Source organism: Cryptomeria japonica, chromosome 5, assembly GCF_030272615.1.
Source record: "Cryptomeria japonica chromosome 5, Sugi_1.0, whole genome shotgun sequence".
NCBI classification, from domain to species: Eukaryota; Viridiplantae; Streptophyta; class Pinopsida; order Cupressales; family Cupressaceae; genus Cryptomeria; species Cryptomeria japonica.
Window position 1 is genome coordinate 747,344,271 of NC_081409.1, and position 72,089 is coordinate 747,416,359.

Here is a 72,089-nt window from a genome sequence, read left to right on the forward strand (position 1 = left end):
GGATGCAGAAAGAAGAAATTGTTTATAAGGAGTTCCCATAATTCCCAGAACCATGAGAATCCCCAATTGATTCTAGTTCCCCCATCTACCTTTGACGAAGAAGATTAAGAAAAAAAGAGCAAGGCAAGATAGGTCAAATCCTCTAGTGGCTCTTGGAATCACTAGAACCTGTAATAAGGTTTTGAGTTCCTAGTGGTGTATTTATCACCAAAAAAAATGGAGCTCAAGAATACTAAGAGGAGAATTTTGAAGAAAACAAAAGGTTGAAGCAAAGAAGCAATGAAATAGTATTAGGTGTTTGAAAGTTTCCAAAATTGTCAAAACCATTGATGGGGTTCCTGGTTTTGGTTGAATCTTCAAAACCTAACTTGAGCGAATTGTACAAACCAAATAAAGGAGTAGAGAAAATAAAAATCTATCAAGAAAGATGAAGGAAAGCTTGAGACTAACTCCTTGATCCTCAAAAGTTTGAGTTCTCAAAAACCACTTGCAAACATTGACATTCCTTCTTCCCTTTTTCTTGATTGGCATGAAGCATTTAGTAGGTCCAATTATTAATCCCTTATAGAATGAAATCATCAAGTGGATAAAAGATGTTCTAAGGTTTGCTAGTTGACCAATTTTTGAAAGTGTCAATTTATCGAAAGAGATTTCAGGGTTTGGTAGTTCATCAAAGTGTCAAATAATTATTTCCTCTATAATTTCACCTTCCTAATTCTCACCTACTTCTTCCTCAAATTATGATCCACTCTCAGTTTCATCTCCCACTAGTGCCAAGGTTCTTTCATTATTATTTTCCTAACTGTCAAGGGCTTTAGTTAGCTATTTCTGCTCCAACTTTCTTTCCTTTTCACCATTATATGTTGTCCCATCATTGTTGTTTAGAAATTATTCTTCTTTAACTGTTTCTCCTTGGTTCAGATTTGTTTCCTTTACAACCATAATTGTTGTTACTATAAAGTCATTTCAGGGTGCCCGGTTACCTTTGCTTCCCCACTTGTCCCCACGACTTGGATAATTCCCATATCTTCCAAGTTATTCTCCTCTACTCCTGAGGCTAGGTATATTAATTATCATTGCACCTACAATTTCTATTATCTTTGTCTCTGCATTTCCTCCTTTCTATCCTTTTTCCCTTTGTTCCTAATTTTTTTCTATATTTGGCTCCCCAATTGGCATCCTGTGATTTTATTTCTCCTATAATTACATTTCTACTTGCTCATAAGTTTCATCTTTATTGGTTGTGACAGAGATCCAAAACTCCTATTCATGTCCTTTAGATTTACAATTAGGGCATAAAATCAAGTTGTCCTCTTTCTTCACCTTCTATTTTAATATTCCCCAATATGTATATATTTTTATATTTCATGGGATCGAAAGGTGGGGAATTAAATTAAGACATAATCTTGCATAGGTGCCAAAACATCTATGTTCTATTTTCCTGTCAACTTTGATGAGTGGTCCTATGTAATGGCTAATTTATTTTAGAGTCTCTTCCTCCTAGTATTCTATAGGTAAATTATAGTTCAATCCATATCAGTTCAACCTCAACCTTCTATTTCCAAGGGTCAAAATTGGGCATCCACTCTTTCATGTATATTCCTATTCCATCCATCATATAGGGTCCATGGTTTAGGATGACCCATCAGTCCTTTTCTAATGGGAATTCTACCAAAAGAAGCCATTTGATAGTGATTTTACTCGAACGTTGGTACTCCAATATGTATCACACCCTCCTTTCATTTTTCCAAATGCCAACCATCCTCCTCCCCATTTAATAAATAGCCCTACTTATTTAAGCCTATCTATTGTTCTCTTTACTTGAGACTATTTTTAAAAAAATGAGATTCTTTTATTAGGGAGTTTATGTGGGGTTTGGAACTCACCTTTTTGGTTTATCATATTTGGTTGTAGGCCCATTTTTGGATTTAGTGTTTCTTTTTCTTTCTAAGGCTTGATTGTTCTTCTCCTTCCCAAGCCCCGTTTGTCTTTTACTTGCCAATTTCCTTGCAGAATCCACATTGATAGGTCCTTTGGCCAAAACCTCCCATACATGTAGTTTACCATTCTATTGTTGGAGTTAGGGTTTTATGACTTTGGTATCTCAGATATCCATCTCTTTCCCTAATGTGGATTTCTCTTTTCTCTTGAATTCGTCCTAACTATTTTTGCCTGGGTTACCATGATTTTGCATCAAATTTGGTTGGATCAAGTCTAGGAATTTGCATTCCTTACTACTTTTTCTCATCCCTTCCTTTTGGACATTGTGACTGCCTCCTTGTCACACATTTGTCCACCCAGCGCCCCTTCTCGAAGACCCATTGTGGGATATGTCCGCTTTCACTGTTTTTGTTTCTTCGCTTGGTGTTTTCCTCGATCAGGAGTTTTGAATCTACCGCATCTCCCCATCGTCTGTCTTCCAAGTCTCCTATTTTCTTTCACTCATCGACTACCTTTCTTGCCATCATTTTATAGTAATTAATATTTTCGTTTGATGAAAAACTCTATATTTAAATTGATGTATTGGAAAAAAAAAATTATTTTTATATTATTTACATATCTTATTTTAATTTATGTAGATATTATAATTTTATTAATAAGAAATTTTAAAGTTTAATAATTATTAAATTTAAATACTAAATACTTAAAATACTAATATTAATGATTAATTATAAGCTTAATAAAAAAATTTATTACGTCTATTAATTATGAGACTTAGTTATATAATTTATATTTCTAGAAGAATAGTATTTTTCATTTTTATTTAAAAGGACGAGCTTTCGTTGATTGGAACAATGTTAGGAAATGTAAACTTAATATTTTTCCTTGATTTATTTAATACAACACATAAACATTCAAGGAATTTATTTATTAATTTTGTGGGAATGATAAAATGCATAGGCATGGCATTTTGAAGGAGGGGCGAGACTAATTCTTGAGGTATTTTGTCACAAGATATTACTAAATTGCAACACATTTATATGTAGTGGGGAATGCTATATTTGTAGACACCTAAAATTGTCCTTTGATTAAATAAATATTTATTATTTATTTAATTATTTTATCCCAATGTGTTATATTAATTAAATAAATGGTTCTATTTATTTAATTAATTTATTAACCTTTTCCACTATAAATGAAATACATATTTTTTTAATTTAATTAACTCACTAAGCCTCTTTGTTCTAGTTTAAATAAATATTTAGTATTTATTTAATCCTTCCACCTCTCTCCTAAATTAAATAAATATTTTATTTATTTAGCCTTTTCTCTATTAATTAAGTACATACTTTTATTTATTTAATTAATTCATTTACCTTTTTCTTCTTATCCACATGACAACACATCTCCCTAAATTACCTACTCTTTAATCTTAGCCCTTCATTACAATTCAACCTCTTAATCCTATTTATCTTTATCTTTTACCTTCACACCTCTTAATCTCCTCCATCCATCTTTACCTACCCTCTAATCCTATTCATTATCTTTCAACTATGTGATCCTAGCGATTCATAATCACACATCTTAATCTAAACCATTGATTCTCTTTAAGATTTCTATAAACTTTAGAGGTTTTCTCCTTCCATTTTATCAAAAACACAATAGTTGGAGCACCTATACTTTGTCTAAATCATTCTAGTTTACACTTCATTTTAAATATCAAAATTTAAATTATTATAGATCTTTCTTGCTTGGCAATCGATGAATTTCCCTCCTTCATCTATAATCTTTCTCTTTACATTGATTCAATTAAAAAAACACATGCTTTCATTTGTAATTCTTGTGCAACTTTGCAATATCCAATGTTCAAAGCATTATGGGCTATGAAATGTGAAATACAATACAACATGAATTGTCCTAGATTCCCACATCACCTACAATGATCACAAAAGCCTACCCTGCCTTCTTTTCCAACACCGTGGTTGCATAGAGAAAGAAAGAAAGAAAGAAAGATTCCTTTATAGTCCATGATTTGAACTTGTGCTACAAAGGAATGAACAAATAAATTGAAATAATAGAAAAAAAAGTAGAAGATTAAGAACCGATGAACATAAAACAAACAATAGTTAAATGATCTTTAAATGCTATTTATATAATTGCTATCAGTCATATTCAAACACGTATCAATCTAATATCAGGTTTATTTAGGGGAAGGGTACTAGTAGCTATAGCTAACTTTGCACACTCTAAGGTTCTAAACAATATGTTGGATTTCCAAAAAAACATTAATGTCTTCATATGTAACTTAACTGCTTATAACTATTGTTTTGGATTCTGGATAGTCAAGACAAACATCGTGGGATTCATAATATACACAAGGGTCAAAACGTGGTCATTTAAAAGTGTTGCCCTATACGTACTTAAAGATGCCCAATAACTATACACTACAACCACCTCAAAAATTTGCACAACTAATCCAATTCATATTCCTCTAATAACTGTTTTTACCAATACTAATACACAAATGTCCCAATAGTTGTGCACTATGGGTACTGATAAAGTTTTACAAATCCTCCTATTAAAGTCTACAAATTTTAACTACTAGGGGTACAAGTGGGTGACTATTGGTACATGCAAAAATTATTAATGGACTTCTAATTTTATTTTTTTTGGTTTCTTTAAAATTAATATTTGGAGGGTTTGGTGAGCACAAAGTAAATGGTCATTGAAACATGGATGGTGAACAAAAAAAGTATTATATATATAATTAAATAGTATATATTTCATATATGATAATTATTAGACTATTTATATGAAATAGTATTTTATCAAATAAGTAATAGTAGTAACCCTATATGAAAGTAATGCTAAGAATCATTTCTTTGAAGGAATTTTATTATTTCAAATGCCTATTTATTACTAACATGTATGCATGAACCTATACAATCTAACATAAAACTTGTATCATCACATAATTATTTACCAACAATTGCACCTTAGCGTGCAATAAGTACGTTGAAGAGGTGTGGAACATCAATTAGGGAAAATCTTGGTCTGTTTTTTGCATACACATGTGTAGTACATGAGGTTGCTTGGTAGATCTTTAAAAAATGATGTTGTTTACACAAAAAATGCCTAAATAGAAAAGTGATAGCTTCAAAAAACTATGCATTCACTAATAGGGATCCAAACAGGAACAAAAAAAACCTCTAAATCAAGAAGATAATCAAACTTCATTACCATATGCTCATGTTATTTTTTCAATAGGGGGATAGAGGAAGAGATACAGGGGGAAAAGTGAGACAGGGTGTAATGAGATAAAGATAGAGAGGAAGATAAAGATAGATGTCGAATGAGGATGAATATGGAGAGTTGGTTATGAAGAGAAGGAAAGGGGGAGATGAAAAGAAAATGATACATATATTAAGTGATATATTAAAATAGAGGTAGAGAGAGATGAAGAGATAATGAGTTAAAGATGGAGATGGGGAGAGAGAGGGATAGAGATGTATGGATAGAAAGGGAGACATGTCTAGAGAGAGTGGGAGGAGAGGAAGATGGTGGAAGGGAGGAAGAAGGAGACAAATAGATGGAGAGATAGAGAGTGGTAGAGGGAGAGATAAAGCTAGAAAGGGATAGAAAGATAGGGAGAGATAGATATTTATAGGAATATATAGAGAGATATAGAAGGAGAGGAAGATATAGAGAGATACAAGGTGGATAGAGTGATACAGAGATAGATTAATAAGGATATTTATAGAAAGAGGGGGAGAGGGAGAGGGAGAGGGAGAGAAATTGATAGACAAACATAGACAAATGGAGATAAAAAATAAATAGAGATGAAGAGAAGGAAAGGTAAATAAGGGAGATAGAGAGATATAGAATAAAAAGAGAGAAGTGGATATATATGGAAGTGGAATAGAGAGAGGTAGTGATAGAGAGATAAATAGGGGAATAGGGAGCTAGAGGGAGGAATAGATGAGAGATAGAGAGAGGGAGGTAGACGAAGGAAGAAAGATAGGTAAATGAGGGAGAGATATAGGTAGAGTAGAGAGAGAATAGGGGGATATATAGTGTGATAGGTAGAGGGGGGAGAGAGATGAGAGTGAAGAGAGATGGAGAGATAAGTAGAGAGGGAGAGAGAGAAGAGGAGAAGAGATGAAGTGACAACTCAATATATGAAGAGGGAAAGGAAGAGATATATATATACATGACAATATAGGTACATGTCAAAGAGCTATGAAAGGTTAAATAGGTGAGGTTTTGGTCTATATTTTGCATAGATTTGTGTAGTACACGAGGTCAACTAGACAACTGAGAGGGGGGGTGAATCAGTTGTCAAATACATTTAAACCAAAAACAACTTATCCAAACTTAATGCTTAATACCGGTAAACCAAACTTTATTTCGGTAGACAGTTTATCAGTTAATTGCAATACCGGTAAAGATTAATGCATGAAACAAAAAGAAAATAACATCCACAACACATAACACCAATGTTTGTACGTGGAAACCCTGTAAGGGGAAAAACCATGGTGGGAAACCTTATCCACAATCAAATGATACTACTGCAGATAGTATGTGTATACAAATGGGGTTTGCACATGCAAAAACGCCAAGCGCCTAGAACTCACTGCTCAAACACAAATGGGAGTCACACTGACTACAATTGGATGGTTAAATCCAACAATGATGTACTACTCAAAATAGCATCTTCATATGCTGGATTCAGTACCGGTGTAGTTCTGATTGCCTTCACAAAAACCTTCCTTCAACCTTCAAATGATGTCTGCATGTATAGCTCTGCTTATTCTCGCATATACCTTCTTATAAATCTTTTCTTTAATCGCATATCAATCTTACAAATAAGTTCTTACATATATACCATACCATACCATAAGACCAATTTTAGTAGGTTGGCTCTAAAAGATATTACAATAAAAGCAATTTACAAATAAATCAATGACCGATGCAATATTTGATTCAACATGTCGGCTTAATACAACAATAATAAATCATCTCCAAATGTGTCATGCTGATCTGGAATAGATAAGCATGTCGGTGCTTATTCTGGACCTATTTGTCGGTAATAGAAAATATACAAACTCAAAATACCAATAAACAATTCTCCAAGACAAAGTGTCCAAACGATGTATTCGACATAACCAGGTGTTCTTCATGTCATTCCAAGTGCCTATGAACAATATAACCTACCAGTGGATAAGATACCAGTGACTATGCATAAGTCACTTGCTTGCCGGTGAACATTTGCCAGAGTTGATAAGTGTTGACACCAATGACAAACACAAATTAAATAAAGCTTCTAAATCATTAATATAATCAAACCCCTTTACCTTGATAGGCTCATGTTATGTTTACAATAGAGAGAGAGAGAGAGAGAGAGAGAGAGAGAGAGAGAGAGAGAGAGAGTGATGTAGAGCCAAGCAATGAACTAGGTGATAATCTTCTCTCACCCACAACTACTATGCCCAAATCAAGTTGTTTTGTTTGTTAAAGGTTTCAACCAACATACCTACCAATTTCTCAACTCCCAAGACAATTTGTGTGACCAAATCCATGCCAGATTAGTATCTTCCAATACCGATGGGATGAAAACATTCTACCCTTGTGTGAATGGAAGATAGTCTTCCAGTATCGGTGGGATGGAAACCTATTGGATTTTGTATATTGGTGGTCCAACCAACACAAAACGTCCATAAGACCTGACTGTCAAATGGGTTATGGGATACTTGTCTCACAAATGTCCTATTTGTCTAATAGCCCTACCAGATGACTAGTAGCCCTACCAGATGAGTTCTCCACACACCACTTAATAAAATTCCAATAGACAAGACAAAATAAGGGAAGATTCAGATACCCTTTATCAAGTTACACAATTACCCAAAGGATTAGACTCTAACCCCAAGTTTGAAAGGTCTATATATCCTTACTGTCCTTCTAGACCTAATTAAGCTAATTAAGCCTAATTTCCAAAGCAAGTACCCCTTGTATTAGTCCCCTAACTAAACCAATTATTTTTCAACATGGAGTAGGGTGTCAAACCACCAAATCCAAGGTTTCAGGACTTGATCCCATCCCCTTTGTCTACTGCAAGTGATTTTCACTTCTACAGTTTAGGAAGTCACACAAAGATGCCTGCCTAGGGTCAATTCAATCTCTTCGGGCTTGCAGACTCCTTGAAAACCAACACAAAAATATTATGGTACAATGGACCATCTAAAATTTTCCCATAGGTTGTTTGGTCCTTTGGTGAAAATGTCAGAATAAGGGCATCTTTCCAGTGAAACCCTAGGTGCTAGTAGGGTTTGTGACCAGTCCGGTTAGGTTTTGATGGATCTCTAGAACCCAATTGTTATAAGACCTCAAAATTTATTCAAATGAAAGGTAAGAGAATTCCCTAACTCATCCAATTGGTTTCAAGGATCCACCAATCCATACCGGTCATAAAGAACATCAAACATGGATAATTTATGAAAACTCCAAGTATATTGTATTGCTCCAAACTCTAAAACATCACCAATTTCAACAAATTCCACAACAACAACTACAACAATAGTAAAAACATCAATAAAAACAATGGAATCGATCAAAGTGGGCATAATATAGACTCCCTAATGGTTTCCAACCACTTTCTAAACTTTGGAACTGTTGGAGGATTAGTTACCCCTATTTACAACATTTTGCAATGACAACAAAAGTTGTCAACTTGCACTTTTCAAATTTGGCGGCTCCAAGGTGTATTCAGCCTATTCCAAGGATTGGTCTAATATTGCTAAGACCAATATTTATTGCCTGACTCATGCCTAGACTCCTACTGACCCACATGTTCATTTGTCCATGGTGGCTTATAAAATGCAACCATGACAATGCCTTACATCAATTGGGTCTTATTAACTTATAAACATATCAACCTACTGCATATGATCATTTTCACCTCATGGGTGATATTAGACTCTTTTAGGCTTCATTTGTGTCTTTGGGTTCTCTTGCACCATACTCCCCGAGTGGTCGAATCTCAAGTCCACTTGAGATGAGTTCCTACAATGTAGTCCCATGTTTCTTCATGTAGTCTTCATCCATCCATACTGCATTTGCCTCAAGGAGTCCTTGCCACTTGACAAGGTATTGTTTGTAGACCTTATTCCTAGTTTTCTTCAAAATCTTGGTGTCCAATATCCTTTTAAGTTTGGGTGGCCCTTGACTTGGAAAGTCTTTCAATATGTCTATAGCATCTTCCACTAGGAATGTACCATCTTCTTGCCCTATACCTTTGAATGGTGTCAAATCTGCAACATTAAAGATTGGGGATATACCTATATCTGAAGGTAATTGGATTTCATATGCATTGGTCCCAGACTTCTGATCGAATGCTTCTTAGATTGAATTTGCAATGACCAATAAGAACTCTCTTGTACACCATCAAGCTACATTGTCCAAATACCAATCTATACATCCATTTGCCTAGGAATATATGGTCATGAAAATGATCATAGTATCATGTTCATTAATGCTTCTAGCAATTCTATTCCTTCCAACAAAACGCTTGGTGAATGTCATAATCTGCATTTGTCCATCCACATATTGTGTTGAGTTGGATGCTCATGGGCATAGTTTTCAAGCTTCCATTTCAATGTGGGTAGATGGTACTAAAGGTTATGGAATTTGGCTTTTAACTCCATTGATTGCACTTGCTTGGAAGTTACTAAGAAAATTCTTGATGTCCACATTTTGAAATCATTGTCTTACGTGAGATGACATCTCTTTGAGACCATCTTGCGGTTTGTCTACACTTCCACATTTGCATATCCTTAAATCACAATGCTTGTAATTTTCAATAAAATTAAGTAAACAATGATTCCATTATACTAAAAATGCCATATAATATGAAATAAATTCAACCAAATCTTTATTGACAAACTCAAATAAAATATTTCCAAATCTTTATTGACAAACTCAAATAAAATAAATATTTTAATTAATGATATCTTACCCCATCTAAAAAAATTGAATCGATAATAAGTTACAGATTTTATTACTACACAAAAAATCAATACAGATATGGTAGAGAATTGCTCATTTAATAGAAGGCAATCCAACGATCTGAAAATTTTAAAGCAATAGAATTAATGCACATGCAATCAAAATGCCAAGGAACTATCGAAGAGCATAAAAACTCCATCCAATTAAGTCAGATATTGCCACTTTTTTAAGGCATATATTGTCTTCCACTATGGGATATCAAACCACGACAGGAAAATGGAGGATCCTTACAAAATCAAAAACCAAATCCAAACCAATGGAAATGTATATCATATTAAGGGCCTACACTGCCCCAAAATATCCTCGTCTTTGGGAGCAGGGAAGAAAACAGCATCTTCAGTTCGTTTAGCGCTAAACGGTCTTCTTGTAGTTTGCACAAAACTCCTCTGCTACGCATTTCCACAGAGAAGGAGAAGTGCTACCTGCAAGATTACAAAATACGGGACTGTAAAGGAAGCTTTCGATAGCTGTAAAGCAAATTCCACAAACTTTACCAGCGTCCTCCCTGTATAATATAGCGCGGCTATCTATCAAAGTATAATATAATAGATCCCTATCAAATTACAATATAATAGATTCTTATCAAAGTATAATATAATATATCCCTAATGCAAATCTGCAGTCATAAGATAATGATCTAGATTCGGTAGATGAATGCAACTTGTATTTGTTGGAGTCTAATCTCACCTACCCCCATCCACATGCTCCGTATGCACAAGTGTTTACAGAATTAGCAGGATTTGGATTTGTTTTCAACATCTACTCCAATCTGTCCACCGTACCATCTATAGTCTTCAAACATTATTTTATATACAAAAATTTTGGAAGTTTTCAGCTACCTCCTGTCCATTCTAGAAACATCTAAGACCTCCATTAAAAGAGGCATTTTGTAATCATTTTGATGACTGAATGAGAAAGAATGAAAATATGGTTTGATAAATATAAATTTGTCTTCCTTATATGCTGCTCTGTTTTCTCCATACTCTGTTTTTGTGTTCTGTTCTGTTTCATTTCCAATAGTATTGCTACCCACACTAATAAACACTTCATGGTCTCATATGAGGTGATGTTCTCTTGAAAACATTCACTTACTCCAATCAAAATAAACTGTATGCAACTTATTCGGGAGAGAGAAAATGGGATTCATTTGTTTACTCTATACCACATACCTTGCGTGTATTCTCTCGGAGCTTCTCTCACTTCGGTAGCTTCACAAAATCCTTCACTGGAATCTCCGATATCTTCCCTGAATTCATAGAAAATGAATCCGTCAATACAGACCTACACATGCGCAAGCGGGATTCAACAATAAAAAATATACCGACATACTTGTTAGAGACTAATTCGTAATTAAATTATGCTCATGTTGTTTAGGTGTCATCAGAGTTTGAATAGGTTTAATAAACCTCATTTACCTATCCGTTATGATTATTGTCAAATTTTATAATACTTTTTACAAGAAGCTGTTGTATTATCTAGTACATATAAATATGTATTTTTTATAGATAAATCAATGAGTTATACAACAGTTCTATTCTGTGTTTTTACTGCTATTACATTTTAAATTTGATATCAGAGCTATCCTCTTCTTAGAGTTTGTTTGGTGTTTGGTGTGTGCTTGAAGAGATCCTTTGTGCTGCAGAAATAAGCATGGAATGAGCTATTGATGAATTGAGACTTGCAGAAGAACTATTATATATTGATAGCGATGCTGATTTTATTGAAGGTGAAGAACTTATCTTATTTTGAAGAGGTCAACATTTTTAAGATAGGAATGGTAAAATAGAAGATAATTAACTGTTCAAAGAAACTATATGTCATTAAGGTGCTTTTGGATCAAAGAAACTATATGTCATTAAGGTGATAAGAAACTATATATGTCATAAGGTTAAAGAAAGGATATGTCATTAAGGTTATGAGACATACATGTGAGAGTTAGTGTCATCTGAAATCTGAAGTTCAACATTTTACCTATAGTAACTATACCTTTAACTGGAGACTAGCTTGAACAAGTCTTACTAGTTTGATAACTATTTTCAAAGAACAACTTTTGTTTTATGTTGTTAATTTGTCCTAATAGAAATATGATAAGAGTCCATCAAAATTTTGTTATTCCTTAAGGTATAGTATTAGAATAAGTCATAATAGAACTACAGTTTGTTGTTCATGTGTCAAAACTTAGTTGAAGATTTGTTTTTAGTTTTCAATTCATTGTCATTAGCATTTAGTATCTTGTTACCTATAAATATGTAGTTGTGTTTGATGAATAATATAGATTGTGAGTCATATAGTAATACTATTCTTAGAGGTTCTAAATGTGTGAGGAGTGTGAATCTATCTCTCTATTTTTATGAGCTATTTGGATTTATATGCTCATTTCCAGTGTCTAGTTTTGAATTAGGATATTAGCACTTAGTTTGTAATACTATATGTGGTAACTTGCATTGTATTTGTCAATATATTGAGACTTTCAAATAGTTGTTTATATATTGAGACTTTATCAATACATAGAAATTAGAATGTTGTCCATATTATTGCTAGGTGTATGTTGATGAAACTCCTATAAAGACTTGTTCTCTAAAAAGATCTTCCTTATATTGATCATAATGCAAAATTTTATTGCTTATTCTTTTTTCAATATATTTCTTTACTTTCTAGAATAAGTTTAGATCACATTTGAAATTATTAGTGTAAAAAATATTTCTATACATAGTATGCTTCTTTACAACAACTATTCATAACTAAAATTATCTCTATATATTTTACATTTAAAATATTTATACTATTTATTATATTCATAAAAATTCATTTATTTTGTTTAAACAAATAATTATTAAAATGATCTTTAAGGCGGATAAGGTGTCTGTGAATTAGGTCAACGGCGAAACTCATTGCGACCCTGCTAATGTGGACGCCCCCTGTGCACGTAGGCCAGTAAATGCGGTGGAGGAGAACGCTTTCCTCCACGTGGTTTGAGCTTCCTTTCTTGCCTTAAGCATTTACTTTACTTCAATTTTCTTGGCTTGCTAGTTGTCTTGCTAGTTGTTTGCGCTCGCATTTAAGACTGTACTGCCTTCGCATGAGCATTGCACTCAGCTTTTAATGGACCCTGAGGATATTATTGTCCCAGACCCACCACCTAACCCTAATCTCTTGCCACCAAAACCTAAGCGATCCTTCTCTGACATCGTCGCGGGTCCTAAGGATGGCATTTCCTGCGATAGGAATGCTAAGTTCGTGGTTGGCTTCACTCGACCCGATGGAGAAGGTAAGACATCAGCCATCTCCATAGATCTCTCCTCCATTTCGCCTAATGATGCTATGTCTAAAGAAATCTTGCTTGAGAAGAATAGACTAAAAAGCACAGCAATCTTCTTTGTCGTTGTAGATGTTGAAAAATGCCCCCCCCCCCCCCCCCCCCCCGGAAATTTCTAGATGATTGGTTTTAGAATTTTTGGAATATAAAACTTGGCTTTAGATTTTTGTTCTGTAGACAAATTCAGAAGGGTTTGTTTATTATCTTTTTTTTCTCACAAGAAACACAGGCTGAGGTCTTAAAAAAACAATACTGGGCCATAGGGAACACCTCCTTTCATGCCCTTGCTTGGTCACCTGAAGCCATCAATGAGGAAATTATGGCTCTCTCATGCCCTAGGAAGCTTCTACTCAAAAATGTCCCGCCATTATTATGGCGCTTCTTACCTCAAATCATCAAACTTGTGGGAAAATTTGTCAGGATGGACGATTCAAACAGACTTATCCCCCATCTTGATACAAGAATATTGGTTTCAATCAAACAAGGAATTGATATACCCGACACCCTGAATCTTACGATTGAAAATGAGGTGTATCCATGCCCTCTGGAAACCCTAGGAGGGCTAAATGCTTGCTTTCTATTAAAAAAGGAAGGACACCAGCATAAAAATTACCCTAATATTAAGAAAAGAACTGTTGGAAACAAGGCCGATCCCACCAAGGGTGATCAACAAAATCTTAAAAGCACCAATTCAATACCATCGGTGAATGGACCCGATACCACCCCTCCACCTGCTAACAACCCCCCTAGCACTAGTATGAATAATCTAGTTAATGGGGTGGTTGGCTGTGATAACTCTGCCAATGTCAGACCCCTCCAACCTGTGCCCACCCCCCTGCTTCCTCTGCCATGGACACCATCGAAGCCCCCTCCGATGATGGCTTCCAATTAGCCATCAGTAAGAAACGCCGGAGGAAAAATGTGCAAGAATTGGCGGTGGATAAAATCTGATCTGGAATTAAATAGAGCAACTCTAGGAAGAATGCCTCCTCCCATTCTTCGGGTACTTGCCTATCCTTGAACCATTTAAATGTCAAGTCAATGATTAAAAACTTTGAGGGCAACATCCTTGGCAGTACTACTACGAACTCTAGAACTAGCTCTGTTGAAATGGCTCATAGACTTGGAACTACCCTAAGTTCCTCCTCTATGATTCCCATTTTACAAAGCCCTTTGGATCTCGATAACACTACTAACAAGTGTGGTGTCCCCAAGGTGTTTAATAAAATTGATGACTCTTGCGTTATTCAAGTCATTCCTGCTAACACTACAACTGCCCCTGAGATGCTCCCTAATGTGCTCCTTTCCTTCAATTCAACATTTGAGTCTTGCACGGACTACAGTAAATCGAGTCTTCTAGGCCAGAACGGGGAAGGGAACTTTGATCCCCTAACTGGTTCCGCCCCTCGTGAGGAGGAGGAAGACCAGTTGGATCAGTGCTCCATGACCAAGAAAAAAGGGAGGCCCTTTGGCTCCAAGAATAAGAAGAAGGGGATTAATCCTCCCACAATCCCTGACATTCCCTCCAGCTCCAAGGCTATCAGCTGCTCCTTAACCCTCCCTCATTAATGATGAATTTTATTTCTTGGAATGTGAGAGGGTTGGAGTCACCCGACAGAAAGTTCATCATGAAAAGATTCCTTGACATGCATAAGAACATGGATTTTCTTCTATTACAAGAACTAAAAGCTATTGATTTTACTCTTGAAACTACACTTGACTATATCAAGAAGGATGCCATTAAAGTCTGTTCTAATCACCCCAGAGGCAAGGGTGGGGTTGGACTCCTTATCAATACCAAGTGGTCCAATCTCATTACCAATAAGGGTATCTCCCCTTGCAATAGGGTTGTCTGGAGCTCCATCAATCTGAAAGGCACTCACTTTGGAATATGTTCTGTGTATGCTATTAATGATTATAGAGAGGATTTTTTATGGGATTGGCTTAGATCTCTCCTAGACATCCCCTGGATAATTGTGGGGGATTTCAACATGGTTGAAAATAACTTTGACAAAACTGGTGGCCTACCCTTCACTTGGAACAATTTGGAAAGAGAGCACTGGAACAGGCTGAAACTACACAAATCCCTATTTGATCCAATGGAGGATCTTGGACATTCCCCCCTCGACCTATGGCTTACCTAGTGCAACTACCAAAAGGGAGAAAGTAGAATTTACTCTAGATTGGACCGATTCTACGCTAACAAAGAGAGCTTTTCCTTCCTTCCTGATGCCCAAGGTAGGCCTGTTTCTGTTCGGCCTCCGTCCCTGTCCGACCACCACCCTGTTATGGCTCTTATTCATATTAAAAATATTATGAGTACCAAGGTCAATAACTCCAGTAAATTTTTGCTTAACACCTCCCTCATCAAGGATCAGGATGTCTTGACCGTCCTGCACCTCATCAGACTCCTTAACTGTCAGAACAAATGCCTCCCTTCTCATATTGATAGATGGAACTTTAATGTGAAATCCTGGCAAAAAACCCTTTAGACTATAGGGCAAAAAAAGACAAAAGATTTCAGATTTGCTGAGAAATCGCTCACCAACCAGCTCCATTCCCTTGAACTTGATATCCAAAACAACCCTAGTTGCGCTCACAGGGCTGCTCAGGTTGCACATGCTAGAGAAGCACTTAGAAAACACCAACAAGTTAAGATCTGTGGGGCTATGGTGAGGGCTCACACCCATTGGCTGCAATATGGAGAGAAGGGTTCCAAATTCTTCTTTAATCTACTTAAACACAAACAGTCCAAGGAAAAGATTGATAGGTTGATCATCGACGGTAAGGAAATTACTGACCTTCCTAGTATCAAAGAGGCCTTTGAATTATTCTACAAAAATCTGTTCACTTCTGAAGATAGTGCCATTGCTAAGGACACTAGAGACAAGTACAAAACCTTGATCCCCACTAGGATCTCCCCTGATGACTCCACCCTCCTCAACCAATGGGTATCTGTTGAGGAAATCACTACTTCTATCAACTCCTTGAAATCTGACAAAGCACTGGGCCCGGATGGCCTCCCTATTGAATTCTATTAAGCCAATCTTGAATGGATTGCCAGTGACCTACATGGGGTTTATTCTAAAGCCTTTGACAATGGAACCCTTGGTGCTAACATTAACAAGGGGACTATCAAGATGATACCCAAAGATGGGGATAGGGCCTTCATCAAGAACTGGAGGCCTATCACTCTCCTCAATGTCTCTTACAAAATTTTGGCTAAAGTTATTGCCCTGCGACTTGAAAAGCTCCTCCCTAGATTCATCTGCCCTACCCAAACAGGCTTTATCAAGGGAAAATATATCCTTGAGAACCTCATTACGAGTTGGGAAGCCATGGATTGGGCTAGAGCTTCTAACCAAGACACTGCTATGTTTTTGTTGGACTTTGAAAAAGCCTATGACCGTGTGGAATGGGACTTTGTCATCATGATGCTACAAGTCTTTGGGTTCCTGGTTAACTTCTGTAAATATGTTAAGGTCCTGCTCCAGGATGCCTCAGCCCAAATAGAAGTCAATGGTTCCCTATCCCAAAACATTCAACTTAGTAGATCTATCAGGCACGGCTATCCTCTTGCGCCCACCCTATTTGTCATTGCGTTAGATGCTCTGTACTATCTTCTCAGGGACAACTCTCTATCCCCTTGTGTCAAAGGAGTTAAGCTCCCTGATGACTCCAGTCTCCTCAACATCTAGTTTGTGGATGATATTGCCCTTTTCATTGAACTTTCACCCCTGAACATTGACAACCTTGTTCAAAAGCTTAGAACTTTTGGTATCATGTCTGGGCCAAAATCTCCCTTGCCAAATCTACTCTCCTTAGCTAGAAAGAAAAACCCCCTGACTGGCATAGTCCCTATGGATTTCAATGGGGAGGCCCCAACAAAATCATCAGGTACCTTGGCATCCCCTTCTCTATTTCTCCCTCTCTTCAATAGATGTGGCAATGGATAAAGGATAAGATTGACAAAAAACTGCATAGGTGGGATAATAGATTCCTCTCTCTTACTGGGAGAATCCAAGTCTGTCATAAAATGCTCTCCTCATATAGTGTCTACTATTCCTTCGCTTGGATGTTCAGTAACTATAAAATCCTCGATATCCAGAAAACCATAAGGCAGTACCTTTGGTCTGATGGCAAAGGTGGGAAAAAAATGCATGCGGTTAAGTGGAAATGGTGTCACATAACTAAGAAAATGGGTGGCCTTGGGCTAAAGGATATCAGGATCCAAGGCATTGCCCTTGCTGCGAAATGGATCTTTCATGCCTTGGATAGCATGGAGCCCTGAAAAGTCCCGATTAGAAATAATATTGAGAGAGGTGTCCCTAAGTATGCTAAGTTCTGGAAAGCCCTTCCCTTGGCTAACCTGGTGGCAAGTCGCTTTCCTGTTTCCGTGCAAGGCTCATATGTTTTTAAATCCATTTGGAAGGCCTGGGAGCATATTAGACATCTTATTGACAGCCCTAGTGTTAGCAGCAATGGCACCATTCATGGGGAAAGATCGATCTAGTGGAATCTCCTTCATGCTAATAAACCCCTAGCCCTCACGCAAGGCTGCTTGACCAAGCTTTGGGATAGATACGGCATCAAAGGCTTTGAGGACTTATTTGAGAATGGTGTCCTAGTCAGCTGGAAAGAGCTCAGCGCTTCCTACAATCTCTCGCCCACCCAAAAAAGAACCTACCATATGGTTAAGAATTTCTGTGCCGCTCTTGCCCTGCCTGCTAGCAATGATATAGACTCCCACCATTTCTTGACTCTCAAATGGAAAGATGGCTCTCTCCTACCCAATACTACATGCTGCACCATCTATGACTGAATCTCTAATGATGACTCTATTATTAAATATGTTAACATTCCGTGGTACTTGGATCTGCCTGACAACTCCTGGTATAAATGCTTTACTCGCCTATGGAAAAGTCTAATTCCCCCTAAAATACAATGTTTTAAATGGTAGCTTATTATTGACAGACTCCCGTTAAGGAGAAACCCTCTCAGTACTGATATTTGCTCCATTTGTAGACTTCCTGAGATCGGCAGACACATTTTCTTTGACTACTCCTTCGTCGGGGAGTTTTGGTTAATGTTTGGTTTTTGTATTCCTAATCAGGTGGATACCTTTAGCATCATTACTGGTTATATTGATGGTCTAAAGAAGGACGCTAATATATTCTGGTTTATCTTATCTTCTTATATCCTTTGGTTCATTTGGAAACTGCTAAATGAGGATAAATTTAATGGCAATGGCAAGTGTCTTACTGAGACTCTTTGTAGACTGACATTTTTTTAAAATTGCTTTGCAGGTCTCCTTCATGATGAATCTCGAAAAGCATAAGTTCCTCTGGTTCCTGCAAGATGGTCACGCCACTATGTTCATACACGAGATGAAGGATGGCTACGAGTGGAGAGGGCTTGGAAAAAACCAATCGTCCTTTGAAAAGGCTCTAAAGAAGCTGCTTAAAGAGATCAACAGTAACAGGATGCTCGAGGCTGACCGCATTGCCATGCTATCTCAGATCCAGGACCAAAAGAAGGTGATTTGGATGGCAGCGGCCCAAGGGTGGACCACATGGATCGATCCTCTCGATCACATTCTGCAATAGCGCTCTGGCTCTCCTTTTACATTGTTCCTTTTTGACTTCGGACTGCTCTCTAGTATTGTAACGCAGATCCTCGGTGGTTTTGGTGGTTGAGGCATAGAATCCCTTGTTTACAACTGATTGTATCTTGTTTACTCTCAATCTTTAATATAAAAAAAAAATGATCTTTACGTTATTGAAAATTATAATAGTATACTTATATTTTTAATAATCTATTATAGATATCAAGTTTTAAAGATAAAAATAAAATAGAAAAAGTAATCTTTTCCACTAATAAATCGGTCTTCTAAATAATTAGCAAAATAATAAAAATTAAAATTAACTATTAAACAGCAATCTAAGAGAAAGGAGAGGAAAGTCGCCATTTCTAAAGAAAAAGTATTATCTTTTTGTAGAATTAGGCCCTTACCTGATTTTTTCCTCTCCAGTTTGTCCGAGCCAGGAACCAAGGAAGCGGGAAGCCTGAATAAAGATCCAGTTCTTGTCGACTTGCCCTGACATAATGCCATCTATTGCTGTCATGCAATAGATAGCAAAATTTTCGCAGTTTTTATCAGTCAGAGAGTAATCCCCAAATCCATGTTCAAGCAGATCGTGTGCCCGGTGAATTATTTGATATCTGGATGTATCTGCTACCACAGTGTGGCAAGTTCCTCCGGTGCGACTTTTATATTGCTTTGTTGAAACCCCATACTCATATCGGTAGATCTTTCGTCCATTCACAAAGCAATCTAAGCAGGTCTTTATTACTCCGCTTTGTCCATCGTACCCACAATTAGGGCATTGCTTACCTGGACCGATCTTTGAAGATGAAGAGGAAGATGCAATAGACTGAATACTCCACCCAGAAGATTTAACGGAAGCTACAAAATGAATCACTCGATTCTCCTCTACATAGATACCTGTTTCTCAATTCACAAAACATTAAGAGAATAAATAACTCAATTTCAATATAAACAGATTTCAATGTAACTTCGACAAATCTAAGCCATGTGGAATTATTTGTTATTAGTGTTCATAAAATATTCTGTACATAATTTACTTACTCATACACCATTCATGATTATAACATTTTCTTACAGCTCTGAAGCTTGGAGCCCATATCAGGAACATTTATTTCCTTTTCTTTGTTAGATCTGAGGCTAGAATGGAGTCGACTGTATTATAAAATTTTCTTATTTTAGCTTAACCAGGCAGAAGAGAATTCTATGGATTTATTCCTTGAGAAGCGAGAGTGGAAGCACAATTCATACACATATACATAAAAACCTTTATAGAAGACGATAATAAATAGTGGAGAGAATTTAAGGAAAGAAAATCTTGTATATATATTTTTAAAATTAATGGATCTTTGATTTGTTGAGAAATTAAAAGGTTTTAAATGAACCAATCAAGTATCAAGTCTTGTTGCGTACAAAACTCCATCATCATAAGGGATGAGGCCCAAGTAATTTTAAGATGATTTTGATAAAATGAATATCTCTCAAGTATTGTTGAGTACAAGACTCATTGTCATAATGCTGAGGAGTAGATGATATTTAGAAGGACTTTGATGGAATGAATACCTCTCAGCATTTGTCTCTATTCAAAATAATATTAAATTTGATATAAAACCCTATAAAAATCTTCAACCAGTGATCAAAAGGTCATCAGGTGCCACCTACTAGACTTATGAACAAGCAGTGACTTACTCAAATACATTTCTGAAGATCCAAATCAGAGTGGTGGAATCCCACTTGCACAATCAAGTATAATCTTCCAATAATAGCCTCCAATAATGTGGCCATAAGCATACATTTTTTTAACGAATTTGTATTCAAAAGCAACATATTTTTTTCTAAAATGTCTGCCAAACTCAATTTTCACAAAATATAAAAGGAATTTCTTTGTTTTCAATAAATTCTACATATCAGAGTTCATTTCATAATGTGATGGTTAAAGTGTGGTATTGTTGTTGTTGTTGTCACCAAAATTCAAACTCCTTTAGACTATTGAGATCAGGATTTTGTGTTTTCATTGATCCAATTTGCTATAATATTGAACTTTCATGTTGATGGTAAAGTATTAACGTTGTAGACTTTAATAAAAATAAGATGTCCTATCTATGACCTCTCACTTATACAGATCATACTGAAAATCCCACATTCATTAATTAAAAAAAAAAAAAAAAATCTAGATAAAAGAACTTGTGGAGCCTAAAACGGCTGCCAAATTTAACCATTTTGAGCTCGGGAACAATTTTCCTCGTGCTAAAAAATGGCCATTGGCGCCGATCTGGAGGCCGTGGATTGATTTTATTTGCATTAACGAATCAAAAAAAATTGAAATTGATTATGGTAAAATTGAAATTGAACCTAAACCTACATAAACTGGCAAATCCATGACAACTTTGATAAACTGAGAAATGCCTAAAACGAGCCCTTAATAAACTGAGAGAGCCGCACCCATCATAATAAACATAACAGAAAGCACCGGAAACCCTTAATATGCTGCTTCTGCTAATAGTTCTTGTTGAAAAATTGGAGCAATAAAATAAAATTGTACTCCTACCATGGTGCGCATAACTCCACCACCATCTCCAGGAATAAATGTGATCGCCAGGTTTGAGGGCATCGCTTTCTATGGATTGAGCCATGAAAACCAGTGATCTTGCAGTAGGGATTTTAATGCCATATGTTTCACGGTAATTTAGGTATAGTTGAGTAGAACGAAGGTATCATTGAGTAGTATGTATTATTCTATTAATATGGAATAAAAGTGATGGCCACGGCTATTCTAGTTCTAAAATAGATCTTTCATACAGCGTGTTAGTGACAGGTTAATCAATTGTGTGTTAGTGACAGGTTAATCAATTGCAGCCGTTAATTGTAAAATCAACGGTGTAAAATGCACGTGTATTAGTCAATCAATACTATCTTTTTAGAGTCAGAATAGACATGTCCAAAATTGATGGTATTTATATAAATAACATTTAATAATCATTTAACTGCTCTTTCCCTTTGTTCTATGTTCATCTGCTGTTAATTGTCTGCTGATTTTTTTATTAGTTCAATGTATTTGTTGATATTCCTTTGTACAACTACGCTGTTGAAAGAGCGTAGGGTAGGCTTTTGTGGTCCTTGTGGGTGATGTGGACAATTCATGCTCTACTGTATCTCACATTACAGAGCCCGTAACGCTTTGAACGTTGGATATTGAAAGGTTGTGTAGTTTCTTTTATTGATACAAAGAGACGATTATAATGGAGGGCAGAAAAAGAGAGAATACAGTTCTTACAACAAGATACTAGTTATTTGTTTTTAGTATTCTGAATGAGGTCTAGTTAGTGGTAGTTAAAGATGGGAAGTATTATAATGTCAATTCAGAATTTCTTTAAAGCATCATCAGACAGAGAGTAAAGAGTAAAGTAAAAATGAATTGTAGATGAAGTCATTACCGACAAAGAAAAAAAGTTAAAAGAGAGGTAGAATAATTAAATGTCAATTCAGAATTTCTTTAAAGCATCATCAGACAGAGACTAAAGTAAAAATGAATTGTAGATGAAGTCATTACCGACAAAGAAAAAAAGTTAAAGAGAGGTAGAATAATTAAAATTAATTTATGGTTTTAGTTACTTTTCTTTTTGTTTATTTTAATCTATTTCTATCTTTTCTCTCTTTTAAAATTTATTCTGTTCTTTTTCTTTTTTCTGCTGTCTTTCTCTTTATAAGACTTCATCTGCAATTCATTTTTACCTTTTACTTTTATCTGATGATGAATCATTGGATGAATTGCTGGAATTTATTTTTTCTTTTTCTTTTTTCTACTGTCTTTCCCTTCATAAGATTTCATCTGCAATTCATTTTTACTTTAATCTCAAAAAACTTGAATTTGAATTCATAGACTGAAAGATTAATTCCTTCTATATTCAATATATTTGACATTATACCTCTAATAAAAAAGACAGACACTAACCCCATGTCCCAGTTTGTTAAGTCTATTTCTGCTTATTTTTATAAGTGAAAATTTGGAATCTTTTCCTACTTTTGTAGAGTAGCAACTGTTAAAAATTGAAAATAAGTAAAGAAAAAAAGGAGGGGTTGGAAATAAGCACCAACCGCTTATTGGAAAAAATGACACAGGACTTCTTTTTTCTTTCCTTTTTTCCTCCACATTTTATTTGCAAGAAATATTATTAAACATTTATTTTAAAATGTAATTTAAGAGATCTACTTGAAAACAAGCAGAAAATCTGATTATCCATGGCTCACCATCTCCACAAATTGTTGTACAAAAAGTTGAGCAGCAGCTGCATTAAGACCTGTCCTAATAATTGACTACCTAAATATGCTTAAATGTAAACTAACTAAAATCAACAAATTTCTTAACCTTTGCCAAAAAAAATTACCGTACATATTCTTATTAAAAGTATATTATATATTTCTATTATATATCATAATGTAATATGGTTTAAATATAATTTATAATATATTTATATTTATTATATAATAATATATAGTATTTTTTAAATAGTTAGAATAAATATATAAATAACATAAATATGATATAATTTATATTTTGTAATTTTTATAAATATAATATATAATATATTATATATATATTATATTATATAATATAATATTATCTATATAATTTATATAGCAAATGTTATATATATATATATAATATAATTTTAAATATTATTAGAATTTACATATATAATATATAATATAATTTTACTTATATGTATCATATAGGAAACTTCGTTTAGCTTTACTCTCAATAAGGTCCACATCTAAGAAGAAGTCAATGCTTAGTGTCTGTTGTTTAAGTCTACCATGAAGCATGATATTGTAGCCATTATAAACACATGCCAACATTACTTATAAATAGTGATTGACCATGATATTTGGAGGTGCCATCATAATCATGTTTTCATCTAATCTCTCACAATATCTCATTATCTACATTTGAAGTGAATAATAATATCAAGTTACACTAGGCCTACATATTTTTTTAAGTTTCAATATGAGTTCTTCAATTCACTTAATTCATTGCCATAGTAATAGGATGATGACACCCCAACTTCACATTCCTTTAGAATGATTCAAACAATAAATTCATTGAATGTTATGGGTGGTTGCAAGAAGTTGAGTCCCACTTTTGGGCAAAAATGGAAGTGTTTTCTTTGTTTTTCAAATTTTCTATCAATTGATGTCAAAATTTGAGGCACTTAGAGATTGAATCTCAGAAAACTTCAGTAATCGAAAATGTAGTGCTTGGATTCTACTTTTCAAATATGTAATTTATTTCAATACCAACATGGTAGAAATCGTGTTTTAGTATGCATGTTTAAAAACCACTTTTTCAAAATGTCTGTTTTAGGACCATACCACACATGTGTACGACCACCATTTTTTGACGCAAATAAATGAATTTTTGCAGATATTTTTGGGAAATGATACCTAAGACACCAAATATTGATTAGAATATTTTTTCGTATTTTTTTTATTGAATATATTTTTTTTTGTTAATTTTTAATTGACAGTAAAGTACATTTTCAAAACATCGGATGTACAGCCACCATAATTTGATGAAAATTTCATATTTTTAAATTATTTTTTTTTAAACTTCAAAATAATTGTATGTAGATTGATGTCATATAATTTATTTTTCTAAAAGCCTAAAAATAAAAATGTTATTAAAGTTTTACTAAGGTTTATGTACCACTCTTGACTAATAAATAATGTAAAAATAGTAAAAATAATCTTATCACTATGAATTTTACATTTTTGGAATCAAGACATTGAGAAATCTAATGGGTTTTTGTTTCATCAAAAAATTCGATCAGGAAGACCCTCAAGAAATTAGGCCAAGGCAGAAATCTGATATTCTTTTGTCTTAGCCATTTTTTTGGAGGTCCAAGCATAGGCTTGATCCCACCAAGCCTAACCCAAATCCAAAACCAAGGCAGGGGGTTGTTTCCCACACCAACTTTTATGAAACGGGTGCTCGTTATTTGAAATTCAAAAAATGGGCGCCCATTTCACTTTCAATGATACAAAGCAAAATGGTGAACCCATTTTTTAGAAACGGGCACCCGTTTTTAGAAACGTGTACCCAATTTGAAAACGGGCACTCGTTTCATTCAAATAATGGGCACCCGTTTCTTAAAAGATCTGTTGGGCAAAAAAATGGCCCACAAGGACAAATTTTAATGATTGAATGATTATTGAATCATTATCCAACATGTTTGATCTGCAGAGAGAATGCTTTGTTAAATAGTTATCTTTTCTTGTCTTGTCATCAATTTGACAAGGAGATCCATTCGAATTCGAATTTTGGTGCAGCCATTGGATCAAATCAACGCAAAAAGAGGCGAAGGAAGGTTCTGACATCTGAAGGCATTGCAGCAAATAGAGAGAATGAGGCAAAATGTCAATGAGAAAGAAGAGCAAGAATTAAACAATTGAACAATGTTGGAGCTTCAAGTTCAACAATCGTTTCAGAAGACGAGAACATCGAGGACACCATAAATGTTAAAGAAGGAAACACGGTAGAACCAAATTTAGGTGCATCTTCTAAAGCATTATTAGATATAGGTATGTCTTCACAGCCCCATGTTTATTCTCATGAACAAATTGGTGATTTAGTAGAAGTAGGTTACTCATTAAATCAAACCCCAAATGAAAGTAAAACTCAAATTGAAACTGAAATTGGAACCAAAATTGAAACCCTAATTGAAATTGAAAAATTGACCAGCATTTGAAATCAATAATGTGGATGTAGACATGGAAACACCAATTGAAAAAGAAACATGTTTGAATGATAATGAAATGAATGAATATTTTCAAATTAAAAGTGATGTGCTAGACAATCTTCCTGGCTTGGTTTCATGGAGACAGATTAGGATACATGCAAATAGATTGTTTAGACAATTTTTTTATAATAAGAAATTTGGGTTTCAATGTCAATTAATGTTACAACTAATTAAAATGACTAAAATGTAGAAAGTGATGAAGAAGTTAGGCTTTTATGTCAAACCCAAGAAGAAGGATGAGTCTTTAAAACAAGTTGTATCGACTGTTGCTAGTGTGTTTGATACAATCGAAAAGAAAAGTCGCTCTAAAGATAGGAATGCGGCACGACGAGCAATAACAATAGCTTTAGTAAGCAAAATAACTTCTGATAAAAGAATGATGACTAACATAAGTGGATATCTTAATATTCATTGTAAAACTTTGTCAAGAGCTGTAAAGAGAAGAGGTAACTTTGAAACTGATCCAACAAACAATTTGTGGAATTTTAGTGGTAGACTACTAAGATCTAATGTGAAACTTACTGCTGAAGTCAAAACTTTGATCGAAAAATTCTGGCATGATAATACAAGAGTATCACCTAATGCTAGAGATGTGCTTAAATTAAGAGTTGGGTCAAAATTTTGTGATCCACATCCAAAACACCTTTTGGATATGACTCAAACTGAATTGTACAAAAAAAATTTGGATGATGAGGTGTTAACTATTAGCATTAGCCAAAGGTATTTTGAAAAGTGTAAACCTTGGTATGTTCGGATTAACAAGGAAAAAGTCACATGTTGCAAAACTCATGTTCAGTTTTGTTACCATTATGATGTATTTTGATATATACGTGTTACCATGCATAGTAATGGAATGTTGCAAGAATGTGGTATAAATATACCACCTGAAACTATAAAGGAGTTTGTATCAAGTTTCTTTTGCAACCCACCTAAGCAATATTTTCTTTCCAATGCATGTGTTTCTGGTGTATGTGATATATGTGGCAATTTTGCATTGTTGGATGAATGTTTGCATGAAAATATTTCAATTGATTTTGGACAACAATTACTTGATGTAAAAATATTTAAAATTGTTGAGTATCCATGGAAGGATGGAAAGATTGGAAGACGGTGCGATCTAATTACTGAAAAAGTTATTGTTCATGCATTTATGAATGAATTTAAGAGTTAGATTGTACCTAAATATGTTAAGCACTCTCAAAATGCTAGATGGCTCGATGGTCCGTTTCAAATATGTAAGAATACATTTCTTGTTGGTAGTATCCTTTCGGTCGCTAACTTTGCAGAGAACTACATGCTTGCACCACAAGATGAGGTCCAATCACAATACTACAATTTGGTGCAAGTAGCAATTTTTATTCATATTGTCTATAGGCATGCACCTAATAGTACAGAAGAGGATCGTAAAATTTTGAGAGAGTACCATTTCTATATGAATGATAATAAATTACACTCACCAGAGTTTGTCCAGTATTGCTTCAAGACCTTTTATGAGAATTTGAGGGAGAGAGAAATTTAGATGACACAACATCTAATATGGTCAGATAATTGCACAGGGCAATTCAAGAATTCTAGAATATATTATTGGTTGAGTAGGATACATAAGAAAACTAATATCGAGCACATGTGGAGTTAATTTGAGACTGGACACGGGAAAGGAGAACATGATGGTGTCGATGCATGTGTTAAGAGAGCCCTTTGTAGAGAGCAACTCAAATTCAAGGATAAAGATAAATTTAAAAATGCAAGTGTAATTGTGGATTGGTGTAGTGCAACTTTATAGATCAAGTCAGAACTCTACAATCAGACATTTCTTCTGGCTAGTTGATGAGGAGAATATCCTTCCAAGATATGATTGTGATACAATCAATGGGTCAGCTAGATGTCATTCATTTAAGAGTTCTAATTCTAACACTTGGACTATATGGACTAGGGAGCTTGCATGTTTTTGTCAATTTTGTGTTGCAAGTGAATGGGAAGAATGCCAGAATGTGGAATGGGTTGAAGAATGGCAACAAAACTCCTTAACACCTAGTGAGACAAAATATCAAGATGTTAGAAGAAATGAAGACCCAGATCATCCATTTGCATCAGAAGATTATGATCATGTTTCAAACCTCATACAACCTAGTAATTTAATTCAATTTCTTGTTTATAACTTTAAATTATATTATTTATGTATTGTCATATAATTTATGATTGTATTTCAATTATAAATTCTAACGGGTTTTATTTCTACATGTACTTAATTTTGTTTTCGAGGACATGTGTATGTTGTTGTTGCACCTAAGGATAATGATGAGTAGACTGAGTATTGGCTAGCTAGATTTGTAGAACCTAAGAAAAAGTTGATATGTCATCAAGAGGAAGAGGCAAAGCTAGATAGATAAATACAGATCAAGGAGGAAGGATTAGTCAGTCCAATCAGAGTTTCAATAATAAAGGATGGGATAGAAACCAATCTCAAGAATAATCATCAAGGTTTGATAAATCCAATGTTCAATGCTATTATTGTAAGAAATGTTGATCATTTTGCAAATGAATGTAGGAAGAAACAAGCATAATTTGATAAACCTAGTATAAATTATTCAAACGTATCTGATAATAATTCAAGTACTTTATTCATAACTTGCAATGTAGCACAAGAAAGCTCTAAGGATGTATGGTTTTTAGATAGTGGATGTAGTAACCACATGACACGAAATAAAGAGTTATTTTCTAATCTAGATGATTCTATGAAATTTGACATAAAATTGGGGAATGATAGTGTAGTATCTATAATGGGGAAAGGTGTTATACATGTATTGACTAAAAATACAGAAAAAAGGTATATTCTTTATGTTTACTATGTGCCTAGGTTAAAACATAACCTAATGAGTTTTGGACAATTAATCGAAAAATGGTACAAATTTATCTTTAACAATGATGTTTGTACAATCCTGGATCGAAATTCTAGTGATAGGTTGATTGCCAAGGTTGAATTGACCAGGAATCAGATGTTCCCCCTTCAGGATCCATGGTATTCAATGAATAGAGGAGGCTAATTTCAAGACATAAAACTTAGACCAGACATGGCTTTGGCGTTTGAGGTATGGACACCTTAATTTTGATGGCTTGAGTTTATTGTAGAAGATGAATATGATAAAAGGTTTGCCACCCATCATGTAGCCAACTAATTCTTGTGAAAATTATATAATGGAAAAACAACATATAGAAAGATTTCCAGTAGGAAGTTCAAATAGAGCAAGAGTGCCTTTGGAGTTAGTTCAAAGTGGCATATGTGGTCTAATGCAAACTCCATCTTTAGGAGGAGCAAGAAAACTTGGATATACTTTCTCAAGGAGAAGTCTGATACTTTCAATAAATTTGAAGAGTTCAAATCAATGGTGGAAAAACAAAGTGGACTATTCATCATGGTATTCAAATCTGATAGGGGTGGCGAATACAATTCTAATGAATTTTTAGATTTTTACAAAGATCATGAGATCAAGAAATAGCTCACAACAAGGTACACACCACAAAAGAATGTGTAGCAAAGAGGAAAAATAGAACTGTAATGGAAATGACAAGAAGTATGCTAAAGGATAAAACTTTGTTTAATGACTTTTGGGTTGAAGCGGTAGCATATGCAATATACATTTTAAACAGAAGTCCTAGGAAGAGTGTTAAAGATAGAATCCCATAAGAAGCATGGAGTGGTAAGAAAAAAATTGTATCTCATCTTAGAATATTTGGATGTGTTGCATATGTTTTAGTGTCAACTGAATTAATGAGAAAATTGGATGATAAGAGTGAAAAATATATTTTCATTGGTTATAGTGAGCAATCAAAAGCTTATAGATTATATAATCCTATTTCAAAGAAAATGATTACTAGCGGGGATGTCATATTTAAGGAGAAAGAAGCATAGGATAGAAATGTTGACAATGTAGTTACAACTGGAGCACCAATACCATATAGTGAATTAAGAACAAGGTGATTGATCAAATTGAGCAGAACTAAGCACTCCACCTAGAATTCATGTGCAAGGTCAATAATCAAGTCATGTAAAACATCCCACTCCAAAAGTAGGTAATGAGTCAAATCCTACACTTTACTCATTAAAAGGTAAGAAAATGAGAAGTTTGAAAGAGATATATGTTCAAGGAGAAGAAAGTTTGGTTTTTTTCTCAAATTTTTCTTTATTCTCTCATGATCCTATGTGTCTTGAAGAAGCAATTAAGGAGTAACATTGGGTCAAAGCCATGGAAGAAGAAATTGATTTTATTGAAAGAAATTAGACATGGGAGCTTGTGGATCTACCTAAAGGTAAGGATTGCATTGGTGTCAAATAGGTTTATCAAACCAAATTTAATGTAGAAGGTGAAATTTACAAACATAAGGCTAGATTGGTAGCAAAAGTTTTTTCACAACAATGTGGTATACAGACTATAATGAAACATTTTCTCTAGTTGCTAGACTAGATACAGTTCAAATGGTTTTAGCAATAGCTACACAAAACAATTGGAAAGTTTTTCAAATGGATGTGAAATCAACTTTCTTGAATAGTTTTCTTGAAGAAGAAGTTTTTGTTCAACAACAACTTGGAAATGAGGTACATGGGCATGAACGTAAAGTGTGTAAATTGAAAAAGGCACTCTATGGTTTGAAACAAGCACCTAGCGCATGGTATAGTTGAATTGATACATATCTATTGAGTGAAGGATTCAATAAAAGAAATATTGAGCCTACATTGTATATAAAAATCAATCAAAAAAATCAAGTTTTGACTGTTTTCATGTGTGTTGATGATTTGATTTTTACGAGTAATTTGTTTGTGGACATGTTCAAGTCAGCAATGATGAAAGAATTTGAAATGGCAGATTTGGGTTTGATGGGATATTTCTTAAGCTTTGAAGTTGTTCAATTTGATAAAGGAATTTTTACTTGTCAATCTAAGCATGCCAAGTATATTTTAAGAAAATTCAAAATGTTGAACAATAAACAAACACCTCCTATAGTTGCAACAAGAGAAAAACTTAGCAAAGAAGATAATTGGTCAAATGTTGATCCAAATTTGTTAAATAGACTTGTTGGAAGTCTAATGTATCTCACAACTACAAGGCCAGATATCATGTATGGTGTTAGCTTGATTTCAAGGTTTATGGATTCACCTCAAGACTCTCATTGGCAAGTTGGAAAAAGGATACTCAGATATGTTGCAGGAACAAAAGGATATAAAATTTTATATTCCAAAACTAATGAAGCATCAAAAAAAGTAACCCATAGTGACACTCTCATCAGCTAAAGCTGAGTATGTAGAAGCCACATTAGCAACATGTCAAGCAATCTAGATGACAAGAATATTGAAAGATCTATTGTGAGCACAAGAGGATCCAACATAAATCTTTTGTTACAACAAATTAGCAATTGCACTATCAAAAAATCATATTTTTCACAACAAAAGTAAGGACATTGATATGAGATATCACTTTATCATAGAATTAGTCAACAATGAAAAAATCTATCTGGAATTTTGTAGATTAGAAGATCAGTTAACTGATATTTTCACTAAGACATTACATATAGAGAACTTTAAATATTTACGAAAAAAAATTGGGAATAATAGATGCTGAAGCTATTAGTAAAAGAAAGTAAGGGAGAATGTTAGTAATTAGTAATTTCTCCTCATTTCTGCAGTCATAAATAAATTAACTTTGGTTTGAATTTTCACATTTTCTAAACTTGTGTCAGTCTTCTTATGCAACTGTTTTTCAGTTGTCCACGTGTGGCAAAATTGTTTTGTTAGAAACTTCTTCTTAGTTTTTCACTCCTAGTATAGGTGGTGTGAAGTCCTCTATAAATGAGGCAGCAATGTAATCATTTCTGTGACTGTTAATGAATAATAAAAGGTTTATTCTCTGTTTGTTGTAGCATACGAAGGTCTGAGTTTCTAATATTTTCTCTCTACTTTCAATAACCTGCAATTGTCCATCCATATATAGTGCTGAGATGGATGCTCATGCATAGTTTTCAAGCTTCCATTTCAATGTGGATAGATGGTAGTAAAGGTTATGATGTCCATATTTTGCAATCATTGTATTAAGTGAGATGATATCTTTTTGAGACCATCCTGCGTTTTGTCTACACTTTCACATTTGCATACCCACAAAACACAATGCTTGCAACCATAATTTCTTAAAAAACTAAGTAAACACAATGATTCAATTGTACTAAGAATACCATATAATATGAAATAAATTGAACCAAATCCTCATTGACAAAGCTCAAATTAAATGAATATTTTTAATTAATACTCCATCCAAAAAAATTGAATCTATTCATAATAATCATATGATAATAAGTTACAGATTTTATTACTACACAAAAAAAAAATCAATACAAATACAATGAAAATGATAAATAGTTGCTCATTCAATAGAAAGCAATCTAACAATCTGAGAACTTTACAGCAATAGAATCAATGCACATGCAAAAAGCGTCAAAACTCCATCCAATTAAGTCAGATATTGCCACTTTTTAAGTCGTTTGTTGTCTTTCACTATGGAATATCAAACCACGACAGGAAAATGGAGGAAACTTTCAAAATCAAAAACCAAATCCAAACCAATGGAAATGTATATCATATTAAGGGCCTACACTGCCCCAAAATATCCTCGTCTTTGGGAGCAGGGAAGAAAACAGCATCTTCAGTTCGTTTAGAGCTAAACGGTCTTCTTGTAGGCTGCACAAAACTCCTCTGCTACGCCTTTCCACAGAGAAGGAGAAGTGCTACCTGCAAGATTACAAAATACGGGACTGTAAAGGAAGCTTTCGATAGCTGTAAAGCAAATTCCACAAACTTTACCAGCGTCCTCCCTGTATAATATAGCGCGGCTATCTATCAAAGTATAATATAATAGATCCCTATCAAATTATAATATAACAGATCCTTATCAAAGTATAATATAATATATCCCTAATGCAAATATGCAGTCACATTTGACATAAGATAATGATCTAGATTCGGTAGATGAATGCAACTTGTATTGCTACCCACACTAATAAACACTTCATGGTTTAATATGAGCTGATGTTCTCTTGAAAACATTCACTTACTACCACATACCTTGCATGTATTCTCTCGGAAATCCTCCAACTTGGATAGCTTCACAAAATCCTTCACTGGAATCTCCCATATCTTCCCTGAATTCATAGAAAATGAATCCGTCAATACAGACCTACACATGCGCAGCGGGATTCAACAATAAAACATTTACCAACATACTTGCTAGAGACTAATTCATAATTAAATTATGCTCATGCTGTTTAGGTGTCATCGGAGTTTGAATAGGTTCAATAAATGAACTTTCATTTAGCTATCGATCAGTTACAATTGTCAAATTTTATAATACTTTTTTAGGAAGTTGTTGAATTATCTTGTACATATAAATATGTAATTTTGATAGAAAAATCAGTAAGTTATACAACAGTTCTATTCTATGTGTTTTTACTGCTATTACATTTTTAATTTTGTATTAGAACTATCCTCTTGTTAAAGTTTGTTTGGTGTATGTTTAAAGAGATCCTCTGTGGGGCAGAAATAAGTTGATGAGTTGAGACCTGCAGAAGAATCATTAGATATTGATAGTGATGATGATTTTATTGAAGTCAAAGAACTTATCTTATTTTGAAGAGGTCAACATTTTTAAGATAGGCAATGGTGCAATAGAAGATAATTAGATGTTCAATAGTTTAAGGTGATTTTGGATCAAAGAAATTATATGTCATTAAGGTTAAAGAAACCATATGTTAGTTATGAGACATACATGTGAGGATTGGTGTCCAATAGTTCAATGGAGGATTTGAAATCTGGAAGTTGAACATTCAACAATTCAATTAGCTGTCAAAACAACTAGCATATGTAGTTGTGTTTGATGAATAATATAGATGTGAGTCATGTAGCAATATTATTCATAGAGGTTCTAAATGTGTGAGGGGTTTGTGAATCTATCTCTCTATTTTTAGAGCTATTTGGATTTAAATGCCCATTTTCAATGTCTAGTTTTGAGCTATGATATTAACACTTGGTTTATAATACTATTTGTGGTAACTTGTATTACATATTTGTGAAAATATTGAGACTTTGAAATAGTAGTTTGTATGTTGAGACTTTATCAATACACAGAAATTAGAATGTTGTCCATATTATTGCTTGTTGTATGTTGATGAAACTCCTCTAAAAACTTTTTCTCTAAAAAGATCTTCCCTATATTGATCATGATGTAAAATTTGATTGCTTATTATTTTTTCAACATATTTCTCTACTTTCTGTAATAATTTTAGATCAGATTTGAAATTATTAGTGTACAAAATTATTTTTATACATCTTATACTTCCTTACAACAACTACTCATAACTAAAATTGTCTCTATATATTTTTAAACAAGGGATGCAATGCTTCAACTTCCTACCAATAGTGTTGAGGAGAGAGAGAGAGAGAAAGATGTTTAGAAGGGGAGAGTGAAAGAGATGTGGAGAAATAGAGATAAAAAAAGAGAGATAATGGGAGAGGGGGAGATGGAGAGATACAAAGGTAAAGATATAGGAGGTGATACATAGAGAGTAGAGATAAGTAAATATATACATAGAGAGAGGGAGAGGAGATATTTGAAAAAAAAGATAAAAGGGGAATAGTTAGAAATAAATATAGAGATAGAGAGATAGAGATAGAGATAGAAATAGAACTAGGGAGAGAGAAACAAAGAATTTGTGTGTGAGTGAGTTATAAAAATAGATCCTAAAAAAAAAATCATTTTAGCTTATGTAAAAGTTTCTTCACTTTGGACATTTTCTTACCTGGTATATTCCTCTCCAGTTTCTCCGAACCCGAAATAAAACAAAGAGCGGGCAAGCTGAATAAAGTTCCAGTTCTTGTCGACTTGCCCTGATATAATGCCTTCTATTCCTGTCATGCAATAGATAGCAAAATTTTCGCAGTTGTTATCAGTCAGAGAATAATCCCCAAATCCATGTCCAAGAAGGTAGCGTGCTCGATGAATTATTGTATTTCTGGATTTTTCTGCTACCACAGTGTGGCAAGGTTCTCCATTCTTTTTATATTGCTTTGTTGAAACCCCATACTCATATCGGTAGATCTTTCCTCCATTCACAAAACAATCTAAGCAGGTCTTTATTACTCTGCTTTGTCCATCGTACCCACAATCAGGGCATTGCTTACCTGAACTCATCTTTGAAGATGAAGAGGATTTAACGGAAGGTACGAAATGAATCACTCGATTCTCCTCAACGTATATACCTGTTTCTCAATTCACAAAACATTTAGAGAATAAACAAATCAAATTTCAATGTGACTTGCACAAATCTAAGCCATATATAAGTAGTAGAGGGAATTCAAGGATAGAAAATCTTGTATCAATTTTTCTTTAAATTAATGGATCTTTGATTGTGGATGAAGTTGAAAGGTTTTAAATGAATCTATTAAGAACCAAGTCTTGTTGAATACAAGACTCCATCATCATAAGAGATGAAGTCCAGATGATTTTTAAGATGACTTTGATAGAATGAATACTCCTCAGTCTTTGACTCTTTATTCAAGATAATTTTAAATTTGATGTAAAACCTTATAAAAATCTTTAACCAGTCACCAAAGAGTAAATAGGTGCCACCTACTAGGCTTAGGAACAAGCAGTGACTTACTCAAATAAATGTCTGAAGCCATCCAAATCAGACCGATAGAGTCCCATTTGCACAATCAAGTATAATCTTCCAATAATACCCTCCAATTATTTGGCAATACAAATACATTTTTGGAATAAATTTGTATCTAAAAACAACAAATTTTTTGGTCAAAATATCTACCACAATTTAATTTTATTAAAATACAAAGGAATTCCCTTGTTTTCAATAAAATCTACATATCAGAATTCATCTCATAATGTGATAGTTAAAGTGTGGTATTGTTGTTGTTGTCACCAAAATTCAAATCCCTTTAGACTATTGTAATGACAGATTTTCTGTTTTTATTTACTCTACAATATTAAACTTTCATGTTGATGCTGCTCAAATATTGATATTATGGACTTTAAAAAAATAAGATGTCCTATTTATGACTTCACTTCATGCAGATCATACTAGAAATCCTACATTCTTTAATTAAACTAATAAAATAAAATCTAGATAAAAGAACTTCTGGAGCCTGAAATGGCTGCCAAATTTAACGATTCTGAGATCGGGAAAAATGTTCCTCGTGGTACAGAGACGACCATTGATTTCATTTACATTGGCGAATTAAAAAACACTGAAATTGATTATGGTCAAATTAATAACTGATAACAATAGAACCTAAACCTACATAAGCTGGCAAATCCATGACAACTTTGATAAACTGAGAATTGCCTAAAACGAACCCTTCATAAACTGAGAGAGCCACACCAATCATAATAAAAAGAACACAAAGCGCTAGAAACCATATATGCTGCTACCGCTAATAGTTCTTCTTGAAAATTGGAGCATTAAAATAGAAAACATGTGCACTCTTACCATGGTGTGCATAACTCCTCCACCAACTCCACCATCTCCAGGAATAAATGTGATCGCCAGGTTTGAGGGCATCTCTCTCTATGGATTGAGCCATGAAAGCCAGTGATCTTGCAGCACGGATTTTAATGCCATATGTTTCACAGCAATTTAGGTATAGTTGAGTAGAAGGAAGGTATCATTGAATAGTACTTATACGTACTACTCGACTAACATGGAATATAATTCGTAGTATTTATATAAATAGCATTTAATGATCATTTAATTGTTGTTTGTTCTATGTTCATCTGCTGTTAATCGTCTGGTGATTCTTTTATTAGTTTAATGTATTTGTTTATTATTCCTGTGTACAACCACGGCGTTGAAAGAGGGCAGGGTAGGCTTTTGTAGGTGATGTGGACAATTCATGCTCTACTGTATCTCACATTGACGTTGGGTATTGCAAGGTTGCGTATTTTTTTTTATTGAATCAATGCAAAGAGACGATTATAATGGAGGGCAGAAAAGAGAGAATACAGTTCCTAAAACAGTACCACATGATACTAGTTATTCTGAAAGTAGTCTGAATGAAGCGTAGTCAATTCAGAATTTATTCTTAATATCATCATGAAGAGAATAAAGTAAAAATGAATTGTAGATGAATTCTTTATAGACAAAAGAAAAGAAAAGAGGGAAAAGAAAAGAATAATTTTTTGAAATGGAGAAAAGATAGAGGTAGATTAAAATAAACAAAAAGAAAAGTAATATTTTAATGGGTGAGGTCATAAATTGGGGACCTCATCTCTACTATCTCTATCTTTTGTGGGTTGAGTGTGAATCTTGATGGCCACTTCAACAAGAAAGTGCTTTAACCACAACACTACACATCCAAAGACAAATAAATTGTATATAAATTATATTATATTTATATATTAAATTATAAATTTTATTAAATCATATAATATTATATATATAATTTATAAATATAATTTAATATTAAATATTATCAGAATTTACATACATAGTATTAATATAATATATATAATATATAATATGCTTTTACTAATAATCAAAACATATAAGTTTAAGAAAAGGTCCTTAAAGATATGTAAAAACTAAAGTGTATTTATAAGAAACTTCAGTAAGGCCCGTGTCTAAGAAGAAGTCAATGCTTAGTGTCTATTGTTTAAGTCCACCGTGAAGCATGACATTGTATCTATTATGAACACATATAGATAATGATTGACCATGATATTTGGAGGTGGGATCATAATCAAGCTTTCATCTAATATGTCACAATCTCTCATTATCTACATTTTAAGTGAATAATAAATCAATTTACAACACGCCTAGATATTTTTTTTAAGTTTCAAAATGAGGTCTTAAGTTCACTTAATCCATTGTCATAGTAACAAGATGATGGCACTACAACTTCACGTTCCTTTAGAATGATTATAACAATAAATTTAGTGAATGGAATTGTTTTACTAGGCCACATCAGTGCTAGTAATTAGACCTAAGACTACCTATTCAAGCTCATTTCATCTATAGTTTAAACTAATGTTTTTTAGATAGAAAACTTACATTCCTTTTGTTAAAGTGCATTTCAATTCAAAATGATTTGATGTAGGAGCATGATAATTATAGAACATTTAAGCTAACTATATAAATCCTATGAAATTTGAACAATTTGAAACATTTTTCTACTAAGAATGCATAGTATTAAGCTAGAAAATAAATCTTCTCGATCCTAATTATAAGTTTGGCACCAACTCATTTTTTGTGCCTTTTGGAAATATCTTCAACAAAAGCTCTCAACTCACCTTTTCCTTCATGTAAATAAAAAAATTATAAAGGAAAAACTAATTAGACTCTACAACCATCAAACAAATAAAAATATTCATCTAGAATCATGAAATTGAGACTCAATAAAATAACTCTATAGAATTATCTAGAAATGAAGTTATTTAGAACTATTTCAATATTAAAATAACCTACAAAAAATAAAATAAATATTTGACACCCAACAAATAGAAGCAACAAGAAACAATATTAGTGTGGGAAGCAATTAGTATCCTTCTCTCACTAGATTCTTTGGAAAAAATTCTCAATAAAGTTGGGACAAAGAAAAGAGCTAAGGAAGTTGTTGCTTTCTTCACAAACCTAGAGGCTTTCTAAATTTTCTTGAGTAGAAGGTATTCTATTATCGTCATGTTAATACTCTCTAGCTTATATGTGCAACACATGTGACATCATATCCAAACCAACAAGTTTGATATCAATGACAACATAAAGTTATATGTGCAACACATGTGACATGTGATGGAACTCGTACTTGGTTGTGTCGATGGGAGGCTCAATATGATTTTTAAGTGCACCCAAACATGTGTGCTTACACATAGTACAAGTATGTGGCACATGAATATGTGGAGATGATGAGGGTACACCACCATCAACCGATCCACCTAGCATATCAAGATCAACCAATTGAGCAAACTAAGAGCACTAGGTGAACACATGGCAACTTATAGAGTGTATGCTTTGATTCTCTAAGAAGTTGCATCGACAACAATGTCTAGATGATGTATAGGAGGTCGGAATGGAATACAAGGATGGGGAACATATGGACCTCGTACCACTCGAATCACACTAGGTCTATCCTGAGGCATTCCTCCACCCACACCTTGGAAACTTCTCATGTCAAAATAGTTGACTTTCTTACTAAATACAAACTCAGCATAAAGTTTCCTAAGGAAATATAAAGGGACATCAAGATTATTGTTGGGTATTTTGTAAAAAACCATCCACCAATGATCTCAAAATTTATCCAATATACCTTGATGTTGGCACCATTTAATGGACTATATGGGCTTCTATACCTTAACAATTTATCTTGTTCTTGAATTCTTAAAAAGTTCGGATAATTCAACTTTAGAAGTTTTCAATTCTTTAACATGGTCAAATGATAATCCATCAACATATTGTTGCCTCATGGCATCTCACCACTATATAAATGCACCATGTTGGGATGTGAGAGTTTCCATATTGGAAATGATGGCATCTAAGCAATTTATCAATGGAGACAAATGAGGGTTCCTATGGTACAACCAAGAAATGTCTTTTAATTCAATCATATTTGCATTAGTCAATTCTTGAATTGAAGGAGGATTTTGTTGGAGAGGGTTTGTTAGTGCAAGAGGATTTGGTGGGATAGGGTTTCCATTCTCATCCATGGATAGACCTAGTTGAAGCTAGAAAAAAATTTAAAATAAGAAAATTTCAACTAGAAACTATATTTTATATTAGAAACCCTATTTTTTCATATAATACCAAAAACCGAATGCAAAAACCCAAAAAAAAAGGTAAAAGGGGTATGAAATTAACATACCCTGTTGAATTTGGTAGAAAAAATTGCTTATTCAAAACAAATATTAGTTAATTTTTTATATCCATTTTTTTATGCTATCCTTTGTCGCCCAAAACATAACTTCGACTGGTAAAAATGACCCTCTCAGGTCCAACTTTGGTTTTTATTGTGCCACAGGTAATGGATATCTATTGTGTGGCAATTAATTTTTTTATTATATATGCACTATATGATATAATAATATAACATATTATATATTATAATATATAATATATTATATTATTATAACATAACATATATTATATATTAGTAATATATAATATATATGTTGTAATATTTTACATATTATAATTAATTATATATCATATATAATATTATAATATATTATATTTTTCAGTAAAAAAAATGCTCAACATAACATATATCTATTATTAATGAATATTCATTACTAACAGATATTTGTTTGGGTTTTACCATGACAATATGTACTTTCTCCCAACCCAACTAAAAAGTTAAAGTGAATTTTCATATTTTGGGGCAAAGGAAAAATGCATTCTTTTTCACACCAACACTTTTTGGCCTACCATGATCCTGCACATTCCCTTCATTTGAGTCATTGTCATCTTATTTAGACAAATAGGTCTCCGTTGAGAAAAAAAATCTTCTTAGGTTTGTCTTTGTCATCTATTCTCTTATTTCTATCATTCCATCTATGATTATCTCTTCCCTTGTTATCATCATCAAGTCTTCTACTATAATCTTCCTTATAAGTACATCTAGAAGCATAATGACCAATTCTTCCACAATTGAAACATTTGAAGGATAACTTACCATATGTACTTTTTGGATTTTTTCTTCAATCTTCTTACAAATTTTGCTGCTATCTCTTCCATGGTATTTTTCATCTTCAATCTTCCTACTAGCTTTGAATGCAACATCTTTCTTCTCTTTCGGCAAATCATCTAGCTCAACAATCTCAAAAGTATAGAGTGAGCCATGCAGTTGATCCAAGGTGTGTTTGTCAATATCATGTATTTCTTCAATGGCATACTTCTTCGATTTGTAGCATTTAGGCAGCGTCAACATCACTCTTATCACAACTTCACTTTCTTATAATTTACCACCAATACCCTTAATTGCACTCACAATATTATTTACCTGGTGTATATAGCTTTCAATGTTCTCATCATCAGACAATCTCAAGTTCTTAAACTTGTTCCTTAGATTTATCAATTTGGCTTGCTTTGTCTTCTTATCACCTTCATATACACTACTCAACTTCTCCAAGCTCTCTTTAGTAGACTTCAACCCAACAACTTTACCACATATTGCATCACTTAAATAGCTGGTAATTGCAACTTTAGCCTTAACATTGTTCTCATGTACCTTAATCTCATCTAAAGTTTTGTTGATTAATAGATTTGCCTTTTACACATTCTGATTCTTTGACTTATGCATGCCCATAACAAAAGACAAAAATATACCATCAGTTGGATAACTGCTTAAATAGTTAACCTCTATATATAGGTACAGCTCCCCAAGATTGATTTCAATCAGCTTAAATTACAACAATTCTCATGCACACTTTTTGACAAAAAGTTTTAAAGGCATTTAAGCATTCATATGTCAACACAAAATGAACACTGCAATATTTTAAAGTACAGATTTCTTCTTAAATCTCACAGGCCTTCATTCTTCTAATCGGCAAGATAGACAATTTCAAAAGTTTTCTTTTCACATGTTCATATACACTACATTTGAAAGATTGCAAATTCCACAATTGAATTGAATCCTCACTGAGATTCACATTATAATTCATAAACACACAGATTTACAAAAATGGAAAATGCTTCAACTTTATTCATAGACAAAATTGTCTTTGTTTTTTAAAGTACATAATATTGCTAAAAAGAAGATAAAGCTTTATGTTCTATCTTAACAAAAATTTCTCGGACCTTTGACAAGGCTTTTAATCAAGTATATATAGCTGCTAGGCTATGATAGTTTGTTATATTTGAACCAAAGTAAAAGATTAAGTCTTTGCGAGAGTTAAAGAAGTCTATCTTAAAAACTGAAAAACAACAACTGAACAGGAAAAATGGTATAAGCCACGAGAAATAGTGATGTAATCAAGCTCCTGCAGATGACATGGCATCCACCTATTTGTCTTACGATGAAGTTGATAATGTGGAAGACCGATATATATAATTCGTTGCTTCCACACTTCTTTCTTTTTGCTTACCTGCACAACCTTACCCTTATGCATCTCAAGATGATCAAAGCAAACCACTAACATGGATTCAATTCTGGCAATTTTTGAGAAATCCTCTATTGGCAAGGACTTTGCTTCTTGGATTTGCTGCACTCAATCTTTAAAAGCTTGGATCATATCGGATGAGTCCTCAAGCGTCTGCTTATTGTCTTTTAGGAGCTAAAGATCTATGCATTTAATGTCTTTCCACATAGTATTAGTCAGTTCTTTTAACTCCTTTATAAGCTTAATGGATTCCTCATGTCCCTGCTCAATAATTGAATTTCTCCACTCATTATTCTCTTTGCACACAAAAAGTACATTATCATCAAGATCATGAACCAACTTTTCTGCTAACAAATTCATTACTCCATACCTCTGTGTATCCCTCATCTACTTCAATACAATGACCCACTTGCTTTTCTCTTTTTCCCAAGCAACTATTTTTGTTTCCAACTCTTTACTTACATACTCTGCATTTTCAAACACCTTGACTAGATCGAAAATGTAGCTAGTTCCTTCCTAGGCAATTGATTCTAGCCATTCACTGAAGACATCTGCAGCCATTCGACTTCTTTGAACCTGATCAAGTAGTCTCTGGTTCATTGGGGATATTGGATCAAAAGACAAGGGAGCTTGAGAAAGTGGTTGAGGGTTAGGATCATGTATAGCATTGATATATTGGGCCATTTACATTATGATCAACTCGATTTCATTTTTATCTTTTTCATCTTTCCATGTTCTGGGGAGAATTCTTTTAGTGGAAGTCTCCAAATTCTTAGCATCTGCAGCTCGAGAAGTCGCCCCTAGGTCAAACTTTTCAATGACAAAGTCTTTCATAGTGATGTTCTCTGCATATTTTTCTCTTGGGGGTCTGGCCACATCTGCAATCCAGTGTCCTGTTTGGTCATCCACATCAATCATCACTTCAGTCTTAAGCCTTTTGTATTTTGATGTTCTTCCCAAACATTGTTTAGACCATGTCCTCCATTGGGATTGAGATGGGAATTACATTCCTTTTCTTGGTAAGTGAAGCACTTAACTATTTGGGAATTGTAGATGTTTACTTAGGTGGCGATGATTGCTGATTGGTAGTGACAACAACCATGGTATTCACAGAATCCTCAGGTTCTTGGATTTCTTTTCCTTTATCAGCAGTGCTTGCAATGAACTTGTCCTGCATCTAAGCATCCATTGCTCCTTGAGTTTCTTCCTCAGAATCCAAGTCTACTACAAATGAACTTGCAAGGAGCTTCTGACTGCTTTTCCTACTACGATATCTGGTGACACGAGCAGAGGCAGAACCCAGAGAAGATTCTCCTAAATTTGCAATTTTGGTTTTCTTCGTCCTTTGTTTCTCATTACCTGCATTATCAATAATAATGTCAGAAAGAGAAAGAGATGCTTAATAAGTTGCATGAATTCAATCAAATTTTCTACTCTTAGGTGCGGATAGGGGTTGTTGTCCAAAACGGTGATCTTTCAGCCTTCTTTTTTGTTCATCCGATCACATTGAAGGTTCTGGCCTGAATGTTATCATTCCCTTTCCTATCCCAATCAACCTCTAGAATAGTCTGCCCCTATATCCTCTCATCGAACTCAGGATCAACAACTTCCTCTCCTTCATCTTCTTGCATATTAGAAACATTCATGGACAAACACATGGTCACAATTTGTTGAACCATGAACCTCAACCACAATCTTCTTCTAACTTCAAATTCATCGCCACAGTTCTCCCAGTAATCTTCTAGCTGAGGTTCATGACAAAAACCATCATCAACATTTAAGTTCTCTATAGAAAACCTTCGACTGTCAAATTTATATCTAGCAACATGTAACTGCAGATTGGACTTCTCGAATTCAAGTTCAAAGTTCAATGCATCTGAAATTGATGTACAACTATAGTATCTAAGCTCTACTGGAAAGACCACCCCAAACTTTCCTCCACTTATTTTATCAATATAAACTAGATGTTGGCTGACTTCAATTAAAACATAGCTATCCAAAGCATACCTGGTTAACCTGAAAGGTTCACCTTGAAAACCACCAACTCTAATATATGTAAACAAAGAAACTTGGATAAAGAAACTACCATAAATACCAATAAATTCCATTGCTTCTGTCGACAATCTCCTATTTGTATTACCCTACAACTCATGAACTAATCTTCCTGCAAAAATGTCATTCCATCTCATGAAGTTTTCTGCATATCTCTACTCCTACATGTGAGGATAGTATTCATATACCCTTATTCCATCAATCCAAGGTTCATGATGTAAACCATTCCAATCTCGGGTGCAAGCAAGAACATCAAACAAATAGGAAGACATATAGAAACCACTCATTCCCACAAATTTATTTAAACTCTCATGCAATCTCTCTGCAATAACTTGTCCCCAATCCAAGTAGGTGCATATGTTCAACATGACTTGGATGTAGAGATACTTCCTGTCTTCCTAGTAAAAGGCATGGGTATTTCCTTTCAATCTATTCAACAGAACAACAATATCTCGTACCTTTGTTATGAAGTTCTCTCTAGTAAGTGGCCTTGGTAATATGGAACCTCCCTCTTGAATCTTCAATAACCAGTTCCTCGTAATCACACTTTTATAAGTGTTCTTCTCAGAAAAGGAGTATGAAGTGTCAATAGTCCAGTCTTCATATGTCTCCTTATGAGGAATGCCCATAGCTACCATTGCAGTGTTCCTGTCTATCTTCAACAATACTTCACCATGAATGTCCCTGATACACCTATTATCTGCATTGTACTGGTTTATACATTCCAAAACTAGCTTTGGTCATGGTGTAGCGACGGGAAATGCAGTAGCCTCAACCAAACCACTCCTCACAATATTCTCCATCATAGGATTTTGGGTTGGGTTCTTAACTCTCTCAATAAAATCAGAGAGGTCTTCATGTGCTAATGAAGTATCCCCCATCTCTGGAAGCGACCTAACTAAGCAAGAAGTACGCCCCAATTTTGGCATAGTTGGCCTCATGATGGCCCCTCTCATATTTATCAAACAATTTCAGGAATTAAATGAATTATTCTACATAGAAAAGGGAATGAACAACAACTAGCCTCTAGAATAAGTAAATACAACAGAAGAGAAAATAATTGGAACTAACCTGATCTTGACAGCAAACTCTCATAAACCTTTTGAATGCAAATACAATACCTTCAAATTTCCTCGCTTTCACGGCTATTGAGAAGGTACTAGAAAGATTGCTATCTTTTGCAACAAAAATGGACAAAATCACACTCAAATCCTAGCTAGTTGTACGAATTAAGTAAGCTCGTATGAGTTGACACCTGATTTGATGTATAACTGGCATGCAATTAATTTTGGGTCATTTCATCACATAACACATGAATTACCATGATTGCTTGCCATAATTAGAAACTAACATTTCAAACTTTCTGGAACATTCTCCTTTCCCGCCATCATTTTCCCTCCATGATGCACACACCATTTCCAAAATGAAGCCTCAGACTATGAATTTCAAACTTTGAACTTTGAACCACGAACCAAAAAGGTTCAAAGGTTCAAGTTCAATATTGAGAAATAACACAGAGCAACACATAAAACAGTCTCCACGACAAAACAAAGGACAATGAATGAGCAAAGACATAACGGACACATGATCAACTTTGAACCTTGAACTTTGAACCAAAAAAGGTTCAAAGGTTCAAGTTCAACACAAATTTCATCAAAGCATTCGCTTTTACCATAAAAAAAATTCGTGAAGATAAATCTTTAAAGTGCACTTTGAACTTGAACTTTGAACTAAGGAAAGGTTCAATGACTTGGGTTCAAAAGGAATAAATACATGACCGAAAGGGAAAATAAACATCAACAGGCGACCTTCGAATTGAATTTTTAATGAAAGTAGGAAGGACTAACATTGGCTCTAACTGGGGACTGGGATGACAAGGGACCAAGACATGAACCCCAGGATCTCTGGTTTCGCAAATATGCCTTAGATCAAAAGGACCAAAACAAAAACAAAAACAGAACTGATACAACAAACCAAACACAACAAAACTTATGTACAAGACTTGCAGGGGACTCCTTCTTACAATTGATATAACTTCAAATCCTACCCATTATAGGTCGGGGGAAGAACAGTACCATCCTGATATGCTAGCTTGAAATAATTGGGGCCTTTTACCTCTTGAATTGCAAATGGTCCTTTCCATAATGACTCAAACTTTGCATGTGCTCCTTTTGGTTCTCTTCTGCAAAACCTGATCGCCTAGCATGGATTTTTGTGGTCTAGCTCTCCTGTCAAATATATTCTTGACCCGCATTTGATGTTTTTCCTTCTTCAATCCTCATTAAATGCATAATCCTCTTCTCCAGAGAATCTTGAAAATATGCATCTTCAATAACCGACTGTAACTTTGAAGCCGCAAGTTCTAAAGGAAGTGACACTTGAGCCCCAATGCCATACACCAGTTTAAAAGGTGACATTCCTATGGCTCCTTTTGGAGATGTGTGATCCGGCTAGAGAGCTTCATATAGTCTTTTGTGCCAGTCTTTGAAATTTTCACTCACTAGCTTCTTCATAATATTTATCAGATTTTTATTGCTTGACTCCACCTAGTAATTACCCTGAGGGTAATAATATGAAGAGTGAGCGAGAGATATCCCATGATCATAACAAAATAATGAAATCTCAATAGAAGAGAAGTTGGTTGCATTATCAGCCACAATTTTCTGAGGAACCCCAAAACGAACCAGAATATTTTCTTTAAGAAAATTATAAACAACCTCAGAAGTTGTCTTCCGCACTGGAATAGATTTGACCCATTTGGTGAAGTAATCTGTGGCCGTCAGTATGTGTGTATGTCCATCATTTGAGGTAGGTGACAATGGACCTATAAAATCTAAACCCCACTATTTAAACGGTTCATCAATAACTACCGGTCTAAGAGGTAACACTGCAAGTTGCGGCTTCCTAGTGAATAACTTACATTTTTCACACTTAGCTACCCAAGCGTATGCATCCTTAAACATACCTTGCCAATAATAATAATTTATCAAGATTTTATAGGTAGTTACTATTGATGAAAAATGACCACCACAAGCTTCATCATGAAAGGTTTTCAGCAGTGACTCCTGAAGCAACTTATCCTCACAGCGTAAGAAAGTTCCATCCAACCCCTTTTTGTACAACACATTATCAAAAATAACATATTTAACAGCCTTTAATCTCAGATTCCATTTTTCTCTTTGAGAGATGTGCTGGACAGTCTCCATAAGTCAGGTAATATGCAATGTCCACAAACCAAGAGTTTGAAGTCCAACAAATAATACTAAGGGAAATTCCTCGTTCACTTCATTCTTGCTTTCTGCAGTTAACTTACACAGACCCTGTCCTCTCACTAATTTTGTTGGTTTAATATCTAGATTAAACTCATGTATCTTAGACACCCATGAGGCTCTATTATTCATTCCTATATCCCATTGTGTTAAAATGCTCTTAACAACAGAATGTGACACATAAACTATCCCATGAGAATGAAGGATATAGTATCTGAATTGTTTGGCAGCTTTCACAATAGCGAATGCTTTTTTTTTCATCAGTGAATATTTTAATTCATGTTTCTTGAGAGGAACACTCATGAAGGATATCAGAACTTCTTCATTTTCTTCATTCTTTTATAACAGAATCCCTAACATAGTATGTTCTGAAGCATAACAATAGATAATAAAATCTTTCTTGAAATCTGGATTAACAAGAATAGGTGCTTGAGCTATAGCTTCTTTTATTGATTCAAATGCTTTCTTCCCCTCTTCATTCCATTTGAATACCTGATTTTCACTCATCAAGTTTACAATGTACCTTGTGGTCTTTGCAAAATCCAGGAACAAATCTTCTCAGAAAATTCACCTGCCCAAAGAAGGACCTGATTGCATTTCTATTTGATGGTAAACTTAACTATTGAATTGCCTTTACTCTCTCAAGATCCACTTTAACTCCCTCTTTAGAGATGATGTGACCAAGTAATTTTCCTTTTGTAACCCCAAACACTGACTTCTTCAGGTTCAATGACACTCCATTTTCCTAACATCTTTGCAATACTTGCCTTAAGTCTCTTAGGTGATGATTTCTCCTCTTTGAGAAAATAGTTAAGTCATCAAGATATACAACAATTATCTTATCTTTTAGATGACCAAAAGACAAGTCCATAGCCCTCTAGAAAGTTGTCCCTGCATTTATCAAACCAAATGGCATCGTGTTATAAGCGAAGGTACCCTAGGGAGTGATGAAAGCAGTTTTATGCTACTCACTTTTTTAAACACTAATCTAATTATAACATGAAAAACCATCAAGCCTAGACATCATTTCTAAACAGAAGATTGTTTGCAGAATATGATCCATAGCAGGTAATGGGTAAATATCTTTGAGGCTGGCCTGATTCAAATTCCTAAAGTCCATGCAAATTCTTATCTCTCCATTTTTCTTACGAACTGGGACAATGTTGGCTATCCAAGTAGAATGGTGAATAGGATATATGATTCTAGCTTTCAACATTTTGTCTACCTCCTAAAATATAGCTTTAGCAACTTTGGGGTTAAAATTTCTAAGTTTCTACCGAAAGGGCTTGTTCCAAGCTTCAAAGGAATGTGATGTTGAAATTTTCCTTCCCTGAAGTTCTTCAGGTCATCGTAGCACTAGGTAAAAACGTCTTTGTATTCCAACAGGAGACTTATGAACCTTTATTTCTCTGTGGGTGTGCAACATTTTCCTATATTAACATACTTTGGATCCTTCTCAGTTCCACTATTAACTCTTTCATAACCACCAGAATCTTGGACTGTAGGAATCCGTTCATCTTCTCCCTTCTTAAAATCATCATGACGATCAAAGAGATGTTCTAAAGAGACCAACCCCTTAGGAATCTTATTTCTTTTTAGTTGTATTACCCCATCATTCATTTCTTGACCCAATTCCAATGAAAAATCCTCACACTCAGCATCTGATCCTTCAAAGAAGGTGGCAGTAAACATTTATGTGCAATGAAAGAAGTTGTTGATTTGCTTGTCTTTCTCAAAAACCTACCATAATTCTAAATTATCAGGTACACTAGGTCGATATATCAATTCCACTGGATAGATATCATTTACAAACTTGGGATGGGGAATCAATAGGGAAGCTGATATTGCCAAAGAATTAACTTTAGAATTTTGTTCTCTAGGGATAGCTTCAATAGAAAATGCATCAAAACCCTCAATTTCATCCTAGACTCTATTTCGATAGTGCTTCAATCTCTCATTCTTTACATTGAACAACCCTTTGACTTGTTTCATAATCAACTTTGCATCTCCCTTAACTTGCAACAGCTTCACTCCCAATTTCTTCACTTCAGCTAATCCTAATAGCAAGGCCTCATACTCGGCAGTATTATTTGTGTTCTTGAATTCCAGCTTAAAAGAAAAAGGAATATATCAGCCAGAGAGGGGAATGAGGACTACCCCAGCTCCAGAACCTGATGTTGCACAACTTCCATCAAATTCCATCAAACATAAATCCTCCATTGTCTCAGGTTGTGATAGATTTCCTACAACTTCATTACCAGATAAGATCGTATAATTCCCAAATTGACATTCATGATATAATATTTGGGCCTTTGGATCATCAGAAAAGAAAATAGTGAACTTAGATTTGGGCTCGGGTTGCAAAATGACTCACTGTTTCCCTATGGGAATGGTGTCTTGAGACCAATCCATTTCTATCTCATCCCCTAGGTCTCTACAAAATGTACGACTTAACAACATGCCATAACTCATAGGGATATCAGTTATCAAAATGGTTAACTTAATTATTTTATCTAGATGAGCAGCAAGGACCACCTGAGCATCTTTGATCTGTTCTAATAAGGGTATTTGTTTAGAATCCATTGAATAACACCTACCAAAGGTTTTTGTTAAGGATAATCCCAAGGCTTTGGCTATTGCAGATGGCATGATATTATCTGAGGCACCCGAGTCTATAATACAGTTATTTAATTTATGACCATTTATGAACAAAGATATATAAAAAGGCTTCGGTTTTGATTCAAGAACAAACAACATATCATCAGCTTGATGGGCTATTATTTCAAGGAAAAATTCATGAGTAGCAAGATGAGTTGACACATCACCTTGGGAAGACAATGCAGCGTTCACTAACTGTTGTACCATGTCAACTTGCACATATGCATTATTTCCTTTTACAAACTTAACCATTCTATCAAGTTCTTTGGGATTTAATTTTAGATATTTTGCTGTTGTAATTTGAATCCTAGAGGATTTACAAAATTCTACAATATCAAATGAACCTTTAGTCTCTACAAATTTCAATAACTGCGGTTCTTGAGGTCTAAAATCATTATTATCAAACTGAGAAACAATCTCCTTACCTTTACTATTCACAACAAAAGACAAGGAAGCACCCTGAGGTTTTACATTCTGTTGATTTATGGTCAGTACATCACAGGAAGGATCATCCAAGGTAACCAAAATATCACCTCCTCTTTCTAAATCTAACTCATACTCCAAGAAGTGGATTTCAGAGTTGCCAGGTTGCCTGAAAGATTCTTCTTCACTTGGTTCACTCAGCACCTCCTTAGAACTAATCAACTAGGCATAACACACCATCTCTAGATAATAACTTCCATCATGGTCATTGGTGAGATGAAAAATGCAAATGTTAGCTTTTGGTGGAGGCGCTTCAATAGCTAGCCTTTGCTACACAGGAGGTAATTATAGTGCTTTACCTCCAACCCCTGCTGATTGATTTGAAAATCTCCTCGAGATGTCTTGATAGGTTTCTGGATAAGTTGTATTGGATTTAGGAAATTGTCTCTTGAGTGTTATCACATCACTCATCAATCTCTGAATCACTGTGTCTGATTTAGTTGTTGAGGTTGATGCTTGCGGACCAGCAGTTTGAACTTCTTTTTTCCACTTTCCTGCGGTAATTAAATCATCCTCCAATTCTACAACTAAAGTCTTGGCAGTTGCTAAATTTTACACTCTTTCCCTATGGATTAGGAAACTTATTTCTGAAGGCATTGATTTAATAAAGAAGCACTTCAAGTTATCATCAGAGGGTCTTTAAGTAGTCGGGATCTTATGGACTATCTTATCAAACTTAGCTACAAAATCTCTCATCGTTTCAGGAATCTCCTTTTCCAATTGTGCTAATTGGGCCAAAAGTGAATGTTTATCCTCATCTAATTTAAATCTAGCTTCAAATTTTGTCTTGAGATCCTGTCAATTTGTAATATCACCATTAGGTAAATGGTAAAACTAATCTATGGCAACTTCAGTCAATGTTTGAACAAATAATCTTACAACCACATCCTCATGCTAGATTGATAATACCCCAAAAGCCACATTGAAGGCATTCGAATGATCATCAGTCGTAACCTTTCCATCACCACTAAACTTGGGTAAATGATCTCTTCAACCTTTCGGTAAGGGATTTAAATTTTCTCCAAGATCAAGTGGTCCTACAGCTGGCCCCCAAGGGTTATTGGCAGCCATGGGTAATACAATATTCAAAAGGTGTGGGATTGATTAGAGTAGGAAGAACAACACCATGAAAAGTTAGGGCATGACAAATAGAAGATACAGGTAAAATAGGAGAAGAGCTTGGGGGTCTACTTCTTTCTCTTCTTTTGGGTGTAAAGGATGGGGAAAAATTCAAATTTGTAGTTCTTGATATACAGAATCAAACACCCCTTCATGTCTCTGGGACCTTGTATATCTTCTTGACTCTAGCCTGTCTACAAAATGTCACTTCAATATACACAGGATGAATACTTAAGCTCATCACAAGACTACACTACCCACCTTATGATTGTATCTAATCTACTTATTCGACTCCCCAGCAGAATTGCCAAAAATCTATTGGTTAATAGATTTGCCTTTTACACATTTTGATTCTTTGACTTCTGCATACCCATAACAAAACACAAAAATACACCAACAGTTGGATAATTGCTTAAATAGTCAACCTCTATATATGGGTACATCTCCCCAAGAATAATTTTCAATCAACTTAAATTACAACAATTCTCATGCACACTTTTTACCAGAAAGTATTAAAGGCATTTAAGCATTCATATGTCAACACAAAATGAACACTGCAATATTTTAATGTACAAATTTCTTCTTAAATCTCACAAGCCTTCATTCTTCTAATTGGCAAGATAGACAATTTCAAAAGTTTTCTTTTCACACATTCATATACACTACATTTGAAATATTGCAAATTTCACAATTGAATTGAATCCTCACAGAGATTCACATTACAATTCATAAACACACAGATTTATAAAAATGGAAAATGGTGCAACTTTATTCACAAACAAAATTGCCTTTCTTTTTCAAAGTGCATAATATTGCTAAAAAGAAGATAAAGTTTTATGTTTTATCTTAACCAAAATTTCTCGGACCTTTGACAAGGCTTTCAATCAAGTATATATAGCCGCCAGGCTATGATAGTTTGTTACATTTGAACCAGAGTAAAAGATTAACTCTTCACGAAAGTTAAATAAGTGTATCTTAAAAACTGAAAAATAACAACTGAACAAGAAAAGAAGCATAAGTCGTAAGCAACAGTGATGTAATCAATCTCCTGTAGATGACGTGGCCTCCACCTCTTTGTCCTGCGACAAAGGGGTGCTTCGAATATTTTACCACTCTAAGTGAGCTGAGGAGAAGTTGAGAATAAGCTAGTAATGTGGAAGACCGATATGTAGAATCTATTGCATCCACACTTCTTTCTTTTTGCTTACCTGCCCAACCTTACCCTTATGCGTCTCAAGATGATCAAAGAAAACCACTAACATGGATTCAATTTTGGCAATTTTTGAGAAATCCTCTATAGTCAAGGACTTTGCTTCTTGGATTTGTTGCACTCGATCTTTAAAAGCTTGGATCATATCAAATGAGTCCTCAAGTGTCTACTTATCCTCTTTTAGGAGTTGAATATCTATGCAATTCATGTCTTTCTGCATAGTATTAGTCATTTCTTTTAACTCCTTTAGAAGCTTAATGGATTCCTCATGTCCCTGTTCATTAATTGAATTTATCCACTAAATATTCTCTTTACACACAAAGTACATTATCATCAAGACCATGAACCGACATTTTTGCTAAGAAATTCATTACTCCATACCTCTATGTATTCCTCATTTGCTTCAATATAGTCACGCACTCGCTTTTCTCTTTTTCCCAAGCAACTATTTTTGTTTCCAACTCTTTACTTACAGACTCTGCATTTTCAAACACCTTGGCCAGATCAGAAATTTAGCTAGTTCCTTGCTGGGCAATTAATTCTAGCCATTCACTAAAGACATCTACAACCATTCAGCTTCTTTGAACATGATCTAGTACGCTCTGGTTCATTGGGGATCTTGGATCAAACGACAAGGGAACTTGAGAAATTGGTTGAGGGTTGGGATCTTGTATAGCATTGATCTATTGGGCCATTTGCATTATGATCTCCTTCATATCATTTTTATCCTTTTCATCTTTCCATGTTTTGGTGAGAATTCTTTTAGTGGAAGTCTCCAAATTCTTAGCATCTATAGCTCGAGAAGTCACCCCTAGGTCAATCTTTTCAATGACAAAGTCTTTCTCAGTGATGTTCTCTGCATCTTTGTCTGTTGGGGGTTTGGTAACCTCTACAATCCAGTGTCCTTTTTGGTCATCCACATCAATCATCGTTGCAGTCTTAAGCCTTTTGGATTTTGATATTCTTCCCATACATTTACTGATCATGTCCTCCATTGGGATTGAGATGGGAATTACATTCCTTTTCTTGGTAAGAGAATCACTTAACTATTTGGGAATCGTAGATATATTTCCCTAGGTGGTGATGATTGATGATTGGTAGTGACAACAATCATGGTATTCACAGAATCCTCTGGTTCTTGGATTTCTTTTCCTTTATCAGCAATGCCTGCAATGAGCTTGTCATGCATCTGAGCATCCATTTCTCCTTGAGTTTCTTCCTTAGAATCCAATTCTACCACAAGTGAACTTACAAGGAGCTTCTGACTTCTTTTCCTACTACGAGATCTGGTGACACGAGCAGAGGCACAACCTAGAGAAGATTCTCCTAAATTTTTAATTTTGGTTTTCTCCATCCTCTATTTCTCATTACCTACAATATCAATAATAATGTCAGAAGGAGAAAGAGATTCTTGAGAAGTTGCATGAGTTTGATCATCTTTTCTACTCTTAGGTTCGGATAGGGGTTGTTGTACAAAATGATAATATTTTAACCATCTTTCTATTCATTTGATCACATTGAAGGTTTTGTCCTGAATGTTATCATCCTCTTTCTTATCCCAATCAACCTCTGGAATAGGCTACCCCTGTATACTCTCGTCAAACTCAAGATCAACAACTTCCTCTCCTTTGTCTTCTTGCACATCAGAAACATTAATGGACAAACCCATGGTCACAATTTGTTGAGTCGTGAACCTCGATTGTTAGGTCCCGGAGACAACTGAGAGCGGGGGTTGAATCAGTTGTCCAATAAATTCAACCAAAATTAACTTAGCCAAAACTTAATGCTTAATGCCAGTAAACAAAACTTTATATCAGTAGACAGTTTTATCAGTTAATTACAATACCGGTAAAGATTAATGCATGAAACAAAAAGACAATAACATCCACAACACATAACACAAATATTTGTATGTGGAAACCCTGTAAGGGGAAAAACCACAGTGGGAAGCCTTACCCACAATCTAATGATACTACTGCAGATAGTATGTGTGTACAATATGGAGTCTACACATGCAGAAAGGCCAGCTGCCTAGAGCTCACTGCTCAATCAAAAAATGGGAGTCACACTGACTACGATTGGATGGATAAATCCAATGATAATGTACTACATAAAATAGCATCTTCATGTGTTGGATTCAATACCAGTTTAGTTATGATTGCCTTCACAAAAACCTTCCTTCAATCTTCAAATGATGTCTGCATGTATATCTCTGCTTATTTTCATATATACCCTATTACAATCCTTTTTCTAATCGCATATCAATCTCACAAATGAGATCTTACATTTATACCATAGCCTAAGACCAATTGAACAGGTCGGCTCACTAAAAGATATTACAATAAAATCAATTACAAATAAATCAATATCTGATGCATGATGTCGGCTAAATGTATTTACAACAATAATAAATCATGTCGTGTTGATCTGGAATAGATATGCTTGTCAGTGCATAACCTGGAACTATTTGCTGGTAACAACAAATATGCAAACCCGAATAGACCAATAACCAAATTGCCAAAACCAAGTGATTGAATAATGTCTTCGACATAAACAAGTAGTCTCCAATTCATTCCAAGTGTCGGTGAACAGTATAACCTATCGGTGAACCAAATACCGGTGACTCTGCATAAGTCACTGACTTGCCGGAGAACAAAACCAAAAACCTCCAAGTGCTGATAGGGTTGACAAGTGTTGACATCAATGACAAAACCATATCAACATATCCAAAATACCAACAATCTCCCCCTTTGGCATTGATGGCAACACAAGATGGAAAAACCATCAAAGTGCCAAAACAGAAATGCCAAAAACCAAAAACTAATAATCTCCCAAAGAGATCATTAACCAGAAATCAAAACACATAATTTTCTCTCCCCTAGGAATAATTTCTCCCAAAAGATATCTCTCTCCCAAAATATTTTTTCATAATATCTCTCCCCCTTTGACATCAAATGCCAAAGCAATACAAAACCAAATATAAAATATCAATTAACCAATTTATCCAACTACTCCCCCTGAGAAGTATCTCTCCTCATCAAAGTTGGAATAAAATTTATTTGTTAATTTTGTCGATTGATGACAAACATCAACTGTCTAAGTCTCTACAGGTGGGGGTAGGACTCCAAGATGATCTCTGAGATATTCAAAAGTCTCCTTAGGCAAAGGCTTTGTAAAAATATCTGCAATCTGCTCTTTAGTATTCACATAAACCAATTTCACTTCTTTTGCTTTAACATTCTCTTTTAGAAAATTGAATTTGATAGAAACATGTTTAGTCTTAGAGTGAAATACCAGGTTCTTTGATATATCAATTGCTGCCATAATATCACAGTAAATAGTTATAGGTCCTTGCATTTTACCTTTATGTCCTTCAACATTTGTTTGATCCATAATACCTGTGTACAATTAGTTGTTGCTGCAACATATTCCGATTTTGTTGTTGATAGTGATGTTCAGCTTTGTTTTTTGCTCAACCATGAAATTAGTCTGCTACCAAGAAAAAATGCTCCATCGGTGGTGCTTCTTTTGTCATCTACATCTCTTGCCCAATTAGCATCTGTGTATGCACATAAATCAAAATTTTCATCTCTAGACCAAGATTTGTAGTGCCTTGCAGGTACTGAAAAATCCTTTTCACTGCTGATTCATGATTTTCTTTAGGATTACTCTGAAATATTGAAATAATACATACTGCATTCATAGTATCAGGTCTTGTTTGTGTCAAATATAGTAAACCTCCTATCATAGACTTGTATCTAGTTGGATTAACACGTGTTGATTCATCCTTCAAAGATAATTTATCAGTTGTAGTCATAGGTGTGCCTACCGGTTTAGAGTTTTTCATGCCAAATTTCTTTAGTAATTCCTTCAAGTACTTAGATTGAAATAGGAATATACCTTTATCAGTCTGTGAAATCTGCAATCCTAAAAAGAATTTTATCTCTCCAATCATAGACATTTCAAATTCTTGCTGCATTTTGTTAGAAAATTATTTACACAACCCATCTTCTCCTCCAAAGATTATATCATCAATAAAAACTTCAATAACCAAGATGTCATCATTAGTCACTTTGTAGTATAGATTGATGTCAACATTACCTTTAGTGTATCCAAGATTCAAAAGATATTTGTCCAATCTAGCATACTAAGCTCTAGGAGCTTGTTTTAATCCATATAAAGCTTTCCTTAACCTGCAAACCTTGTCTTTGTTATCTGTCATAGAAAATCCATCAGGTTGTTCAATATAAACTTATTCTTCAAGATCTCCATTCATAAATGCATATTTAACATCCATTTGATATACTTTATAGTTCTTGTGTGTTGAGAAAGCCAATAAAAGTCTGACTGCCTCAATTCTTGCTACCGGTGCAAAGGTTTCATTGTAATCAATTCCTTCTTTCTATGAATATCCCTTATACACTAATCTTTCTTTGTTTCTGATTACTTTACCATCTTCATTAAGTTTATTTTTGAAAACCCATTTAGTTCCAATTACATTTTTGTCTTTAGGTCAGGAACTAATGACCAAGTGTTATTCCTTTCAATTTGTTCCAATTCATCTTACATAGCTTTAATCCAATATTTATCTTCACATGCCTCATTAATTGATGCAGGTTCAATTTGAGAAATAATACATACCTCTTCATTTGCCAATCTTCCTCTAGTCATAACTCCTTGAAATTTGTTTCCAATTATCTGACTTTCAGAGTGGTTCAATCTTACATACCTTGGTGTTTTTACTTGTTGTTGTTCTTCAGTGACTATTGAATCTTCAAATGATGCCGGTGTAACTAGATCAACATTCTGTACCAGTGTACTCACAGTAGGTTCATTTGTGATTATCTCTATTGCCGGTTCAGAGTCCATGTACCTTGAATTTCCTTTAAACTGTTCATCAGTCTTCAGATATGCACTCTCAACAATTTTCTGTAATCTCTTGTTAAAACATCTATATGCCTTGCTCTTAGATGAGTAAGCAAGAAATATTCCTTCATCACTTCTAGGATCAAATTTCCCAATATACTCATCTCTTCTAATATAGCATTTACTTCCAAATATTCTGAAATATTTAAGAGTAGGAGTATTTCCAAACCATAGTTCATGAGGGGTCTTACCAGTTTCACCTTTGATGTGTACTCTGTTGAATGTATAAACTGTTGTATTGACCGCTTCTCTCCAGTATATATGAGGTAGATTTGCTTCTGATATCATACTTATGGCTACATCCAGGATAGTTATGTTTTTTTCTCTCAACAACTCCATTTTGCTGGGGTGTCTGGGGTGTTGATAACTGTCTTCTGATCCCATTCACTTCATAGAATGTATTAAATTCCTTAGATGTGAATTCACCTCCTTGATCTGATCTCAAACATTTGATTTTTTTACCGGTTTCATTCTCTACCATCACCTTGAATAGTTTGAATTTCCCAAATGCTTTAGATTTCTCCCTGAGAAAAGTAACCCAACACATTCTAGAATAGTCATCAATGATTAGCATAAAATACCTATCTCCTTGTATACTTCTAGTTCTTGCTAGACCACATAAATCAGTGTGAATTAAATCAAGAACATTGTTAGATTTCTCTGGAATACTCTTGAAAGATGCTCTAACTTGCTTTCCAAATTGACATTCCTTACATACCGGATTGTGAGGTTTAACAATCTTAGGTAAATCTCTTACCGTCGTAGTTGTACTGATTTTCACAATGCAATCAAAATTTACCTGACAAAGTCTCTTATGCCATAACCAACTTTCATCAATATGTGCAATCAAACATGCTTTCTCATTGTTGTTCAAATGAAAGATATTACCTCTAGTCTGATTACCGATTGCAATTTCCAAACTAGTTCTATTTAAGATTTTGCATTTACCATTCTTGAATTGTAACTGAAATCCTTTCTCAACTAATTGACCAACACTCAAAAGATTATGCTTCAAACCTTCAACATAGTAAACATTATCAGTATTGTACTTACCATCAAAAGATATAGTGCCTTTTCCTTTGATCATACAAGTTTTATCATCTCCAAATCTCACTAGACCTCCATTCTAATCCTGAAAGGTTAAGAATTTACTCTTATCACTAGTCATGTGATGTGAACATCCTGAATCAATAATCCATTCATCCTTATCTTCAACTTTAGCTGCCAGGGCCTGCTCTACCGGTTGAATAGTAGGTGTCGGTTGATCTTCTGTTATAGCAACAAAAGCCCATCCATTGTATGTTGGTTCCTCATCAGAATCATCAGTAACTCCTTCATCAGCATAATAACAAGATTTGTCTCTATTCTTCTTGAATTTGTATCTCTGATAATCAGGGTTAGGCTTATATGTTCTTTTAGCTTCTTCTTTCAATTTTGCATGTCTATCAGGACACCTAGAAGCCATATGACTAATCTTATTATAGTTAAAACATTTAAAGGGTGCTTTACCTTCATACTTACTTCCAATTGGACCTATAGGCATTTTTTTTGCAAATAGTGCTTCAAGCTCTTCTAGTTCTTCATTCTCCTTCCTGATATCTTCAAGTTCTTTTGCATAAAAGGGTTTCCAATCAAATTTCTCAAATGATGATGAAGATACTACATATGATGATGATGATGCTTTGAAAGCTAGATCTGTCTTAATAGTAGCAACAGGACCAAATTCCTCAAGTTCAAAAGCTGAAAGTTTTCCAACCAAAGTGTCTCTAGATACTGATGCATTAGGCATTGTTCTTAATTCATTTATAGTAGTAACTTTCATTTTATATGCTAGTGCCAATGCTCTTAAAACTTTAGAAACAATCTCATCTTCACTTAAGGTTTCTCCACAACATTGTATACCCAAAACAATTTCATTTACTCTTTCCATAAAAGAAGAAATTCTTTCATCTTCTTCCATTTTCAGATTTTCATACCTGACCCGGAAGCATTCAAGTTTTGCAATTTTGACTATGGAATCTCCTTCATTCAATGTTTCCAGTTTGTCCAAAATAGCTTTAGTAGTAGATCTATCTGATAATCCCATGACTTGCTGATCAGATAATGCGCTCAAAAGTGCTTCTCTTCATTTGCAATCATTTTCCTCATATTTAGCCAAGTTAGATGGATTAGGTTGAACTTGAGTAGGAGTAGTATAACCATTCTTTGTAACATCCCATATGTGCTTTCCAATGCCATCCAAATGTGTCTCCATCCTGATCTTCCATATGCCATAGTTGGTTGCATCAAGTTTCGGACTGTCCTTCCTGAAATAGTTAGAAGACATTGGATCTCCTCAAGTTGTTAAGCTTCTGCAAAAAGAGGACTAGTCTCTGATACCAATTATTAGGTCCCAGAGACAATTGAGAGGGGGGGGGGTGAATCAGTTGTCCAATAAATTCAACCAAAATTAACTTAACTAAAACTTAATTCTTAGTGCCAGTAAACCAAACTTTATGTCGGTAGACAGCTTTATCAGTTAATTATAGTACCGGTAAAGATTATTGCATGAAACAGAAAGACAATAACATCCACAACACATAACACAAATATTTGTATGTGGAAACCCTGTAAGGGGAAAAACCATGGTGGGAAGCCTTACCCACAATCAAATGATACTACTGCAGATAGTATGTGTGTACAATATGGAGTTTGCACATGCAGAAAGGCTAGCTGCCTAGAGCTCACTGCTCAATCACAAAATGGGAGTCACACTGACTACAATTGGATGGTTAAATCAAATGATAATGTATTGCATAAAATAACATCTTCATATGTTGGATTCAATACCGGTTTAGTTCTAATTGCCTTCACAAAAACCTTCCTTCAATCTTCAAATGATGTATGTGTGTATAGCTCTGTTTATTTTCGCATATACCCTATTACAATCCTTTTTCTAATCGCATATCAATCTCATAAATGAAATCTTACATTTATACCATAGCATAAGACCAATTGAATAGGTCGGCTCACTAAAATATATTACAATAAAATCAATTACAAATAAATCGATATCTGATGCATGATGTTGGCTCAATGTATTTAATATAATAATAAATCATGTCGTGCTGATCTGGAATAGATATGCTTGTAGGTGCATAACCTAGACCTATTTGCCGGTAACAGCAAATATGCAAACCCTAATAGACCAATATCCAAATTGCCAAAACCAAGTGATTGAATAATGTCTTCGACATAATCAAGTAGTCTCCAAGTCATTCTAAGTGTTGGTGAATAGTATAACCTGCTGGTGAACCAAATATCGGTGACTGTGCATAAGTCATTGACTTGTCAGTGAACAAAACCAAAGACCTCCAAGTGATGATAGGGTTGACAAGTGTTGACAAATGTTGACATCAATGACAAAACCATATCAACATATCCAAAATACCAACATACCACAATTTTCTTCTAGCTTCAAATTCATCGCTACAATTCTCCCAGTAATCTTCTAGTTGAGGTTCATGACAAAAACCATCATCAACATTTAAGTTCTCTATAGAAAACCTTCAACTGTCAAATTTATATCTAGCAACATATAACTAGAGATTGAACTTCTTGAATTCAAGTTAAAGGTTCAAGGCATCTGAAATTTATCTGTAGCTATAGTATCCAACCTCTACTAGAAAGACCACCCCAAACTTTCCTCCACTACTTTTATCAATATAAACTACCTGTCAACTGACTTCAATTAAAACATAGATATCCAAAGCATACCTGGGTAGCCTGAAAGGTTCACCCAGAAAATGGCCAACGCTAATACATGTAAACTGAGCAAATTGGATAAAGAAACTACCATAAATATCAATAAATTCCATTTCTTTTTGTCGATAATCTCTTATTTGTATTACCCTACAACTCATGAACTAATCTTCCTGCAAAAATGTCATTCCATCTCATGAAGTTTTCTGCAGATCTCTGCTCCTTCAGGTGAGGATAGTACTCATATACCCTTATTCCATCAATCCAGGGTTCATGATGTAAACCATTCCAATCTTGGGTGCAAGCAAGCATATAAAACAAATAGGAAGACATAAAAAAACCACTCATTCCCGCAAATTTATTTAAACTCTCATGTAATCTCTCTGCAACAACTTGTCCCTAATCCATAGGTGCTTCTATTCAACATGACTTCGATGTAGAAATACATCCAGTCTTCCCAATAAAAGGCAAGGGCATTTTCTTTCAATCTATTCAACAGAACAATAATGTCTCGTACCTCTGTTATGAAGTGCTCTCTGGTAAGTGGCCTTGGTAATCTAGAACTTCCCTCTTGAATCTTCAATAACCAGTTCCTGGAAATCACACTTTTATAAGTGTTCTTCTTCTTAGAAAAGGAGTATGAAGTGCCAATATCCCAATCTTCATACGGATCCTTATAAGGAATGCCCATAGCTGCCATTATAGTATCCCTATCTATCTTCAACAACACTTCACCATGAATGTCCCTAATACACCTATGCTCTGCATCGTATCGGTTCATACATTCCAAAATTAGCTTCGATCATGGTGCAGCGATGGGAAATGCAGCAGCCTTAACCAAACCACTCCTCACAATCTTCTCCATCATAGGATTTTGGGCTGGGTTCTTAACTCTCTCAAGGAAATCAGACAGGTCTGCCTATGCTAATGAAGTATCCCCCATCTCTGGAAGTGAGCTAACTAAGCAAGAAGTGCGCCCCAATTTTGGCAGAGTTGGCCTCATGATGACCCCTCTCATATTTATCAAAAAATTTTATGAATGAAATGAATTCTTCTACACAACTAAGAGAATGAACAACCACTCGCTTCCAGAACAAGTAAATACAACAGAAGAGAAAACAATTGGAGCTAACCTAATCTCGACAGCAAATTCTTGGAAACCTTCTGAATGTAGATAGAATACCTCCAACTTTCCTCGCTTTCATGGCTACTGAGAAGGTACTAGAAAGATTCCTAGCTTTTGCAACAAAAATGGACAAAATCACACTCAAATCCTAGCTAGTTGTACTAAGTAAGCTCGTGTGAGTTGACACCTGATTTTATGTATAACCGACATGCATTTAATTTTGAGTCATTTCATCACATAACACATGAATTACCATGATTGCTTGCTATAATTAGAAACTAACATTTTGAACTTCCCAGAATATTCTCGTTTTCCACCACCATTTTCCCTCCGTGATGCACACACCATTTTCAAAATGAAGCCTTAGACTATTAATTTCAAACTTTGAACTTTGAACCAAGAACCGAAAAGGTTCAAAGGTTCAAGTTCAATATTGAGAAATAACACAAAGCAACACATAAAACAGTCTCCATGACAAAACAAAGGACAATGAACGATCAAAGACATAACTGATGCATGGTCAACTTTGAACCTTGAACCTTGAACCAAAAAAGGTTCAAAGTTTCAAGTTCAACACAAATTTCAACAAAGCGTTCTCTTTTACCATAAAACAAAGCCGTGAAGACAAAATTTTAAAGTGCGCTTTGAACTTGAACTTTGAACTAAGGAAAGGCTCAATGACTTGGGTTCAAAAGGAATAAATACATGACCGAAAGTGAAAATAAACATCAAAGGGCAACCTTCGAATTAAAATTTTAATGAAATTAGGAAGGACTAACAAGTTTGAAGACCATTTGTTGGAGAGCTATACCCATTATTGATACTCTCCCATATTCTAATTAGTAGACATTCCAAGTGGCATTCTATTCTTTCCTTCCAATACGAGTAACTTGTGGCATCAAACTTTGGTATTTTTAATTAACTTCTTGTGCAATTATGGATCTCTCTTAAGCAATTAAACTTCTCTAAGAGGAACCAAACTCTGATACCAATTGTTGAACACACCACAGGACTGAGAGAATGGGGGGTGAATCAATTCAGACCAAGCAAAACATTTCACTTCTGATCTATTAAACTTTAAACCACACTTGACTTATTACTGTAATTCTAAAACATAAATGCACAAAGAACAACATACATATGAACACTAGATTTATGTAGAAAATCCTAAATAGGGAAAAACTATAGCAAGAATCACACTCACAATATGAATAATTAATTACAATGTTAAGGCTCAATGCCAAGTAGCTCAGTACCCCTAAAAGGACTTGCAAGACTAAGGTGCACAACCTTAGGGAAAGATACAAAGGACCTGCAGTATCGAGACTCATTGTCTCAGGGAAAGATACAAATGAATGCACTAACTACCAAAAGGAGAACACCCTCTTTTGACAAGTGTAGAGGATCAATGAATTGAAATGAGTTAGATCTCTTAATAACTAAATTTTCCTTGAACCACTATTTCAAGTCGCCAACATCATGGCAAACACATATGAAGTTAACCACTATCTCAAAGCTCTTCAAAACTATCTTTGGCACTTCTACTTGATAAACTTATAAGGCACTGAGAGGGGGGGGTGAATCAGTGCAAGCAAAAACAATATGAATCTGATCACCAACTTAAACTACTTAAAACTTAACAAGCATAAGAAGAATATCACTACATAAGCTAATGCACAATAACACAAATTCCACATAACACAAGAGATTTACACATGGAAAACCCAAAAGGAAAAAACCATGATGGGAGTTAGTACCCACAAGATTCACTATCTATAGAATAGTAATCTTGACTGATTAAGGTCTTACAAATATGCCATGTTAGGAGCAGAACTGGTTAAGAGTCACCCAGTTAAGGGATTTCAATGGTAATCCCTTTTAGTAGCAATGGCATGTTAGGAACAACCTTGCAAGAGGATTTAGAACTATGGTATAGAGCTGCCCTGTTAGGGGATTTACAGGTTAAGGCTTGTTAGGACCTACCTAGTTAGGGTATTTTATTGTTGCAAACTGTTAGAAAAACAATAGTCAAAAGATCTTCATGTAACACCTTTTGTGTCTGATAAGATCCACTTCATATCCTATAATCTTCAACAACACTTCATTACAAAGATTCCCTAATCACCGCACAATCATATTTTTATCATTCGCTCATGATCTCATTTTATTTGCACACAATAATAAATCCACTGACATCATACCTCCTCACCCTTTTATAATCATTCACTTTTAGTCAGCTACAACCTTGGAATAATTTACTAGGTCCAATGAATATAAACAAACATATATTGGACACTTTTCAATGAATCTAGATAAGCTTGCATTGCATGCTTTACTTATGTCGGCCACCGACATAAGAAATCAAAAGATGACTTTATCACTACCGGTTAAGTGTTCATCAGAATGCCTTCTTTGTACATTAAATCTCGCTTGTCCGGTTGAATCTGCCAATGTGGTCATGAAAATAGCTTTAAATACCTATCTCCATCATTGTTGTAAAACCGTATCATCTAACTCTTCATGAATCGCTTGTACCAATTGTTTGAATGCAACTTTGTCCACTGTTTACCGATTGAAGTCCTAATTACTGGTTCTCTGTCAAACTATCTTATGTACTGGTTAAGTCTTACCAGCTGGCTTACAAGACTTTGATGTCTACAAAAAAATCGTTGCCATCAATGATAACACAAAACTTAGTCATCAAACATGAATCTCAATCTATTCATCACATTCACCAATTAATCATTTAACGGTTCAGTCAAATGCCAACATTCTCCCCCTTTGGCATTGATTTCAACACTTAGGAAAAATTTTGTCAACTAAGTGTGAAAAACAAAAATTGACTACATGACATATACTCCCCCTTATCAATTGCATTCTATTAAAAACAAGTACAAGACTCATACTATTACTCCCTTTTTATCCTTACATACAAAATTTTGACACTCTCTATTACTCGTCCTTCGACAACAATGCCAAACAAAGAAGTAAATACATGAAAAATAAATAAATTTGACATCAAAATTGCATATCATACTTAGATATAAGAGTTATAATGTCTTTACTGTTGAAATGTGGTGACTGATCATCAAAGTACTGTACACTCAGCACGTATCCTCGCCCTAAAAACACATGTTATAAGCGGCTGGGATGCTTAAGGCATTGTAATGTTGATGTACTATTTTTGCTGGATAATAAGAAAGATTGGACGGCTATGTATGGTGGACGTAACCCATTTCGGGTGAACCACGTTAAATCTCTGTGTTATCTGTGTCCTATTTTATTTCTTTATCTTTTGTATTTAAATCTGCATATAATTGTTAGTTCATATTTGCTTTGGATCTGCTTGAAACCCTAACAATTGGTATCAGAGCGAGGTTTTCTATAAATTGGCAGGACTTTCAAATTTGAGTGGGAGCAATGGAGGATTCCAAATTCAAGGTTGAGAAGTTTAACGGCCAGAATTATCAGTTATGGAAAATGCAGATGGAGGATTACCTGTATCAAAAGGATTTGTGGCGGCCATTAGAAGGAAAGGCAAAGAAAGCAACCACAATGTCAAATGAAGAATGGGACATTTTAGATAGAAAGGCACTAGGATCCATTCGATTGTGCCTTGCACCGTCTATAGCTTTCAATATAACAAAAGCAAAAATGGCTATAGATCTGATGGCGACATTGGCTAAGTTGTATGAGAAACCCTCGGCTTCGAATAAGGTATTTCTTATGAAGCATTTGTTTAATTTGAAAATGAGTGAGGGAGGATCTATAGCAGAGCACTTAAATGAATTTAATGCAATTACCAGTCAATTGTCTTTGGTAAAAATTACCTTTGCAGAAGAGTTTAGGGCTCTCTTGATTTTATGTTCTTTGCCAGAAAGCTGGAATAGCTTGGTTATGGCTGTAAGTAACTCTGTCTCTGGTAAAAATACTTTGGTATTTGATGATATTGTTGGTGTTATCCTAAGCGAGGAAATGCGAAGGAAAAGCACAGGTGAGACTCCAACATCATCAGGTAGTGTTTTGAATGTGGAGAACAGAGAAAGATCAAAGGAAAGAGGAAAAGGCCCTTGGAATGAGAAGTCACGAGGGAAGTCAAAGAAAGGATGCTCTCAATCTAGAGGTAAAAAAGATTGCTAGTACTGCGGAAAGCCTAGTCATCTAAAGAAAGACTGTTGGTCTCAAAAAAACAAAGAAGGAGACAAAAATGAAAATGATAGTAAGGAAGCTAATATTGCAAGTAATACTTTACAAGATGCTTTAATCTTATGTTTGGATAATGTTAATGATTCCTGGGTAATAAATTCTAGGGCTTCATTTCATGCTACACCCCATAGAAAATATTTTCTAGATTATGTTCAAGGTGATTTTGGACAGGTATATTTGGGTGATGATGAGCCCTGTCAAATTGTTGGAAAAGGAAAGATAAAGATCAAGTTGCAGAATGGAAATGACTGGTTTCTGCAGGAGGTAAGACATGTCCCTAACTTAAGAAGAAATTTAATTTCTGCAGGGCAACTAGGTAGTGAAGGTTGCATAGTTACCTTCTCAGATAGTATCTGGAAGGTCAGTAAAGGATCATTAGTAGTAGCTAAAGGTGCAAAGGTAGGCACATTATATTTGTGTACTGGTAACACTTACTCTACCTTAGCTGCTACAGATAAAGTTACTGTAGGGACAACAACAATAGATGTTGCAAGAACAAATTCGATAATGTGGCACCATAGGCTTGGGCACATGAGTGAGAAAGGGATGAAAATATTTCACTCCAAAAATCTATTGCCAGGACTAAAAAAGATTGATTTAGAGTTCTGTGAAAACTGTGTTTATGGCAAACAGAAAAGAGTCAGATTTCTTAAGGTTGGGAAAGAGAAGAAGAGTGAGAAGTTAGAGCTTGTGCATTCAGATGTATGGGGACCGGCTCAGGTATCATCTCTTGGTGGCTCTTGTTATTATGTTAATTTTATGAAAACCAACATTGTAATAAAACCCTAAAAAGGCCGACTTTGTTTTTGCCCTAAAAATGCATGTTATAAGCGACTGGGATGCTTAAGGCATTGTAATGTTGATGTACTATTTTTGTTGGATAATAAGAAAGATTGGACGGTTGTGTATGGTGGATGTAACCCATTTCGGGTGAACCACGTTAAATCTCTGTGTTATTCGTGTCCTATTTTATTTCTTTATCTTTTGTATTTAAATCTGCATATAATTGTTAGTTCATATTTGCTTCGGATCTGCTTGAAACCCTAACATTTATGATACAATTATAGAGAAAGCATCACTAAAATGAAACTTTAATTGCTTAAGATTATTGTGCCAGGTTTCCAAAATAGTGTCGGTAATCTCCATATGAGTCTTTGTATGTCCAACAAGTTCCTCCATGGCATCTATGGTGCTCATTTCCAAGGTAGCAAGGATAGTTTCTAGCTCTTTGTAGGCTCTCTGCAAGATTTCCACCTTAGGTATCAGTTGTGTTTGTAAGTCTTGCAGTGATCTGATCCTCTTTACCTGTTCATTTTCATAAGCTTTCAACTTGTGTTGAATTTCTACAACTGATCTTCCATAACTGATTGCAAAGTCATTAAGGGGCTTAAATGACTCACTAAGAACTTAAAGTTCTTTCTTAGCTTCCTTCCTCTTCTTCTTCAAATCAGCAAAAAATAATGAAAACTTAGAAATAGTAGAGAGGATTTTACCTCTGGTTTCAAGTGCATCTTTCAAACAGTCCTTATTGACAGTGAGAGCCACTTTCCCTTTATCAATTTCAATCATTAAGTGCTATGTTATCTTCTTCTTGTAATCTCTCTCAACACTGACATAAGTTGTATCCTCAAATGATTTCATTTGTTCTTCGGCATAGGAAACAAGTTGTCCAAGCTTACTGTATCAGTCTCTGGTAGAAGGCTAGTCAAAATTTCAACTACATTTCTTATTATTTCTGCCTCTTTTTGTTGTTCTTTCATCCTCTTCTTTTTAGCTTGGGATTGCATGGTAGTTGTAATCTCCATCAACTCAGTTGAGCTCAAATTGTCCTTCTCAAGTGGTCATTGAATTCTTATAGCATCATATTCTTCTTCATTAGCAATTTCTTTCTAGAACCAAGTGACAAAGGTGCTACTTTAGGTTCAGTGTCCTCTGGTTTCTTTTCCTCTATTTTCTCTTCTGCCTTTTCCTTTTCTTTTTCTTATATCTTCTCTTCCTCTGTCTTTTTCTCTACATTTTTAGTCTTATCACCTATCACTTCCTCTTTCTTTTCACTATCCTTATCCTTTTCATTTTCCTGTACCAGTGGAGGTTGTGTATCAATAGTTTCTGCATTAACTGGTGGCTCATCTTTCTTTTCTTTTGTCTTATCTTTATTGTTGTCATTATCATTTACCGATGGTGGCTAGGTGTCCATAGCCTAGGTGTTCATCGGTGGCTCATCAGAGCTCTTTTCTTCTTCAATTTTATTCTCTTCCTGTCCTTGTTCTATCTCATGTTGTTCATTCATCTAAACATCAACATCATGCACATCTATATTAACAACAACATTAGTATTATCAATATCATTACCATTTTACCGATATCATCATCATCAGGGATATCGCAGGTTTAGTCTATATTTTTACTGGTTCATCTCCCATCACAATTTCATCAGGCTCAAAGTCACTTAATTTCATTCCTTCAGGAATATCTTCAGCCTTAGGCCACTCTGGTTCCTCATCTACTTCTTCTTCATTAGGAATAAGACCCAAAGACTTCTTCAAAAATTGTTTAGTCTCCTAATGGACTGATTGTGTTTCACCGATCAATATTATTGTAAACCTCTTCTTTGACCTAAGAGATGATTTTACCTTGGCTAAAATCTCATCTATTCCCTCCTTGGTTGCTTCAAGTTGAAGATTCTTAAGTGTATAGTCAATAAATTCTCTATCATGTTTCAATGTAGCCTGCCACCTTGCATCAATTTATTGTATAAAGAATTATAAATCTGCCCTTGTAATTCAATTAGGGCTTTATTATATTTATTCATCATAAAAACTAATGCATCTTCTATCGGTCTTTGTTCATTCTCACAAAGATTATCATACAACTTATTCAATCCCTTAAGAAGACCATATTCCTTAATACTTTTTAATAACTTATCAAGAGATGTAGATTAAGTTACAGGTTTCTTCACATATTTCACAGTTGACTTACCGGTAACCTTAGGCTTTTGACACTAGCCCTTAGGGATCTCTTATCTTCCTTAGATTTAGTTGCTTCTTCATCAACAAATCCCGGTTTCTTTGCCTGTTGTTTCTTCCTTTTGCCAGATACTGATGCATTAGGTGGATCAACAATCTTTCCCTTTCTCTGAAATTAAATCTTTGAAGATTTCTCTGTTGGTTTCTCTTTCTTAACAACTGTTGGTTTTTCTTTTTCTGCAACTTTCTCCTTTCCAACTCTTGTCTTTACACCAGTGGAGGTACTAGTTGGTGCACTTGATGTTCCAGCCTATTGAGCAACATTCTTTTCTCTTGCTTTAGAAATTTTCTCCTTTGTGAATCTTGCTAGATCAACAAATGCTTCAACTTCTTTTCTAACTTTCTTTGCTATAACCGGTTTTTGGAGTTCAAAGTGCACTTGAAGGGATTTCTCCTTGTAAGTGCCAAACTATTTTGTTGTTGTATCTACCGATTGCTCAAGAAAATTATCTGCATAATCTATTAACATATCTTTATCAACTTCATACCCCATGGGCATAACCCAAGTAGTCTGGGGGTCTACAACTTCCATCATGTAAGTGTTTGTGTATGTGTCCACCATAAAGAAAATTGTGCTTTCATATCGGTTAACTACTATTGGCATATGATGAACCAGAATGTTGATATGATGATAATGTATGTTATCATTGATCTCAATAAGTGCAAGTGAACCAGTATGCAGATTGGAAGAAGTTGGTGAACCAGTATGAAGAGATGCAATGAACCAGTGTCCGGGTTTCAGTGAGTGTGACTACCGGTTGGTAGTCTCAGCTCTAGGGTTTCCAGTTTGGCAATATCGCTTCTGCAATGTAACCAATGACATTTTGTGATGAGTTAGCTAAGAGATGAAGATGAGATCATGATGCCACATCATCTTTGTGCATGTGAAGGTTTTCCTTAAGGATCTTGCATGTGAAGATCAACTGCATTAAATATCTACCTCAGGAATGAACATTATTCTTAGCGGTATGAGAAGAAAGCGTGATGAGTTACTAATTTCTATGTGCGGTGAAGAATGGATGATGCAGATTGTCTTGTGATTTGTTTAAAATTGTATTGCTCTATGCAAAGTGTTTTGACGATCAGGATTGGATTGCTTGTATTGTAAACCTAAAAAGCTAAGGGTTTAGGGTTTATGCTACCAACCTAATTGTTGTCTATAAGGTCAATGTTGTTTGTTATTGTAAGGAGTTGGCAAATGTTGTGTGTGTATTCGAGTGATGAGATACTTGCCAGACCAGTGAGAGAAAACTGCAGAGTGTGATTGCAGTGTAGAGGAATTGAAAAGGATTTGCCTTAGCATATAGTGTTGTTATCAGATCAAAGCCTTACTTGTTGTCTTCTAACCATTTCAACAGAAGGGAAATCCCTTTTCTGGGTAGCTTTAATAGGCTTACTATAAATCTTCTAACCAGGTGACTCAAGTTCATTGAGTTCTTTAAATCCTCTAGCAACGTAACCTTTAACAGGGTTTCAACCTTTAACAGGGTATATAGCCATCCCTTAACCGGGTGATCTTTAACAGGATCGGTTCCTAGCAGAACCTTATTGTAAAGTCTTTAACCGGACTAGGCTCCTAATAGAGCGAGCTTCAAAAAGAGTTCAAAAACAAGCTTGTGGGTATTCATCCCCACCATGGTTTTTCCCATTTGGGTTTCCATGTGACAAATCTGTGTATCATGAGTTGTGCATTTTTCATGTGATGATTAAGTATTCTTTGTTTAAGTGATTATGCATGCAGAGCTAATGGTTATGGTATTGGTGACACACCACATGCATATGTTTATGGGTGAAGTATCTATCAAGTATTAATTGCATTTGAAGTGTTTAGACTTATCGGTCTATGTTGTCTAAATTCTTATTATGTTTAACCAGTATTGTCATGGTTAAGTTCAATAATGAAGACAACCGGTTAGTGTTATTTTAGCTTGATAAGTTGTTGGAAATTTTTGTCTGTATTGATTCACCCCCCCCTCTCAATACCAGTTAGGGTATCTGGTGTTCATCATTATTCATCAATTGGTAGCAGAGCTACTCCAGGTCCTTGGTGATATAAACTTAACCGCTTGAGGTAAAAGATCCTGCCTTAATGATGAAGAGGGAAGGTCCTAAGTTCAATAGAAAACTTCAAAATATGAAAGGATAGAATGAAGATCTATATCAAGAGTTTGGGTGCTCAACACTGGAGCTATGTTCAAAATGTCTATTTAATTCCCACTGGCACTTTAACCGATGATCAGAAAAGAGAGATTCAAGAAAATAGGCAAGTCATGGAAGCCCTTATTAGCAGTTTGTCTGATATTGAGTTCATTGATGTACAAGATAAGGACACTCCTAAAGATGTATGGGACACATTGGAAACTATTTATGGCGGTGATGAGCATGTAAAGCAAGATAAGGAAGAGAGCCTT

The 72,089-nt window shown here is 34.7% G+C and overlaps 2 protein-coding genes across 2 annotated transcripts; both read right to left on the minus strand.

Annotated features, from left to right (window-relative positions):
• Positions 1–9,966: 9,966 nt before the first annotated feature.
• Positions 9,967–21,675, minus strand: LOC131064113 (protein LEAD-SENSITIVE 1). The gene is made up of 4 exons (XM_057998139.2): positions 21,472–21,675; positions 19,331–19,823; positions 11,172–11,248; positions 9,967–10,424 (listed from the first exon to the last, which is right to left on the minus strand). Exons 1-4 carry the CDS (start codon positions 21,554–21,556, stop codon positions 10,354–10,356), a joined length of 726 nt encoding a protein of 241 aa, XP_057854122.2. The 5' UTR covers positions 21,557–21,675; the 3' UTR covers positions 9,967–10,353.
• Positions 21,676–32,190: 10,515 nt separating this feature from the next.
• LOC131064114 (protein LEAD-SENSITIVE 1) lies at positions 32,191–36,457 on the minus strand. Its single transcript, XM_057998140.2, has 4 exons — positions 36,263–36,457; positions 34,559–35,018; positions 32,829–32,905; positions 32,191–32,495 (listed from the first exon to the last, which is right to left on the minus strand). Exons 1-4 carry the CDS (start codon positions 36,354–36,356, stop codon positions 32,425–32,427), a joined length of 702 nt encoding a protein of 233 aa, XP_057854123.2. The 5' UTR covers positions 36,357–36,457; the 3' UTR covers positions 32,191–32,424.
• Between the last annotated feature and the right edge of the window lie 35,632 nt (positions 36,458–72,089).

Coding starts and splice junctions, on each gene's coding strand:
- LOC131064113 (XM_057998139.2), bottom strand. CDS start 21,556: ATGGCTCAATCCATAGAAAGCGATGCCCTCAAACCTGGCGATCACATT. Junction 11,249..19,330: donor ACTGGAGAGGAAAAAATCAG/GTAAGGGCCTAA, acceptor CTATGAATTCAG/GGAAGATATCGGAGATTCCA. Junction 10,425..11,171: donor TCCGAGAGAATACACGCAAG/GTATGTGGTATA, acceptor GTAATCTTGCAG/GTAGCACTTCTCCTTCTCTG.
- LOC131064114 (XM_057998140.2), bottom strand. CDS start 36,356: ATGGCTCAATCCATAGAGAGAGATGCCCTCAAACCTGGCGATCACATT. Junction 32,906..34,558: donor ACTGGAGAGGAATATACCAG/GTAAGAAAATGT, acceptor CTATGAATTCAG/GGAAGATATGGGAGATTCCA. Junction 32,496..32,828: donor TCCGAGAGAATACATGCAAG/GTATGTGGTAGT, acceptor GTAATCTTGCAG/GTAGCACTTCTCCTTCTCTG.